At 45.0% G+C, this 72,089-nt stretch overlaps 2 protein-coding genes and 1 pseudogene across 4 annotated transcripts; 1 reads left to right on the forward strand and 2 right to left on the reverse strand.

Annotated features, from left to right (window-relative positions):
- Positions 1-1,642: 1,642 nt before the first annotated feature.
- Positions 1,643-6,556, reverse strand: LOC310788600 (sperm flagellar protein 2-like; the record flags this gene model as incomplete). Its single annotated transcript, XM_083650129.1, has 1 exon — positions 1,643-6,556. The coding sequence occupies one exon, from the start codon at positions 6,554-6,556 to the stop codon at positions 1,643-1,645; it is 4,914 nt and encodes a 1,637-aa protein (XP_083506255.1).
- Positions 6,557-10,009: 3,453 nt separating this feature from the next.
- LOC310787421 (uncharacterized protein) lies at positions 10,010-49,242 on the forward strand. Of its 2 annotated transcripts, none has more exons than XM_083648832.1 (12): positions 10,010-10,315; positions 13,652-13,747; positions 15,769-16,368; positions 16,533-16,612; positions 17,030-17,147; positions 19,495-19,651; positions 22,552-23,358; positions 24,854-24,973; positions 26,463-26,573; positions 42,317-42,859; positions 45,183-45,528; positions 47,048-49,242. In XM_083648832.1, the coding sequence occupies exons 2-12, from the start codon at positions 13,730-13,732 to the stop codon at positions 48,099-48,101; spliced, it is 3,954 nt and encodes a 1,317-aa protein (XP_083504958.1). In that variant the 5' UTR covers positions 10,010-10,315; positions 13,652-13,729; the 3' UTR covers positions 48,102-49,242. The 2 variants fall into 2 exon arrangements, with proteins under 2 accessions (XP_083504958.1, XP_083504959.1); XM_083648833.1 differs by having other exon boundaries at positions 22,555-23,358.
- A 20,855-nt stretch (positions 49,243-70,097) lies between these two features.
- Positions 70,098-71,207, reverse strand: LOC310788602 (spermatogenesis-associated protein 17 pseudogene; annotated as a pseudogene). The gene has a single exon. The product of its transcript is annotated as a spermatogenesis-associated protein 17 pseudogene (transcript).
- Between the last annotated feature and the right edge of the window lie 882 nt (positions 71,208-72,089).

Below are 72,089 nucleotides of genomic sequence, written 5' to 3' on the forward strand. Positions count from 1 at the left end.
TCTCTCGAGACAGACTTTCGACTTGCATCGAAAATCTGTCGGCAGGCTCCGTCAAAAGGGGTGCAACAGCGCTCGCACGTATGCTGCGCTTCACCCGATCAATATGAAGTGAACGTGACCGTTGTGTTGTCAACACTTACCATTTTCAGCATATAGCAAGTTGCTACTTGCTACTAGCAACGAGCTAGAGTTGTTATTGTTGTTTCATAGTGACGGACGGATTTGAGAGCGACACGCGGGGAGCGGAAAAGAAATCCTTTAAGAGCCGGTCGGTTGGAGCCAATGGCAGAGCTTGCAGGGAGCGGAAAGGGATTTTCTTCCGCTGCCGACCGCGCCTCTTGAGTTCCTGTTGCACCACATTTTTTTTGTTTGTTTAACCGATGGGTTCCCAGATTGCCAAGATTGTGATGTCATCACTGATGAGTGAGTTTGGTTGCATGGGGTCGAGTTTGAAGTACAGTGCCTGTCTCAGTCTCTATCTGCGTCGCTCAACTAGAGACTGAGAACTAGAGTTCTCATTTTCAGCCGGAGCCCAACAGGCCCCGAACCAGCCCGACAGGCCCCGAACCAGCCCGACGGGACCCGAACCAGCCCAACAGGCCCCGAACCAGCCCAACAGGCCCCGAACCAGCCCGACGGGACCCGAACCAGCCCAACAGGCCCCGAACCAGCCCGACGGGCCCCAAACCAGCCCGACGGGACCCGGTTGGGTCGGTCTCGGACTGTGGAGAAAAAGGATGTGTACCGTATGTACAGCAGGCTAGAGTAACTCGCATGATTCTCTCTCACTCTCTTCCATGCTTACACATGCACACACAAACACAGCACACACACACACACACACACACACACACACGCACACATACATACACACAGGGTAGAGTTCTTAGTTTCAGCCTGACCAATTTATGCGAATTGGTCGGGCTTCAACTTACCAGGGTCGGGTCGGGTCAGGTTTGAATTTTCAGGCCCATTGAGAACTCTACTGAGAACTCGTGTTTCATCACTAATTTTTATTTTTATTCTTTATAATTATTACTAGAAATTGTGCTCGCTTTGTGTGCTCATTTCTATAGTGGAGACGATGAACCAAGAAGGCATTCTGAGCATGCTCAACGCCGCGGCACAGGTGATGTCATAATGTGAAACTGTGGGGGGTGTATATTCTACATTCATGCTCAAGCAATGGATACAGTCGGTCATGTTACTTCTGGTAAAAAAAAAAAAAAATTTTTTTTTTACTTCGGGTAACGCGTGTGTGTGTGTGGCCGTGGGGGGAAACAGGAGGATTTCCCCCACGCTCACCCATTGACCACACATCTATGATGAGACACCGCCTGAATGTATCATCATCAGGGATGTCATCGGCCTCTAGTGACCATGCCATCAAAACTTGACAGCGTTGAAAGCCACTCCATTATTCGATTTTTTTTACACCTTGGCCACTAGGGGCCGAGCCGTCTATAAGAGGGTCTGTCCATATGTATTTCTGTCTGCCCATCTGTCTCCACAAAAGAAAGAAAGTGTCCAGGTTGCTGAAATAATTTATTTTCAACCATATAATTCTGTGCAGAAAGAGAATGCCAAGCCATGGATGTGGAGAAAACGTTCTGTATGTCCAATCGTTCAGCAAATGGTCAAGCTAGCTCTGCACCTCTCCTTCATCCTGATGGGCCTGCAGCACACTGTGGATGTCTATGAGCTGGTGGCGTGTTGAGCCCTCCATCAGGCCCTGGGTGAAAGGATGCTGAGAGAGGACTGAGAATGGAATATGGTCTTCAGGCCTGTAGCCCAACTCTCTGAATGTACGCACCAGGTTCTCAGTGTGCTCATCCCGGCTCTCGCAGCTTGGAAGGAAGCGGTTGTATCCTCTCATCTTGGTGCCTTTGTGGCAGATGACAGTGAGGAGAGCAGGGATGGACACTCCCTGCAACCCCAACAAACTGCTTGATCCACCGAGAGTCTCTTGCCCATGCTCTCCCTCTAGTTCTGAGGACTCGGACTCTGCAGTCTCTTCAATGTCAGGCATACAGTTGACCAGATTGCCGGTTGAGGGGTGCTTGAGATGTTGTCCCAGCACCACGCTGAGTACTCTGATGAAGCCCAGGGCAGGGCTGTCAGGGTGGGCCGCCAGGTACTGCAGCATGGACACGTAGTTCAGACGAGGAGGGGAGAAAGTGTGCTCAGCAAACAACTGGAAAAAGAACTTGCATAGGTTTGCCAGGCGGTCATAAGGCAGAGGCTCGGACGGGTCTTCGGGGACAGGCTGGATTCTCTCATTAGGAAACCACAGCTCACTCTTTAGGTACTGTTCCTCGCTGATATAGCCTGTGTTGTTGGCATCTGCTGTCTGGAAGTGCCGCAACACGACCAGCAGCTGCGTTACGGAGGGAACTGGCCAGGGGAGGGCAGCACTGAGCAAGAACTGACGCCAGTCTAACAGCTCAGAGTCTTGACAGAGTAGAGAGATCATCTCCATCAACTGTGTTTCAGCCATGTTGATCCAGGGCTCGGGCAAGGAGTCACTGCCAATGCCCACAGAGATGATGTCCTGGAGCACAACGGAGAACTCAGCACCGGACATCAGGCCTGTTGGAGCCATGTTGCTAAGCTGTTGGTACAGTGACTGCAGCTGAACCACAGTCAGGGTGGTGTGTGTGGATTTCTCCATAGGGGCAGGGCGGGGAGGGGTAGCAGGGTTAGCCACCACCTGCAGGTCTCCATTCACATAGAAGTCAGTGCTTTCCAACACCAGCTCATTCTGTAGCTTCACGCCAGACTCGATGTGGTGGCGTACCACTTCTGCTAGTTGGTCAATACTGTTTATTTCTTCAAGATAATGTGCTGATAGCCAGTTCTCCATGTCGCTAAAGGTCTGCTCTGCTCTGGTCTGCAGAGAGTGCACCACCACCAGAGCACAACCTCTGACCAGGTCAATACGTACTTTTACTGCATGCTCCTCAGGATCCAAGGCTGCAGCATACTCCTTGTGTATCTTGTATATCTTAGTTGTACTTGTAACTCGTTTCTCAATCTCCTCTGAGTTTTCAGGGCTTGGCTGTTGGGTCGGGGAGAGGGGAGCTTTCTTTTCCGCCGGTGACTTCTTTTTATCCTTTGTGGCCTGTGAGGGCTTCCCCGTCTTCTCCTTCTCTTGTTTCTGGTTCTCCTCACTTATCTTTTCCCCTGACTTCTTGTTTTTATCCTTTATGGCACTTGAAGAGGCCCGTGAGGCCCTTCCCGTCCTCTCCTCCCCCTCACTCACCACCTCCCTCTGCTTTGCGTTTTCCGACATCAAGTTGCTGATGGATGCGAGTGCTATCTCATAGATGTTGGAGATCATTTTCTCGTCAGATAGCTTCTCAGGCTTTGCCTGCTGCTGGCTACTGGGCTTGGACACAACTTCTGGAGGGGGAGGATGTCTAGGGAGGAGGGGAATAACTTTTGTTTTTCTCTTGTCCTCTCCATCATCTCCCTCATCATCTCGCTCAGGACTCTCCTTCTGAACCTCCATGTCTGTGATGTCCAGTAGGGGGATACAGATGAAGTCTGAGGGCGGCGCAGGCAGCGCCTGTCTGTACATGCCCAGATAATAGTCCGTGAGGATGCACAGGGTGTCCTGGAAACGGTCCATCTCCACCTGCATGAGTGTAGAGTAGTGATTGATGAGAACAGCAGTATGATCTTCCAGCCACCCGTCCTCCATGAGAGCAGCCCTCTCTTTCTCATCCTCCTCCTTGCGCTTGTCACTAATGTCCTGCAGATGTTCGCGCAGGTCATCCAGTCTCTGATGCAGCTCTGCCTTGGTATCATCGTCATCTCTCATGTCATCAGGGATGCTGTTGTAGTCCCTCTGCCACTGAGAAACAAACTCCTGCTTCATGTCTGGACGCGCCAAGTAATGATTATAGTCCTCTCTGATGTCGAATAGGTGGTGAATGATAAGGATATGTTCTGAGCGCAGGTTCTGCATCACAGTCTTGACGTTGCTCACATATGAATCACACACTGTGTCCCAATACGGGCACAGGTATGGTAGCCCCATAGGCAGGAGTTCATCCACATACACCCAGCTAGGTGAGCCTGGGTGAGGAGGAGCAGACTCAGGCAGGCTCTTGCAGACACTCTGAGAGTCTTCATGGGACTCAGAGCTGACTGATGTCTTCCTGGAATGTCCTCCTCCACCTCTAGGGGACTGTGTGTTGGACGGGGAATGCGACTTGATACTTTGGGTGGTTTCCTGGTTGAGGCTGGAATGGGACTCCGTGAGGACCGGGGTTTGGTCTGGATGTGGAGCTGTGGCTGAGGGAGAGGTGTGTGGAGCTTTCGCATTGTCCGACACTAGATCGTCAACAGGAGGAGCAGCTTTCTGTTCTTGTCTCATAACCCGCTGCAGGACAGACACCACCTTCTTGTAAAGTTCCTCCTCCTCCACATCTCCATCAAGATGGACCAAAATGCTTTGCTTCCCACCAAACCACTTTTCTAGTTTTGGCCAGGTGTCCTGGAAACCTGTGATCCTGTGTTGTATCTGTGCCTTCTCCAAGCTCTTGTTTCTGGGACAGAAGGCTGTGGCAGCAGCAGTAGCAATATCAGTGCACATACCAGTATCAGCAGCAAAAGTATCAGCAGCAATCACAGCAGAATTGTTAGTCACAGCGTCCTGGGTTGAGTTTACTGGAGATCTTTCCACTGCTGGAAGCACCACTGGCTCCTCCACACTCTCTGCTTTACACGTCTGTTTGGCTGCACGCCTAAGGACACACTCATCAGAAATATCCAGCAGCAGAGCCAGGTCCAGTGCAGCGGCTGGGGGCTTTTTGGTCACATTAGGTTTGATGGCCAGGTTAGTCCTGCTGCTCACAGCCCCATCCCATAGCTCTGCCGACCCACCCAGGGCTTTCTCCAGAAGGTAGGCCTGGTTGAGGTCCACTGGAAACCCATCCAGGATCCAACCTGAATAAGCTGGGAGCTGCCTGATAGCTTCTACTACAATGTCCACCAGTAGCTCATCAGAGATGGCTTTGCCTTTCCTTAGCTCCTTCTCTGCAGCTGCTCCCTGCAGGGCCCGTGCAGACAGATGATGGTCCAGACCAGATTTCAGTGATGTGGAGGATTTGACCTCCTTTTTCTCAGTGTCTTTTTCTTTCTGCTGCTCTGTGGTCTCACTGGCAGGTAACCCACTGCTCTCTGCATCCATTGTATTGGGCTTGGGTGGGTTTACAAAGCCTTTGCGGTTTTGTGTGCGTTTTGGACGTTTTTGAACAGTCTTTATGCTGGAAACCATTAAATGTATCTGGCAATGCTGGACCTCCTCCTCTCCATTCTGGTAAGCAACCAATGCCTCCTGGATGAGTGTGTCAGCTGATAAGACATGGATACCATAGGCTTTAAGGATCTTGGCCAGGCAGCTGGTCTTGCCAGAGGAGAGCTTGCCTAGGACACAGGCCTTCAGGGAGAAGTGAGGGAAGGAAGGAGATGAGGTGCCCAGGGTGGGTGGATGAGCAATGTTCCTCAACCGCAGGACAACGTGTCCAAGAATCGGGTTGTTGCCTGGAGCGGGCTTGGTCTCCCCTGCTTCCTCTGGCCACGCCCACTCACCTACCATGTTGGTGTATGCATCATAGTCTTGATTGTTGAGAGTCTCCTGCTTCTCAAGCTCTACAGGGTCTAGCGGGGTGGAGGACTCAAACCCCAGCTGCTGCCTTTCCTTAGTCACCGGCTCATACAGAGGAAGACCACTGATCAGCAAATGCTTCCACTCCCTTATCAGCTTCTCTGGAATCATATTTCCAGTGAGCAGGCGGTATTCTCCAATCTTGGTAGCCAGGTCCACTAACTGGTCCAAAATCTCCTGGCAGCTCTTGAAGTGCTTCCTGTGTCTGTTCTGAGCACGCTCAGCAGCAATCCTGTTATACAGTTCAAGCTCTTTCCTGATCTCTTCAGCGTGGTCCAGCAAAGCCTGTTGAGCCAAAGCCGCCTTGCTCTCCAGATCTTCCTGGATATCCCTCTCTCTCCGCTGCTGGTACTGACGCTCTCGGAGCAGGCGGTTGTCCCGGATCACATCCTTCTCCTTGCGCATCTGGAGGAGCTGCACAATCAGCCGTTGCTCCTCCTGGGTCTGACGTGTCAGCCGCTTCACCAGCTGCTCCTCACGGTGCGCCTCCTCCTGAGCTTCATGGGCCTTCAGCTGCTCCACCAGGAATTTGCGTCTGCGTTTCTCTCTCTCCACGCCATCCTCCTCCAGCCTCTGTCGGATCCTCTGGATGTACTCGCTGTTGGATTGCAGTATCATCTTAGGCCCCCCTCCAGCAACCTCATAGCCCTGGCTACTGCTGTCTATGGGGAAATCTGCAGGGAGGGACTGACCACTTGAGGAGAAAGCAAAACCAGAAGTAACCAAATTCCTCCTGTTCTCAAACTGAGCTATTTCAGCCTGGACCGTCTTTGCTTGTTCCCTGCGTCGCTGCTGCTGCCGCCTCTTCTGTAGGTTCTTTAGCGATCTGTTGGGAGGCGGCTTGGGCACCTGGACGATGGAGGAGCTTGGTCCATGTTCCATGTTGTTGCAGCAAGTTCATGGGCTGTGGGTCGTCCAATGTATAACCTTACATTATTGTGACATCAGTTGGTATGACATCATCAGTGATTTATGACATCACTCCTTATATGTCCCTGATGACGTCACAATGTCTACATACATACACACACATAAACTAGGCCTTTTTGCACAGTTATTTCTAGTTTAATTTGCGTGTTTTGCGCGCTCAATAAACTTAGTTTTTAACTTTGTTCGAGTTACATCACTCAAGCAACTTGGGCGATGTGTGTGTCATGGGGTGTCGAGTGGTGGCCACAGGTGACTGATCCTGTCATACCCACTGATGATGTCATAGACATTGTGAGATCTTTGCTCTCTCTATTTGTCACTCTGTTGGTTTGTCAGTCCACAAAAGGTTCACCATGCTTTAACGGGCACAGTTTTCACCTATGGAGGCAGAAATTTGGTATGGACGTTGTGTGTCCGTGTGTGTTTGTGTGTGAGAAGGTGTGTATTTGTGTTCATGCCGATTGGCTAAACGGGGGAGTGTGTGTGTGTGTGGGGGGGGGGGGGTTAAAAATGCAGGGTGCAGAGAGAGGCAGGGGTGGGCTGCTCCGCCTCCTACATCCTACATTTCGGAAATTTGCATATGTGGTTGCAGTTATTGGGAATTGGTGCTTGTTTCTGTGACTTGGTTGGTTGGTCCCTCCACAAAACCCTTTATCGGGCACAGTTTTTACCATCGAATGCTGAAATTTGGAATGGAGACCATGTGTGTGTGTGTGTGTATGAAGGTGTGTGTTTGTTTTCATGTCAGTTAGCTAAAGGGGGGCAATGGGGGGGGGGGCAGAGGCAATGTAGGGTGGCAGAGGCAGAGTGGGCTGCTGCTCATCCTGCATTTCAGAAATCCACATATGTGAAGAAGAAGAAGAAGAAGAAGAAGAAGAAGAAGAAGAACTGGACGGACAATCCCGTCTTTATTTGTCACACGAACACACCCAACACACGCATGCGGCCACACACACACCCATGCTGACGGTGGCCCGTGGCATATTGCTGCCTCTCACAGAATATTACACAAATTGTAGACTCTGGGGTCCACCCCCTCCTCAATGCTCCTCCCTCCGGCCACCTCACTCTCCTCTTCGACCGCCGTGTTCCCGGACCTCTCAGCCCTCGTGCCGTGCGCTGACCTCCCTCGCTGTTCGATGGCTGCCGCTTCGATGAGGCCTTCGGTGAAGAATCCCTTCACCACTATAGTGATGTCTTATTATCACCACCACTATAGTGATGTCATAGATCACTGATGATGCCACAGACAGTGATGAGGTCATAAATCACAGATGATGTCATACAGACCACAGCATTTCGGGGTACAGCACAGAAGATGCTGTGTGGTCTGTGTGTCACACTTAATCAGCAAGCACTTAGAAGACCCTAAGGCTTATGTTCGTATTTTATTTGCTGATTTTAGTTCAGCTTTTGACACACTGCAACCTCTCCTGCTCATCCAGAAACATAATGAAATGAATGCAAACCCTTTTATTATAAACTGGTTTTATTCTCTCTTAACTCAAAGGTCTCAACAGGTTAAGGTGAACTCTGCTCTTTCCTGCACCAAATCCTGCAGCACTGGTGTGCCGCAGTGTGAGCTCACCTTTCCTCTTTACAGCGTACACTAACGACTGTAGAAGCAGCCACCCAAGCAACTCTGTAATCAAATTCTCTGATGACACCGCCATCATCAGCCTGCTGCGTGGCGATGAATGCCCTCTGGTGTACCATAGGGAGATATCTAAATTCGAAACATGGTGCTCGAGCAACCACCTTATTTTAAACACAAAGAAAACTAAATAAATTATCTTTGATCCTAGGGCGGTGAGAGCCAGTGGTAATTGCTGACAGTGAAATTGAGCAGGTCAGCTCATATAAGTATCTGTGGATCCAGATGGACAACATGCTTAAATGGAACGTGCATGTCGACTACTTGTGCGCGAAGCTGGCTCAACGTCTCCACTTTCTGCGCAGATTTAGACTGTTCGGCGTGAGCTCCAGCATCATGTCCACTTTCTATAACGCCGTACTAGAAAGCTTGATTAGATATGGCATGGCCACATGGTTTGGGACTCTCACTGTACAGCTCAAATCGAGTCATGAGGATGGTAAAAACTGCCATGAAGGTGATCGGCAGAAAGGATTACCCGACACTTCAGTCCATCTTCGAAAACAAAGTCACCTGACAGTCAACCTGGCAAATAGAGTTCTGACGGATCCAAACCACATTCAAGATTCAAGATTTTTATTGTCACTCCATGGTACAAGTATCACATGTGAAATTCTTGTGCTGTGGACTCCGTTTACAACATAGTACAAATATAACAAATATAACAGGGCATATGAGTGCAAAAACAACAAGAGACACAACAAGCAATAAGGCAGTATAGTGATAAGACAAGTCAGAGACAGTGGCATATTCACTGCACATAGGTGCGCATGTCGTGCGCAATACTTTCACAGTCAACAGTCACTCGAGAAATTGTGATGTCATCATCGTGATGTCACCAGTGATGACATTGGTGCGACATCACACAAAAAAGTGTGATGTCACTCATGAACACTGTGAGATCACACGCTCACACGCTTATAGAAATGTGATCAGTGATGTCATAAATCACTGATGATGTCTGTGAACTGATGTCACTTATGCATACACATTGTGACATCTTCGGTGATGTCATAAATCCTCCCTGCTGAGGTCATAAAATGGATGACTGTTGCTCATAGCCCAGCCAATAAAGCCTGAACCTGCATCAACAACATAGAGCATTGATCAAGCCGAAGCCATCGAGTCTACTATGCCACTCAGTTAAGACTGTGTTTTGTGTAGGCTATTATGTAGGCTTAGGCTGTCTTTATTTTTGCGTGTTTTCCTTGTGTGTGTGTGTGTCTGTGTGTGTTTGTTTGAAAAGTAAAGCTTCTGTATTGGCTTAAAATGTGATATTGTGAATCCGCGATCTTTCTACAAGAACTTCTTCAAAAACTTTGTTTGGTACGTCCATCTTTTGTTTTGTTGTTTGCCGTTTTATTTTCTTATTCGTTGTGTCTGATTGTCAAGTTAACGAGCTATTTCCGCTGTTGTTTCCTGTCTAGGGCGGGCTCTGGGCCGGAAACAGGCAGGGTGACAAAATCACTTGTAAAGGGAGGCCAGGCTCTTTCTCGCCGAGAAGAGCCTGGTGACGCGAGGTTACTGTCTCGCAGCTGTTGCTTGCTTGTTTCTCTCGCGAGATCTGGCAATTCACTGCTGCTCGACGTCGCGCAAGATGGCGACTGGTGTGCAAGCGTTCTTGTGCGGAGCACCATGGTGTTCTGTTTCCCCTTTTAAAGTTTAGTTTACAGCTTTAACTGAGCAAAGAACATTATCTATGATGTATATGGTCGGATGATATGGATATAAGCTGGAGCCGAGGCTGCGCTTAGCTTTCAGAGAAGAAGAAGAAGAAGCTCTCTCTTGGGCTCAGATAAATGGTTGTATGGTTTAGCTGTGAAGCTATAATGGTTTATTAGCTGTGAAGCTAACGTTATATTGCAGCTTTTAAGGACAGTAGTCAGTAATAATCCAGGAGGAAAAGTTGCTGTCGCTGTGTGATAAAGTCCACTAAACTAACTGCGGCTGTTGAAGAGATATTTGGGCTGTTTGAAACTACGAGCAGCAAGGAAGCTTCTTGTTCAAAACAAGAGATCGACTACGAAAGCTGCTGGACGTGCTCTTACACAGAGCAGGTGGGTGATATTTAAATGTTATTTTCACATTACTCACACACATTGTATGTTATTTCTGTTGTGAGCAACTTCAAGCAGGGACGTAGATAGCCCCGTTTGGAACTGTGTCGCTTCCCTCCACAGTCCCGACAACTGGGACGTGTGTTTCCCAGTGGAAAAGTCCCACCCCCCACATCCACATTCAAAGCATTCCAGTGCAAAGAGGCAAGATGCAAGCAAGAAAATGGCGGACCGCGACAAACTTTTTTTGTTTGGGAAATAGCAAGACAGCTTAACAACGAGCGGAGCACCCTCCTTGTATATTTAAACGAAAACGAGGAGCAGCAACGGCGCATAAGGTAACAGATTCAATTATACATTTTATTTCGGCACATGGACTACATACTCCATGGTTGCGGCCATTGTTGTGTGACATCAGACAACTGATTCCCAGCCAAGTGGTGGGGTTCTAGATGGGTTCTCCCAGTTTTCAAGTCGGAGCTCCCACTTTGAGTTAGGGATGCAATTATAAATTTTGATGTACGATTATAGAGTCTAAAAAACACGATTATCACTGTTTCACGATTATTATTATGGACGTATAAAAATCGAATGAGCATTCTTTATATACTACCTAGTGGTTTTATTGTATTTCCCCCACAATTTTTAACAGTTGCTGCTTTTCGGAAGACAAATAATACAGTGACCAAAATATTACAGTCCAAAATAATAAATAAAAATAAACAAAGTCTCACTGTATCTCTCTTTGGAATGAAATCTCAGCTACCTCTTTTGTTTAAACATTCATGGTGGTATTTCCCTTTGGAACAAAACATAGTCTATAGGCTCTTTCACACACAGATCGCGCAAAAATTGCAGTTTATGAGTCCCGCAAAGCTCGCACCCTCGCCACAGAAATTGCTTTCACACAGAGCCAAGCAGCACGGCCACATTCCCATGCTGCAGTGTACTTTCAGGTGAAATCCCCTGCTCCCGGATTGAAAGGCGAGCGGAGGGATTTACAGCTCCTCCTAGCCCAAATGAATATTTTCATAGGTTAGTGTAGCCTAGGTTACTGTATGATGAACGAATTCATTCAACAACAAGACTTCCCTCCTCCTAGTCCGCTGAGCAGGGAGGATAGGTGCACTCGCATGGTGGGCGGGCAGATCGATATGGTGTCCTACTAAAATTGGAATGATACACGACTGCCCGCATATCAAACAGCTGCAGTCTGCATAACGTTCTCGGGGGAATAGTATAGGCTATAAATGCACATGACTAATTAACGTTAGTAGTTTTTGTAAGGGAATGCACAGAGCTGATTTCGAGAGGGAATATCCTCAGACCAACTCGCCACAGACAGCTATAGCCCTCTGAAGCTTATTATTATATCCGTTAATTTTACCTACTAATGTCAACATCGTTTGAGCATAAAGCCTAACCGCACGGAGCATTCCTCCTGGCGCCCCTGCAGTCATGATTGTATAGGCTACTTTTTTTACTTTCACTCGTGCACTTTCTTGATACATGAGGTGATTTCCCCTGTAATTTTTTTATGAATGAGCTGACCATTCACACCTTTTCCGGCTCGCTGTTACTACCTACCGTGGCGGGACAAAAGGCGTAAAACAATTATCCACCAAAGCGCGTTCACGACTTTAACATCAGAGGCGCGAATCCTATTTTTCGGCTTTCAAGGCCGGTGTGAAAGAGCCTAAAGGCTGTAGGATCTGTCTGCAATTCTCTTGATGAACTATATTGTTTTTTTTTGTCCAGTTTCTGTATTTATTTTCTTTAGAGGAAATATGAAGAATGTGGGTAAAACACTTTAGTGTTATCATCAACTGTCGTCCATGCCTTTTAGTTTTATTATTATTCATTTGTAATCATGTAATGTTATTTTGCTCAGTTTTAGTGCACGGCATGTAAAGCTGAATGGTGATGACGCAGATGTTGAAGTAGGTTGGAGCTGCTTGTCGGCAGGTTTTGCAGAGGAGCCGTCATCTTTAACAAAACCCCTGGTCGTCTTTTCTGTATCCGAAATGCCAATTGCCAATTCCTGCCTCAGGCTCCCCTCGTCTGCACCCCACTCCTCCCCTTCCCCCATGCGCTCCCCCACCCACTCTACTCGCCATCCTTAGAAAAAAAACCTGGCCATTTCCCAATGTTTCTAAACAAACATCCCTCATGTCTAGAAGAGTCAAACTGGCAAATAACCTGCCTGGACTAACCGACAATGGTCCAGACTTCATGTTTAGAAGTGGCTTATGACGAGTTGGGAGTGAGAATGTGTTGAGGCTTTAACTGCAGAATACTGGACAGCGAATTGGCTCCAAGATTCGTGATGTCACAAATCTTGCTTGTTGAAAACGGCCTTTTCAGTGAGCTCTGAGGAACATTTCACTTTCAGAAGATGATTGTGGAAACAGCTTCTAGTGTCAAACTCTGCACATACATCATTCTGCACAGTGAAACTCAAACATTAAACTGTAAGAACATGAAGAAAAACAGAGTTTTGACTTTAGGGGGTCTTTAACTTCTAAGGGGCACTTTACACGAGGACGGTTTCCTCGGCCATAACAGCAATGTTAATATCTGTTATCGTATCGGCCAAGGTTTTCATATCGGTGCATCCCTATCAGACATTGTACCATCTAAAAGTCTGGCAGTGATAGCTTCATTGTGCTTAAGCTGTGTTCACACCAAGATATTTATTTTTCGCTCTGTCGCTTGATTCAACCCTTTGGAATCGCTCTGTCGCTCTGTTTAAATCGCTCATCAACAGGCACACGATTTGACGGACATGTGGGGGCTATAACGTTACACAATGTCATGATGTTTGTCCACTACGAGCCACCGTCATTGTTTACAAGCTAAAGCCTATCAGCGTGCTCCTAATGCGAGCTCCATACCGGTAGGACAGACTTCACTTCATGTCAGCTGTCAGCCTGTCAATGTGGTTTGTTGCCACACAATAAACCAGCGGTTTGTTCCAAGCCAGTGTGATCCTTGACTCACTCTCACACGGCAGCCAATCAGCGTTGAACAGCGAGCGACTGATGCCAGCGTATTTTTATTTGGGATATTTCATCTGGGGCGACGAGCGTATTTTCTCCCTATCGCTCTGTCTCTGCCGCTCGGACGCCCAGCGATTTTTCTCCCAGGCGAATATACGCTCAATCGCTCGTTTGCATTGACTTTGTATGTAAACTCGACGCCAGCGAAAAACTTTAATAGGTCGGTGGGAACGCAGCTTTAGTTTAAAACGCTCTGTTGTTTCAAGATCCTCTCCGCTTTGTTTTTGATCAAATGAAGAATGTGATGTGAGCTGTCCTCCTCTCTGTGCTCTTACAGGACCAGTTGGTTTCAAGAAGAGGCAACCCCGGCCACCAAATCTCTCAGCGCCAAGGAGGACAGGGAGTGCTGCTCAAAATGCTGCTGCAGCCTCAGGTAGACCTCCAGAACCTCAGAGAGAGCTTTAAGCTGCCTCCACATGATAAGCAGCCTCAGGTAGACCTCCAGAACCTCAGAGAGCTTTAAGCTGCCTCCACATGATAAGCAATCTCTTCTCTCACCGCGAGGTAGAGCGGACAAAGCTCAGTGGTGACTAGGTCAAAGTTTATACAATTTGAACTTTGAGCGCAGTGCAAGGTGGCAAATTCAAACGGTGCGCGACGCCAAGTGGAGCGCTCGTTGAGTAGTGCCGCTCTCGCCCCATAGAGCTGTGCTCCCCTGCATCATGTGTGTGGGGGGGCTTTAGGGGGCCCAGAGCTGTGCTCCCCTGCATCATGTGTGGGGGGGGGGGGGCTTTAGGGGGTGCAGAGCTGTGCTCCCCTGCATCATGTGTGGGGGGGCTTTAGGGGGTGCAGAGCTGTGCTCCCCTGCATCATGTGTGGGGGGGCTTTAGGGGGTGCAGAGCTGTGCTTCCCTGCATCATGTGTGGGGGGGCTTTAGGGGGTGCAGAGCTGTGCTCCCCTGCATCATGGGGGGGGGGGGGTCTTTAGGGGGTGCAGAGCTGTGCTCCCCTGCATCATGTGTGGGGGGGCTTTAGGGGGTGCAGAGCTGTGCTCCCCTGCATCATGTGTGGGGGGGCTTTAGGGGGCGCAGAGCTGTGCTCCCCTGTATCATGTGTGTGGGGGGGGGCTTTAGGGGGTGCAGAGCTGTGCTCCCCTGCATCATGTGTGGGGGGGGCTTTAGGGGGCGCAGAGCTGTGCTCCCCTGCATCATGTGTTTGGGGGGGGGCTTTAGGGGGTGCAGAGCTGTGCTCCCCTGCATCATGTGTGGGGGGGGCTTTAGGGGGCCCAGAGCTGTGCTCCCCTGCATCATGTGTGGGGGGGCTTTAGGGGGTGCAGAGCTGTGCTTCCCTGCATCATGTGTGGGGGGGCTTTAGGGGGTGCAGAGCTGTGCTCCCCTGCATCATGGGGGGGGGGCTTTAGGGGGTGCAGAGCTGTGCTCCCCTGCATCATGTGTGGGGGGGCTTTAGGGGGCGCAGAGCTGTGCTTCCCTGCATCATGTGTGGGGGGGGGCTTTAGGGGGTGCTGTTCCCCGGCATCATCTGTGGGGTAGAGCTGCTCGATAAATCGATTTTGAATCGTAATCGAATTAATTAGTTAGGACGATGTTAAAAAAGTGAAAATCGTAAAATCGACATACATGACACTACTCGTCCTTTCTCCTCGCTGTAAAGTCTCTCTGGGAGGCTGTGACTACTGCTGGCTACTAAAGACAGCAGCAATGAACTTATTTCAACCCCTCCAAAAAGCAGTGTGTGAGCACTGAGCAGCATGTTGCACTGCAGGGCGGGCTGTGCAAGATAACGATTACCACAACAAACACAAGCGCACACACAAACAAAGACGTTATCACTGGACGCTGAAATGTTGCCTTTAGTTCACATCACAACATGTGAGGCCACCGAGTAACGAGGACTCGCCTCCAAAAGTCCACCAGTGTCAAGTGACTGCAGGTTAGCAAGCAACAGCCAGGAAGTTAGGCATAGCAAGTTAGGCTAAAACAGGAAGTTGGGTTGTTCTGCCTTCAGAGTAAAAGCGTAATTTGTCACTTATGAAAAAAAGAGCCCTGCAAGGCAACAAATGTTTAGAGGAGTATAATAGTATAAAAAAAATCGAAATCGAGTTTTGAGAGAAAAAATCGTCAATTTAATTTTTAGGCCAAATCGAACAGCCCTAGTGTGGGGGGGGGGCTTTAGGGGGTGCAGAGCTGTGCTCCCCTGCATCATGTGTGGGGGGGCTTTAGGGGGTGCAGAGCTGTGCTTCCCTGCATCATGTGTGGGGGGGCTTTAGGGGGTGCAGAGCTGTGCTCCCCTGCATCATGTGTGGGGGGGCTTTAGGGGGTGCAGAGCTGTGCTCCCCTGCATCATGTGTGGGGGGCTTTAGGGTGACTCTTGATCTTTCTTATAAAGTCTTAACAGAATCCATAATAACTTTTTTTAACACTCCACCATTTCCCAGACAAGCGTGGCGACCTCGGCCGGCGGCACGGTCTCTGTTGTGGTGATGGTCATCAACCCCTCGACCACCGGCTCCACCACCACCACCACCAGCACCGCCTCCCCCCGGGCCTTCAGCACCGCCTCCCCCCGGGCCTTCTACCCCAGCAGATCACACAAGGCGCGCCGCGAGCCCAGCCTGCGCCGTCTGCAGACGCCGCAGCAGAAGGCCAACCGCATCGTGGCCGAAGCCATAGCCCGGGCCAAGGCGCGCGGCGAGATGAACCTCCCCCGAGTGCTGAACCAGCACGAGATGGACCTCCCCCACGTGCTGAACCAGCACGAGATGAACCTCCCCCGCGTGCTGAACCAGCACGAGATGGACCTCCCCCACGTGCTGAACCAGCACGAGATGAACCTCCCCCGCGTGCTGAACCAGCACGAGATGGACCTCCCCCACGTGCTGAACCTCCCCCGAGTGCTGAACCAGCAGGAGATGAACCTCCCCCACGTGCTGAACCAGCAGGAGATGAACCTCCCTCGCGTGCTGAACCAGCACGAGATGAACCAGCACGAGCTTCTCACCAACCAGCCCTCCACAGGCCTCCACAGGCCCTTCTGTGTAAGTGCAAGAGATATTAATTTGTCCCTTTGTCAGTGAAACTTATTCATGGGCTCCCCCTGGTGGGCAGACAGAAAAAGGGATTCTCTGAGATAACTTCACAGGCTCCAACAATCGCCTGCTTGCTTGCATGTCAAGTCTAACAATCGCTTGTTTGCTTGTAGGAAAGTCCCATCGCCGGAGGTGCTGGTGGCACATGGATGCCTGGGACTGGGAACCAGAGTAAAAACCAGACCCAGACTAAGTAAGTTTCTGTGCTGGAAAAATGAGAGATCATTTTGATGGATTGGATTTATTTGACAATTCTAAAAAAGATATGCATACATCTGCAGAACAGGAGTACATACAATTAAAAATCATCTAGGTTAAAAACACAATAAAGCCAATATAGGCTTATTTCCATTGTGGACCTCTGGGGATAGGGAGTGGGGAGGGGAACAAGTGCAGTACAATGCACATCATGTCATCACATGTCAACACATCCACACTCAAATTCAATTAATCATCAAACTAACACTAAAAAAATATATATATATATTCATATTGATGTGAACCATACAATGATTTTCTGTATGTGTGGAAACCCACCCTGCCTGCCCTTGAGGAATGCAATATTAATTACTGTCCTTTTACTGTCCTTTTCTCGGGCCTCCACCACCAGCACCAGCAGCAGATGGATAGTTGGAAATGGAAGGAAAAGAAAGATATATGCGTCCTCAGACAACTCGGGCGGAGAGCTGAGCCCTGCCTCACCCGCTCTGGGAGAGGACCTGGCTACGGTACACAAACAAATGCGCACACACGTTCACACACACGTTGAGGGATGCAGCGGAGACAATTGCTCCATGTATAACATTTATCTTAAACAAGTCCATTGAAAAGGGGTAGTTTCCCACTGATCTTAAATCAGCCAGAGTTATTCCTATCTACAAAAAAGGAAACAAATTAGACCCGGGGAATTACCGTCCTGTCTCGATCCTTAGCACGGTGTCAAAGGTAATGGAAAGAATCATCTTTGAACAAATAAATGAATACCTGTCAACAAACAACATCCTGTATGAGTATCAGTCGGGGTTCAGAATATCTCACTCCACAGACACATGTCTGCTGTACCTGACAGACCAAATCAGAACAGAAGTAGACAAGGGCAGATATTGTGGAATGGTTTTATTAGATTTACAAAAAGCCTTTGACACCGTGAACCATGATATTCTGTTATTCAAAATGAAGGCTATGGGTTTTAACAGTGCTTCGCTAAGGTGGGTAGAGTCATACCTAAGGGGGAGGAAGCAAGTGGTAGAAGTGAATGGCATTATGTCATCGTCACAAGTGCCAACTTGCGGGGTGCCTCAAGGGAGCATTTTGGGTCCAGTCTTATTTCTTTTATATGTCAATGACATGAAATCTGCCTGTGATTGTGACTTGCTTCTCTTTGCGGACGATGCGGCTCTACTGGTCTCACACCAGGATAAAGGGGAGGTAGAAATCATACTCAGCCGAGAACTACTCAGGATCAGTTGCTGGCTGGTTGATAACAGGTTGTCCCTCCACTTAGGTAAGACAGAAGCCATTCTCTTTGGTTCTACCATCAAATTGAGGAGGTCTCCGGGGTTTAGGGTGGTGGTGGGAGACGTAGAGGTCTCAGCTAGGGAGGAGGTCACATATCTGGGCTGTGTGCTGGACAACACCTTATCAGGAGAGAGCATGGCGCAGAGGGTAGCCAAAAAGGTCAACCAGAGAGTGAAATTCCTCTCCAGGATTTCCACCTATGTCAACAGGTACGCTCTGGAAATCCTAGCGGGAGCACTGGTTCAGTGTCAATACGACTACGCATGTTCCTCCTGGTACACCGGCATCGCAGTGTCACTGAAAAACAGGCTCCAGACAGCACAAAATAGATTAGTCAGACTCATTTTACAATTGAATCCTAGGACTCACCTACTACAGTCTCACTTCGACAGCCTCAAGTGGCTAAGAGTAGAGGAGAGAGTAACACAAATCAAACTCGGCATGGTCCACAGGATAGTTAACAATGCTGTCCCAAAATATCTTAGACATTACTTCACCAAGGTCAGTGACGTACATGGGCACGGCACTAGAGGTAGCCCCACAGACTTGGTCCCAGTAAAATGTAAAAGATGCATCGGCCAAAATTCCTTTCTTTATTCAGCGGCAGTAGCCTGGAACAGTCTCCCAGCTGAGATTAAGACAATCAGCCCCTATCCCTCCTTCAAAGGTAAAGTCAAGAACTGGATCAGGAGAAATAGAACCTGGACTTAATGTGTTGTGTTATATTGTGGTATTATATTATTATATTATATATTATATTATATCTATATTATTATATAGTATATAATATTGTATGGTAATGATATGTAATGCTATAGTATATTATAAAATATTGTCCAGTATAGGTTCATGTAGGATGGATTTGATGGTAGCCAGGGTGACTGAGGTGGGGGGCGACCTGTTGTCGGCCAGCCAGTAGCTGAGCCGGTGTCTCACTCGACCCTACATGTTATTAGATCTTATAGTATTTTATTTATTTTATTTATTTTATTTGATTATTTTTTTTTAAAGTATGTTTTTTATTAGGATTTGATGGGTTTATTTATTAATAGCACAAATTGTCTTTTATCTTATTTTATGCTTATTTTTTTATTGGTTATTCACTGTGCCCCACTTTCCCATATCATTCTCCCCCCTGCGTGGCAGGCACACCCACGCATTACCCTCAGACTCTGACAAGTGCTTGTGGCACTCACACTATCACACACTTACACACATCCAGACATACACACAACAGTACACATTTTATAACAGTCATCACGAGGACCGCAATGGAAATAAGCTGTCAGCTTTATTGCGTTTTTATCCTCTTGATAATGGTGGGCCTGTGTATGTATATATGTATGTTGTATATACTGTGTATTCATTATCAATAAAGAACTCAATCAAAAAAAAAAAAACGTTCATACACACGTTCACACACACGTTCACACACACGTTCACACACACGTTCACACACACGTTCACACACACGTTCACACACAGTTTTTCTTTACTGTGAAAACGTCAGCCTACGTTTTCTTGTTGACTGTGCTAATTAGCAGCATGTGTTAACAGTCCAGCTACATGTGTGATGTCTGTGGCCATGGAGATCACATTGAGATCAGATGTCATGGAGATCACATTCCCGAGGACCCAGCCTGCCCAGCGGGAGGACAAGCATGTCGAAAATGCAATGGAAACGACCACTTTGCTAAGATGTGCAAGTCAAAAGGTAAGGGCTAATCACACAATATTGGATGTCGATAATGTATGTTTTTTTTCCCTTTTTTCTTTTCCCGTGTCTGAGCGTGTTCGTTTGTCTTGTCTGTGCATTGTTCTGAAAAGTTGAAAATAAAATATTGAAAAAAAGAAGGTAAGTGCTGACAGAGCCCCTTGTAAGGGCTGACAGAGCCCCTGTAAGGGCTGACAAAGCCCCTGTAAGGGCTGACAGAGCCCCTAGCCCAGGGATACTCAACTTGCTTTGCCCGGGGGCCACTTTTGTGAAATGATAGAAGGCCAGGGGCCAGTTAATAAACAATCAATATAACTTTTTCTGTAGCGGATTGTAGGTTTTTGGGGTGTCAGCCGGAGTTTAGTCTGACAATGTTGTGCACACCGGATAGTTAGTTAAATCATAGATTATTGAAAAATATTCCATATTCCAGACTGAAATGCTATAACAGGAGTGGAGTATTGGCCAGAATTTCTTCCCGCAGGCCACGAGACTCCTTAACATACACAAATAGTGTAGTAGCTGTACTGTACCGCACTGTAGCTGCTACCATAACGTATGTCTAATGTTTAATTGTATGTTTAATTAGGTATATGCTATTTGCACCTGTACGTCAAATACGTCGAATTTAAAATGTTTACGCACGTCTAAAGTATGCACATGACATGTGCACCTATGTGCAGTGAATATGCCACTGTCTCTGACTTGTCTTATCACTCTACTGCCTTATTGCTTGTTGTGTCTCTTGTTGTTTTTGCACTCATATGCCCTGTTATATTTGTACTATGTTGTAAACGGAGTCCACAGCACAAGAATTTCACACGTGATACTTGTACTACGGAGTGACAATAAAAATCTTGAATCTTGAATCTCTTGAATCTTGAGAATGACATGAACATTTGGACACTTAGGCCATGTTCACATTACAGGCAAATCCGATTTACTGATAAAGTCATTAATCATCATTATCTTGATTGGTTTCCCAAATCTGATTTGGGAGTGTGTCCGCACTGCCACAAATCTGATTCTCAAGTCACATCTGTGTGTCCAGACCTAAACAGCCTATCTGCATGGGTTGCTATGGTAACGACGTGGGCGTCAGTAAATACGTATGTTGGTGACGTGGTTTTCCTGCGCAGAAGCATTTGATGACGAGTTGCGAGTGACGTTCAAATCAGATTTGGTGGATCTGCGCGTCTGGACTCAAGTCACATCAGTCAAAAGCAGATTGGAAACTACCTCCATATGTGGTTTGGGACAAGTGACACAAATCAGATTTGGAGCGTCCAGACTCATAAAACCAATCTGGATAAAGTCATTAATAGATCACTAAAGTTCACAAATCAGATTTGGCCTCCTAGTCTGAACATGGCCTTATTCAGCGGGTATCTTGCATGTTGCGTTCAGGTGCACTGTAATTTTTTTTTTTTTATTCCATCGCGGGCCACACAGGGGGCGCCGGCCCGCGGGCCGCCAGTTGAGTATCACTGCGCTAGCCCTTAGAGCTTTTAATGAGACTAGAAACAGAGCGCCCTCCTTTCTAGCCTACCGTGCCTCGTCCTCTTCGTCATTGCTTGTTTCTACCATACCTCGTTGGTTTTCCTTCGAAGCCTCGCATTTGGTGTATTCAAAGAATTGGTGAATGAATTCAGTGGCTTCTCTATGCATTGGATTATTGTTATCATAGTGTTATCTGCTGTCTAATCTCGAATACATTTTAGGCGAGGATAAAAATGTACATTTCTCCTTTGGTTTATCACAATTGACTCAGGCATAGTAACAGTCACAATGTTCCACACACTTGGAATGCACTAGTTGAGGTCTTCGCTGTCCATACCTGTTCATGCGTATGAATCTGGTAGTTGTGGAGCTATTCTTAATTCATTTTGGGGTTGTCTGTCTAGGCGAGAAACACTTCCAAGCCCCCCTGGGTGGAAAGTCTGGATACGATTGAATCTCCATGGATGTACGCATGCAATTCATTTTTTAAATAAACAATCTGTAGTTCAAAGATGCGCCCTCGAGCAGAATATCTGTTCACTTCCGTCTCCAAATGACGCAAAACGCGCCATTTCAAGATGGAAGTGCCTGGAAGGAAATGCAGAGCTCTCGGCACAGTAAACACGAAGAGAAGGTAAACACTGTTCATCTGCATATACTACCGACCAGTGTTTCCTCTAGGAAAAACAACGTGTCCTGCAGATTTTAATTTGCCGGACTTTGGTGAATTTTACAGGACAATGTCCTGCAATTAATTACAGGACAACGGAAACCCTGCTACCGACATTGTAATGATACAAAGAGGGTTGAAAAGCGGCAAAGGCTCCCTTATGTCCACATTTGTTTGAAATGCAAAGCTCTTATTTCCCCGTTTTCCCCATTTCCTTTCATTTCTTCTTGTCCTGTGTCTCAGCAGTTGTCTCCTCTTGTCTTATTCTTGTCCTGTGTCTCTCAGCAGCTGTCTCCTCTTGTCTTATTCTTGTCCTGTGTCTCTCAGCAGCTGTCTCCTCTTGTCTTATTCTTGTCCTGTGTCTCTCAGCAGTTGTCTCCTCTTGTCTTATTCTTGTCCTGTGTCTCTCAGCAGTTGTCTCCTCTTGTCTTATTCTTGTCCTGTGTCTCTCAGCAGTTGTCTCCTCTTGTCTTATTCTTGTCCTGTGTCTCTCAGCAGCTGTCTCCTCTTGTCTTATTCTTGTCCTGTGTCTCTCAGCAGCTGTCTCCTCTTGTCTTATTCTTGTCCTGTGACTCTCAGCAGCTGTCTCCTCTTGTCTTATTCTTGTCCTGTGACTCTCAGCAGTTGTCTCCTCTTGTCTTATTCTTGTCCTGTGTCTCTCAGCAGCTGTCTCCTCTTGTCTTATTCTTGTCCTGTGTCTCTCAGCAGCTGTCTCCTCTTGTCTTGTCAGCAGCCACATGCAGTGGAATCGACGCCCCAGGAGAGAATGACTCACCTGCCGACCAACAACAACCACACCAGCAGGACCTGAACCAAGGCGTTCTGACCTCCACCGCCAAACGCTGGCAAGCAGCCATAATGAGAAGAGGAGACACCGCCAAGAACACACAGCTGCTGTCACCACCAACAGCTGCTGCTGCAGGCAGTCAGGGACAGTTTGTAGTAGTCCAGGCTCCTACGTGGCAGGGTCAGCAGGTGCTCACCACCTCAACGGGTGCGACGCCCAACATGCAGACAGGGGATGGCCAGCAGCTGCGTTTCATCCAGCTCTACCCAACTGTAGGCCCCAAGGGCCAGGTGAGCTGGCAGACCGTCCAGCTCCAGGGCCCGGCAGGAGCGCAGACAGTCCAGCTCCAGGGCCCGGCAGGAGCGCAGACTGTCCAGCTCCAGGGCCCGGCAGGAGCGCAGACTGTCCAGCTCCAGGGCCCGGCAGGAGCGCAGACTGTCCAGCTCCAGGGCCCGGCAGGAGCGCAGACCGTCCAGCTGCAGAGCCCGACAGGAGTGCAGACCTTCCGGCTTCAGGGCCCGGCAGGAGTGCAGACCTTCCTGCTCCAGGGCCCTGCAAGAGCGCAGACCGTCCAGCTCCAGGGCCCGACAGGAGGGCAGACCGCCCGGCTCCAGGGCCCGGCAGGAGCGCAGACCACGCTGGCACCAGTGCTTTCTCTTCCCCAGCTGGGCCAGCCTCAGGGAGCCACCGCAGCTGGAGGGGTGGCTGTCAACACAGTGCAGAGTCCAGCCAACACAGTCATCAAAGAAAGTATGAATTCATTTTCCTTGCATTGCTTTTTATTGAAACTAGTTCTGATACCCATTGGAGCATGGAATCACTGTCTTGGTGGAGCATACAAAACACATACAGCAAAAAAAGCAATCGATTCCAGTCTGTCCAAACTTAATACCGATCTAATCTCAGTATGATATGCAGGGAAATATATTATAGTAGCCGATGTGTTTAGAAGAGCATTGTCACGTTGTCACAGTCTTGCTATAGTATACCAGCACTCAAAATAAATCCTTTTGGTTTTTTAATACCTTCAGTAGCAGCAGTCAGTCAATGGACGTACGTTTCGGCACAAGCCTTCCTCAGGCTGCTCAGAGGAGGCTGTTCAGAGGACTCTGAGCGGCTGTTCAGAGGACTCTGAGCAGCCGAAGATGGCGAGTTCTGCCTCCTCTGTAGGGTTATTTTGTAGGACTTGGAGTACCAGTCAAATATTTTGGCCCAGAATCCCGTTAATGAAGGCATGAGATAGTGTGCTCTCTGACACCTGGCACAGTGGTGAGACAGAAGGGTAGATCTTGTGTAATTTATGCTTGGAGTAGTGAAGACGGTGAGTGACTTTAAATTGGATCAGCTGGTGTCTGCTATTAACTGAGCAGAGTTGTACCACAGAATGTCAGATAAATCACTACCAAGTTCCCCCTACCATGCTTCTCTAATCCTCTCATTAGAGGCCCTGTTGCAGTTGTCAAACAGACATACAAATCTAGAGATAAGATGCTTGGAGTGAGGAGGGCCCAGCAATACATCAAAAAAAGCATGTTCATTTGGGAGCGCGTCAAAGGTGCAAATCTGGGATCAAACATAATTTCTGGTTTGCATAAATCGGAGCCAGTTCGTGTCGGGCAATTCAAACTTCCTCTTCAGTAGATCAAAGGATGCATAAATTACCATCTATGTATAGGTCTTTGATGGAAACTAGCCCCTTCTCACTCCAGGCATGATAGTTTCTATCTGACCACGGAGCCAAAAAAGAGTGATTGAAACAAAGTGGCGGGTGGACAGAAACATCTGTTAGACTCAAAACACTCCTAACTTGGTTTAAACATTTTCATGACAAAACTTATATTTACATTTCCTATAGTCCCAGGTTTCTCTAACTTAGCAAATAGCATGGCTGGCAAGAAAGAGTTGACAATTGAGCTGGCCTCCATTTTCAGCCTCAGAGGGGCCACGGGAAAGTTAAGTTACTGGGAGTCCCATGCTGCCAGTACATCAGAGCCGTAACATTGGCAGCCCAGTAGTAGTCCCTAAATACTGGTAAGGCCAGTCCTCCCTCAGATTTTGGTTTTTGCAAGTGCATTTTCAAAATGATGTGGTCCTTATAGTTCCAAATGTAGGACAGAAGTACAGTCCTGTTCTTTGAAAAAAGCTGATGTGAGAAAGATGGGGAAGTGTGCAGCCTGTGTACTGACTGTGTGTGTGTGTGTGTGTGTGTGTATGTGTGTGTGTGTGTGTGTGTGTGTGCGTGCAGAGGACAGTCCCGGGATGCAGTCCATGCTGTGTGGCATGAGGCTTGCCAGCATGAAGTTCATGATGAAACACCAGCAGAAGGCTCGTGAGCGGAGGCACCACAAGGAGAGAGCAATTCCCGGTGAGCTTTAGGACTGTGTGTGTGTGTGTGTGTGTGTGTGTGCACACGCGTGTGCATGCGTGCAAAGCGCAAGAGTAGCCTACATATGAATTACATCTGTGTGTAGGCTATCCCATTCAATTGCTTAGATGTAGGCTATTCTGGCGTATATGACAATATCAGCCTCAGCTCCGTTGCGGACATGGCACCCTGGTGCGCTTTGGAGACGTTTAGTAACCTTTTTACGCAGGTCATTTAGTGATATTTCTCCACGCAGCGTTCAGCTGCAATCGGCAGGGTCAAATGTAGTTACTTGGGAGCAAATAAAAATGAATAAATATAAAAAACATTCCAAAGTGGTAAGTAGGCTTAATTTAATTATTTACAAGTGCAAGGCTTCAGTCCTCGATTAATTGAACAGAGCCATTTAATGTAGTTTTTTTTTGTGATTTTCATTTGAATGCAATCTATTTTTCCTATATGAATGGTGAATCGCTGTTTCCAGAGAGCTGATTGGTCAGAATATGGGTCTTTCATGTTTTTTTTTTTAATCTTATCCTCTGAACTTAACCTGCCCAGGGGCAGGTAGCCATGCAGCATAAGTTGCCAATGTGATCTCACGGCAAACCCAGGGTTAATAAACCTGAAGTTACCTCGTTAAGCCAAAATGGTGCATTGTGGTGCAAAACACAGACATGCAGTCAATCAATCACAGTCAAAGTAAAACACGTAGCAACATAAGCTGGACACAGACAGGGGCAGTAATAAAAGCAGAGTCAATTACGGTTCAACAAAGCAGAGACAAACAATTTCAGAACAGCTTAAATTTACAGAACAGCTTCATAAGACAGACGTGTGACAGTGACGTGAGCAAGAGGACAACACTCCAGACACAAGCTCCACGTCATGCGTTCAAATCATTTCACGCACACCTACCCGTTGATTATCCCTTAAGCCCAATTTATGCTTTGTCTGTCGACACTTTTGAAACCGTCGCCGACAGAAATGAGGACTTGAGTCGACACTTTCAAGTGTCGGCGAGCAGTGTCTGCTACCTGGTGAAATGTCTAGTGTCGCTGACTACGTCACATAGTGTCACGCAAGTGTGATTGGCTATATAGACGGCACGCGATTGACTTCCTTGTTTTGGTTTTCACTGAAATGAAATGAATGAACGTGTCCCCGCTGTTTTGATCAGCATGTCCTTGATGTATGACTTCGTGAAAATCACAAAGAACACCGTGACAAACTTCCCAGAGAGAGAGGAGGTGAGTTGTGTGCTTGTGGGACATCTTGCCTCCGACGTGGGTTCCCTGACAGCATTCCCTCTCTTGGCTGTCTGCACTAGTTCTCTGCCTCCCTCTGTCTATAGCGCCACGTGACCGTTGAGCCGAGGAGAGAAGCATAAATGCAGCAATATGAGCGGCACTTTCTTTTTCGTCTGCGACCATGTGCTGAGCGACACTTTCTAATAAGTATAAATTAAGCTTGACTTATTTCCTTCCTCTAGTCATCACAGATGAAGACATCCGACAACTCCGTTTGATCGCCCCTGACGCCGTCCTTTTCACCAGCATGGAAAGCAGTGACACTGAGACAGCATCTGAGTCTGAGCGACATGGTTTGTACAAAGTCTTGACATTTTTTGAAAAAACTTAATTTTAACTGGTATGTTTTCAAGGTTAGGAATAGGCTTGAATTCAAATATACTTCTTGAAAAACGCTTGATTTTCAACATAATCTGGTGTTTTCTCTACACAACACAAGCACTCATGAAAATCTTTTTAAATTTTAATTATTAATATTTGTTTGTTTGCCTCGTGGCGTCTCATACAAGACGTAGAGCAGACCAGCCTGGAGCTAGATCGACTGGCACTGGAATGAAAAGGGGGATTATTTTTCCCTCATGAGGGTGACCATGTGCTCTCAGTTGTGTCTTGTGCTGGAAAGCGGCTGTTGCCATTGTTGGTCGTTTAGCCGTCACGTCTGTCACATGTTGTGTAGTCGGTTGTAATAACGCCAAAAACCTGACCGTTACCCCCTAAAGAGCGACGTGACTGTTGGCTAGCTTAGCTGTTAGGAAAGATGAGTATGGAAGTATATTTTCCTTCAAAAGGAGCAGTCAGTGGCTAACAAGTAGCTCACATTTGCGGCAAATATTTCATCTTAGTGGACATTCACACCGGGGCCAAATCCGCAAATAGAGCTCAACGGGCACGTGACTTTTCGTGACATTTTAAGTCCACTATGAACTTCTCCTCTGAAAAAGCATTATACATTTGTTTATTAATAATCTTCTACCCACTTTTGGGCACCTTTGCTTTCCAAGTCAGTGCAATTAACAATTAAGTTGTGTTCACTAAGACCCACAGCAACACAAATGACATTTGAGCATTTTTCAGCAGCATTAGTGAAGAAGTGATCAGTACATGTAGATGACCTAGATAGCAAACATCCTGTTCATGTCTCTGGATTCATGTTTAGCTAGCAAACATCCTGTTCATGTCTCTCTGGATTCATGTTTAACTAGCAAACATCCTGTTCATGTCTCTCTGGATTCATGTTTAACTAGCAAACATCCTGTTCATGTCTCTCTGGATTCATGTTTAACTAGCAAACATCCTGTTCATGTCTCTGGATTCATGTTTAACTAGCAAACATCCTGTTCATGTCTCTGGATTCATGTTTAACTAGCAAACATCCTGTTCATGTCGCTCTGGATTCATGTTTAACTAGCAAACATCCTGTTCATGTCACTCTGGATTCATGTTTAGCTAGCAAACATCCTGTTCATGTCACTCTGGATTCAGGTTTAGCTAGCAAACATCCTGTTCATGTCACTCTGGATTCAGGTTTAGCTAGCAAACATCCTGTTCATGTCTCTCTGGATTCAGGTTTAGCTAGCAAACATCCTGTTCATGTCACTCTGGATTCATGTTTAGCTAGCAAACATCCTGTTCATGTCTCTCTGGATTCAGGTTTAGCTAGCAAACATCCTGTTCATGTCACTCTGGATTCATGTTTAGCTAGCAAACATCCTGTTCATGTCACTCTGGATTCAGGTTTAGCTAGCAAACATCCTGTTCATGTCACTCTGGATTCATGTTTAACTAGCAAACATCCTGTTCATGTCTCTCTGGATTCATGTTTAGATAGCAAACATCCTGTTCATGTCTCTCTGGATTCATGTTTAGCTAGCAAACATCCTGTTCATGTCTCTCTGGATTCATGTTTAGCTAGCAAACATCCTGTTCATGTCTCTCTGGATTCATGTTTAACTAGCAAACATCCTGTTCATGTCTCTCTGGATTCATGTTTAACTAGCAAACATCCTGTTCATGTCACTCTGGATTCAGGTTTAGATAGCAAACATCCTGTTCATGTCACTCTGGATTCATGTTTAACTAGCAAACATCCTGTTCATGTCACTCTGGATTCAGGTTTAGCTAGCAAACATCCTGTTCATGTCACTCTGGATTCAGGTTTAGCTAGCAAACATCCTGTTCATGTCTCTCTGGATTCATGTTTAGCTAGCAAACATCCTGTTCATGTCTCTCTGGATTCATGTTTAGCTAGCAAACATCCTGTTCATGTCTCTCTGGATTCAGGTTTAGCTAGCAAACATCCTGTTCATGTCACTCTGGATTCATGTTTAACTAGCAAACATCCTGTTCATGTCTCTCTGGATTCATGTTTAGCTAGCAAACATCCTGTTCATGTCTCTCTGGATTCATGTTTAGCTAGCAAACATCCTGTTCATGTCACTCTGGATTCAGGTTTAGCTAGCAAACATCCTGTTCATGTCACTCTGGATTCATGTTTAGCTAGCAAACATCCTGTTCATGTCACTCTGGATTCATGTTTAGCTAGCAAACATCCTGTTCATGTCACTCTGGATTCATGTTTAACTAGCAAACATCCTGTTCATGTCACTGGATTCATGTTTAGCTACCAAACATCCTGTTCATGTCTCTGGATTCATGTTTAGCTAGCAAACATCCTGTTCATGTCACTCTGGATTCAGGTTTAGCTAGCAAACATCCTGTTCATGTCTCTCTGGATTCATGTTTAACTAGCAAACATCCTGTTCATGTCACTCTGGATTCATGTTTAACTAGCAAACATCCTGTTCATGTCACTCTGGATTCAGGTTTAGCTAGCAAACATCCTGTTCATGTCACTCTGGATTCATGTTTAACTAGCAAACATCCTGTTCATGTCACTCTGGATTCAGGTTTAGCTAGCAAACATCCTGTTCATGTCTCTCTGGATTCATGTTTAACTAGCAAACATCCTGTTCATGTCTCTGGATTCATGTTTAACTAGCAAACATCCTGTTCATGTCACTCTGGATTCATGTTTAACTAGCAAACATCCTGTTCATGTCTCTCTGGATTCATGTTTAGCTAGCAAACATCCTGTTCATGTCACTCTGGATTCAGGTTTAGCTAGCAAACATCCTGTTCATGTCACTCTGGATTCATGTTTAGCTAGCAAACATCCTGTTCATGTCTCTCTGGATTCATGTTTAGCTAGCAAACATCCTGTTCATGTCTCTCTGGATTCAGGTTTAGCTAGCAAACATCCTGTTCATGTCACTCTGGATTCATGTTTAACTAGCAAACATCCTGTTCATGTCTCTCTGGATTCAGGTTTAGCTAGCAAACATCCTGTTCATGTCACTCTGGATTCATGTTTAACTAGCAAACATCCTGTTCATGTCACTCTGGATTCATGTTTAACTAGCAAACATCCTGTTCATGTCACTCTGGATTCAGGTTTAGCTAGCAAACATCCTGTTCATGTCTCTCTGGATTCAGGTTTAGCTAGCAAACATCCTGTTCATGTCACTCTGGATTCAGGTTTAGCTAGCAAACATCCTGTTCATGTCACTCTGGATTCAGGTTTAGCTAGCAAACATCCTGTTCATGTCTCTCTGGATTCAGGTTTAGCTAGCAAACATCCTGTTCATGTCTCTCTGGATTCAGGTTTAGCTACCAAACATCCTGTTCATGTCACTCTGGATTCAGGTTTAGCTAGCAAACATCCTGTTCATGTCTCTCTGGATTCAGGTTTAGCTAGCAAACATCCTGTTCATGTCACTCTGGATTCAGGTTTAGCTAGCAAACATCCTGTTCATGTCACTCTGGATTCATGTTTAACTAGCAAACATCCTGTTCATGTCACTCTGGATTCAGGTTTAGCTAGCAAACATCCTGTTCATGTCTCTCTGGATTCAGGTTTAGCTAGCAAACATCCTGTTCATGTCTCTCTGGATTCAGGTTTAGCTAGCAAACATCCTGTTCATGTCACTCTGGATTCAGGTTTAGCTAGCAAACATCCTGTTCATGTGTCTCTGGATTCAGGTTTAGCTAGCAAACATCCTGTTCATGTCACTCTGGATTCAGGTTTAGCTAGCAAACATCCTGTTCATGTCACTCTGGATTCAGGTTTAGCTAGCAAACATCCTGTTCATGTCTCTCTGGATTCAGGTTTAGCTAGCAAACATCCTGTTCATGTTTCTCTGGATTCAGGTTTAGCTAGCAAACATCCTGTTCATGTCTATCTGGATTCAGGTTTAGCTAGCAAACATCCTGTTCATGTCTCTCTGGATTCAGGTTTAGCTACCAAACATCCTGTTCATGTCACTCTGGATTCAGGTTTAGCTAGCAAACATCCTGTTCATGTCTCTCTGGATTCATGTTTAACTAGCAAACATCCTGTTCATGTCCCTCTGGATTCATGTTTAACTAGCAAACATCCTGTTCATGTCACTCTGGATTCAGGTTTAGCTAGCAAACATCCTGTTCGTGTCACTCTGGATTCATGTTTAGCTAGCAAACATCCTGTTCATGTCTCTCTGGATTCAGGTTTAGCTAGCAAACATCCTGTTCATGTCACTCTGGATTCAGGTTTAGCTAGCAAACATCCTGTTCATGTCACTCTGGATTCATGTTTAGCTAGCAAACATCCTGTTCATGTCTCTCTGGATTCAGGTTTAGCTAGCAAACATCCTGTTCATGTCACTCTGGATTCATGTTTAGCTAGCAAACATCCTGTTCATGTCACTCTGGATTCAGGTTTAGCTAGCAAACATCCTGTTCATGTCACTCTGGATTCATGTTTAGCTAGCAAACATCCTGTACATGTCACTCTGGATTCATGTTTAGCTAGCAAACATCCTGTTCATGTCTCTCTGGATTCATGTTTAGCTAGCAAACATCCTGTTCATGTCTCTCTGGATTCAGGTTTAACTAGCAAACATCCTGTTCATGTCACTCTGGATTCATGTTTAGCTAGCAAACATCCTGTTCATGTCTCTCTGGATTCAGGTTTAACTAGCAAACATCCTGTTCATGTCACTCTGGATTCAGGTTTAGCTAGCAAACATCCTGTTCATGTCACTCTGGATTCAGGTTTAACTAGCAAACATCCTGTTCATGTCACTCTGGATTCAGGTTTAACTAGCAAACATCCTGTTCATGTCACTCTGGATTCAGGTTTAGCTAGCAAACATCCTGTTCATGTCACTCTGGATTCAGGTTTAGCTAGCAAACATCCTGTTTATGTCTCTCTGGATTCAGGTTTAACTAGCAAACATCCTGTTCATGTCACTCTGGATTCAGGTTTAGCTAGCAAACATCCTGTTTATGTCTCTCTGGATTCATGTTTAGCTAGCAAACATCCTGTTCATGTCACTCTGGATTCAGGTTTAGCTAGCAAACATCCTGTTCATGTCTCTGGATTCATGTTTAGCTAGCAAACATCCTGTTCATGTCTCTCTGGATTCATGTTTAGCTAGCAAACATCCTGTTCATGTCTCTCTGGATTCATGTTTAGCTAGCAAACATCCTGTTCATGTCACTCTGGATTCAGGTTTAGCTAGCAAACATCCTGTTCATGTCTCTCTGGATTCAGGTTTAGCTAGCAAACATCGTGTTCATGTCACTCTGGATTCAGGTTTAGCTAGCAAACATCCTGTTCATGTCTCTCTGGATTCAGGTTTAGCTAGCAAACATCCTGTTCATGTCTCTCTGGATTCAGGTTTAGCTAGCAAACATCCTGTTCATGTCACTCTGGATTCAGGTTTAGCTAGCAAACATCCTGTTCATGTCACTCTGGATTCAGGTTTAGCTAGCAAACATCCTGTTCATGTCTCTCTGGATTCAGGTTTAGCTAGCAAACATCCTGTTCATGTCTCTCTGGATTCAGGTTTAGCTAGCAAACATCCTGTTCATGTCACTCTGGATTCATGTTTAGCTAGCAAACATCCTGTTCATGTCTCTCTGGATTCAGGTTTAACTAGCAAACATCCTGTTCATGTCTCTCTGGATTCAGGTTTAGCTAGCAAACATCCTGTTCATGTCTCTCTGGATTCATGTTTAACTAGCAAACATCCTGTTCATGTCTCTCTGGATTCAGGTTTAACTAGCAAACATCCTGTTCATGTCACTCTGGATTCAGGTTTAGCTAGCAAACATCCTGTTCATGTCACTCTGGATTCATGTTTAGCTAGCAAACATCCTGTTCATATCACTCTGGATTCAGGTTTAGCTAGCAAACATCCTGTTCATGTCTCTCTGGATTCAGGTTTAACTAGCAAACATCCTGTTCATGTCTCTCTGGATTCAGGTTTAGCTAGCAAACATCCTGTTCATGTCTCTCTGGATTCAGGTTTAGCTAGCAAACATCCTGTTCATGTCTCTCTGGATTCATGTTTAGCTACCAAACATCCTGTTCATGTCACTCTGGATTCAGGTTTAGCTAGCAAACATCCTGTTCATGTCTCTCTGGATTCAGGTTTAGCTAGCAAACATCCTGTTCATGTCACTCTGGATTCAGGTTTAGCTAGCAAACATCCTGTTCATGTCTCTCTGGATTCAGGTTTAACTAGCAAACATCCTGTTCATGTCTCTCTGGATTCAGGTTTAGCTAGCAAACATCCTGTTCATATCACTCTGGATTCAGGTTTAGCTAGCAAACATCCTGTTCATGTCACTCTGGATTCATGTTTAGCTAGCAAACATCCTGTTCATGTCACTCTGGATTCAGGTTTAGCTAGCAAACATCCTGTTCATGTCACTCTGGATTCAGGTTTAGCTAGCAAACATCCTGTTCATGTCACTCTGGATTCAGGTTTAGCTAGCAAACATCCTGTTCATGTCACTCTGGATTCATGTTTAACTAGCAAACATCCTGTTCATGTCTCTCTGGATTCATGTTTAACTAGCAAACATCCTGTTCATGTCTCTCTGGATTCATGTTTAACTAGCAAACATCCTGTTCATATCACTCTGGATTCAGGTTTAGCTAGCAAACATCCTGTTCATGTCACTCTGGATTCATGTTTAGCTAGCAAACATCCTGTTCATGTCACTCTGGATTCAGGTTTAGCTACCAAACATCCTGTTCATATCACTCTGGATTCAGGTTTAGCTAGCAAACATCCTGTTCATGTCACTCTGGATTCAGGTTTAGCTACCAAACATCCTGTTCATGTCTCTCTGGATTCATGTTTAGCTAGCAAACATCCTGTTCATGTCACTCTGGATTCAGGTTTAGCTACCAAACATCCTGTTCATATCACTCTGGATTCAGGTTTAGCTAGCAAACATCCTGTTCATGTCACTCTGGATTCAGGTTTAGCTAGCAAACATCCTGTTCATGTCTCTCTGGATTCATGTTTAGCTAGCAAACATCCTGTTCATGTCACTCTGGATTCAGGTTTAGCTAGCAAACATCCTGTTCATGTCTCTCTGGATTCATGTTTAGCTAGCAAACATCCTGTTCATGTCACTCTGGATTCAGGTTTAGCTAGCAAACATCCTGTTCATGTCTCTCTGGATTCAGGTTTAGCTAGCAAACATCCTGTTCATGTCTCTCTGGATTCATGTTTAGCTAGCAAACATCCTGTTCATGTCTCTCTGGATTCATGTTTAGCTAGCAAACATCCTGTTCATGTCTCTCTGGATTCATGTTTAGCTAGCAAACATCCTGTTCATGTCTCTCTGGATTCAGGTTTAGCTAGCAAACATCCTGTTCATGTCACTCTGGATTCAGGTTTAGCTAGCAAACATCCTGTTCATGTCTCTCTGGATTCATGTTTAGCTAGCAAACATCCTGTTCATGTCACTCTGGATTCAGGTTTAGCTAGCAAACATCCTGTTCATGTCTCTCTGGATTCAGGTTTAGCTAGCAAACATCCTGTTCATGTCTCTCTGGATTCATGTTTAGCTAGCAAACATCCTGTTCATGTCTCTCTGGATTCATGTTTAGCTAGCAAACATCCTGTTCATGTCTCTCTGGATTCATGTTTAGCTAGCAAACATCCTGTTCATGTCTCTCTGGATTCAGGTTTAGCTAGCAAACATCCTGTTCATGTCACTCTGGATTCAGGTTTAGCTAGCAAACATCCTGTTCATGTCTCTCTGGATTCATGTTTAGCTAGCAAACATCCTGTTCATGTCACTCTGGATTCAGGTTTAGCTAGCAAACATCCTGTTCATGTCACTCTGGATTCAGGTTTAGCTAGCAAACATCCTGTTCATGTCTCTCTGGATTCATGTTTAGCTAGCAAACATCCTGTTCATGTCACTCTGGATTCAGGTTTAGCTAGCAAACATCCTGTTCATGTCTCTCTGGATTCAGGTTTAGCTAGCAAACATCCTGTTCATGTCTCTGGATTCAGGTTTAGCTAGCAAACATCCTGTTCATGTCTCTGGATTCAGGTTTAGCTAGCAAACATCCTGTTCATGTCACTCTGGATTCAGGTTTAACTAGCAAACATCCTGTTCATGTCTCTCTGGATTCATGTTTAGCTAGCAAACATCATGTTCATGTCTCTCTGGATTCATGTTTAGCTAGCAAACATCCTGTTCATGTCTCTCTGGATTCAGGTTTAGCTAGCAAACATCCTGTTCATGTCTCTCTGGATTCAGGTTTAGCTAGCAAACATCCTGTTCATGTCACTCTGGATTCATGTTTAACTAGCAAACATCCTGTTCATGTCACTCTGGATTCATGTTTAGCTAGCAAACATCCTGTTCATGTCACTCTGGATTCATGTTTAACTCGCAAACATCCTGTTCATGTCTCTCTGGATTCATGTTTAGCTAGCAAACATCCTGTTCATGTCTCTCTGGATTCAGGTTTAGCTAGCAAACATCCTGTTCATGTCACTCTGGATTCATGTTTAACTAGCAAACATCCTGTTCATGTCACTCTGGATTCATGTTTAGCTAGCAAACATCCTGTTCATGTCTCTGGATTCAGGTTTAGCTAGCAAACATCCTGTTCATGTCTCTGGATTCATGTTTAACTAGCAAACATCCTGTTCATGTCTCTCTGGATTCAGGTTTAGCTAGCAAACATCCTGTTCATGTCTCTCTGGATTCAGGTTTAGCTAGCAAACATCCTGTTCATGTCTCTCTGGATTCATGTTTAGCTACCAAACATCCTGTTCATGTCACTCTGGATTCAGGTTTAGCTAGCAAACATCCTGTTCATGTCTCTCTGGATTCAGGTTTAGCTAGCAAACATCCTGTTCATGTCACTCTGGATTCAGGTTTAGCTAGCAAACATCCTGTTCATGTCTCTCTGGATTCAGGTTTAACTAGCAAACATCCTGTTCATGTCTCTCTGGATTCAGGTTTAGCTAGCAAACATCCTGTTCATATCACTCTGGATTCAGGTTTAGCTAGCAAACATCCTGTTCATGTCACTCTGGATTCATGTTTAGCTAGCAAACATCCTGTTCATGTCACTCTGGATTCAGGTTTAGCTAGCAAACATCCTGTTCATGTCACTCTGGATTCAGGTTTAGCTAGCAAACATCCTGTTCATGTCACTCTGGATTCAGGTTTAGCTAGCAAACATCCTGTTCATGTCACTCTGGATTCATGTTTAACTAGCAAACATCCTGTTCATGTCTCTCTGGATTCATGTTTAACTAGCAAACATCCTGTTCATGTCTCTCTGGATTCATGTTTAACTAGCAAACATCCTGTTCATATCACTCTGGATTCAGGTTTAGCTAGCAAACATCCTGTTCATGTCACTCTGGATTCATGTTTAGCTAGCAAACATCCTGTTCATGTCACTCTGGATTCAGGTTTAGCTACCAAACATCCTGTTCATATCACTCTGGATTCAGGTTTAGCTAGCAAACATCCTGTTCATGTCACTCTGGATTCAGGTTTAGCTACCAAACATCCTGTTCATGTCTCTCTGGATTCATGTTTAGCTAGCAAACATCCTGTTCATGTCACTCTGGATTCAGGTTTAGCTACCAAACATCCTGTTCATATCACTCTGGATTCAGGTTTAGCTAGCAAACATCCTGTTCATGTCACTCTGGATTCAGGTTTAGCTAGCAAACATCCTGTTCATGTCTCTCTGGATTCATGTTTAGCTAGCAAACATCCTGTTCATGTCACTCTGGATTCAGGTTTAGCTAGCAAACATCCTGTTCATGTCTCTCTGGATTCATGTTTAGCTAGCAAACATCCTGTTCATGTCACTCTGGATTCAGGTTTAGCTAGCAAACATCCTGTTCATGTCTCTCTGGATTCAGGTTTAGCTAGCAAACATCCTGTTCATGTCTCTCTGGATTCATGTTTAGCTAGCAAACATCCTGTTCATGTCTCTCTGGATTCATGTTTAGCTAGCAAACATCCTGTTCATGTCTCTCTGGATTCATGTTTAGCTAGCAAACATCCTGTTCATGTCTCTCTGGATTCAGGTTTAGCTAGCAAACATCCTGTTCATGTCACTCTGGATTCAGGTTTAGCTAGCAAACATCCTGTTCATGTCTCTCTGGATTCATGTTTAGCTAGCAAACATCCTGTTCATGTCACTCTGGATTCAGGTTTAGCTAGCAAACATCCTGTTCATGTCTCTCTGGATTCAGGTTTAGCTAGCAAACATCCTGTTCATGTCTCTCTGGATTCATGTTTAGCTAGCAAACATCCTGTTCATGTCTCTCTGGATTCATGTTTAGCTAGCAAACATCCTGTTCATGTCTCTCTGGATTCATGTTTAGCTAGCAAACATCCTGTTCATGTCTCTCTGGATTCAGGTTTAGCTAGCAAACATCCTGTTCATGTCACTCTGGATTCAGGTTTAGCTAGCAAACATCCTGTTCATGTCTCTCTGGATTCATGTTTAGCTAGCAAACATCCTGTTCATGTCACTCTGGATTCAGGTTTAGCTAGCAAACATCCTGTTCATGTCACTCTGGATTCAGGTTTAGCTAGCAAACATCCTGTTCATGTCTCTCTGGATTCATGTTTAGCTAGCAAACATCCTGTTCATGTCACTCTGGATTCAGGTTTAGCTAGCAAACATCCTGTTCATGTCTCTCTGGATTCAGGTTTAGCTAGCAAACATCCTGTTCATGTCTCTGGATTCAGGTTTAGCTAGCAAACATCCTGTTCATGTCTCTGGATTCAGGTTTAGCTAGCAAACATCCTGTTCATGTCACTCTGGATTCAGGTTTAACTAGCAAACATCCTGTTCATGTCTCTCTGGATTCATGTTTAGCTAGCAAACATCATGTTCATGTCTCTCTGGATTCATGTTTAGCTAGCAAACATCCTGTTCATGTCTCTCTGGATTCAGGTTTAGCTAGCAAACATCCTGTTCATGTCTCTCTGGATTCAGGTTTAGCTAGCAAACATCCTGTTCATGTCACTCTGGATTCATGTTTAACTAGCAAACATCCTGTTCATGTCACTCTGGATTCATGTTTAGCTAGCAAACATCCTGTTCATGTCACTCTGGATTCATGTTTAACTCGCAAACATCCTGTTCATGTCTCTCTGGATTCATGTTTAGCTAGCAAACATCCTGTTCATGTCTCTCTGGATTCAGGTTTAGCTAGCAAACATCCTGTTCATGTCACTCTGGATTCATGTTTAACTAGCAAACATCCTGTTCATGTCACTCTGGATTCATGTTTAGCTAGCAAACATCCTGTTCATGTCTCTGGATTCAGGTTTAGCTAGCAAACATCCTGTTCATGTCTCTGGATTCATGTTTAACTAGCAAACATCCTGTTCATGTCACTCTGGATTCATGTTTAACTAGCAAACATCCTGTTCATGTCTCTCTGGATTCATGTTTAACTAGCAAACATCCTGTTCATGTCACTCTGGATTCATGTTTAACTAGCAAACATCCTGTTCATGTCACTCTGGATTCATGTTTAACTAGCAAACATCCTGTTCATGTCACTCTGGATTCATGTTTAACTAGCAAACATCCTGTTCATGTCTCTCTGGATTCATGTTTAACTAGCAAACATCCTGTTCATGTCACTCTGGATTCATGTTTAACTAGCAAACATCCTGTTCATGTCACTCTGGATTCATGTTTAACTAGCAAACATCCTGTTCATGTCACTCTGGATTCATGTTTAACTAGCAAACATCCTGTTCATGTCTCTCTGGATTCAGGTTTAGCTAGCAAACATCCTGTTCATGTCACTCTGGATTCATGTTTAGCTAGCAAACATCCTGTTCATGTCTCTCTGGATTCATGTTTAGCTAGCAAACATCCTGTTCATGTCACTCTGGATTCAGGTTTAGCTAGCAAACATCCTGTTCATGTCTCTCTGGATTCAGGTTTAGCTAGCAAACATCCTGTTCATGTCTCTCTGGATTCATGTTTAGCTAGCAAACATCCTGTTCATGTCTCTCTGGATTCATGTTTAGCTAGCAAACATCCTGTTCATGTCTCTCTGGATTCATGTTTAGCTAGCAAACATCCTGTTCATGTCTCTCTGGATTCAGGTTTAGCTAGCAAACATCCTGTTCATGTCACTCTGGATTCAGGTTTAGCTAGCAAACATCCTGTTCATGTCTCTCTGGATTCATGTTTAGCTAGCAAACATCCTGTTCATGTCACTCTGGATTCAGGTTTAGCTAGCAAACATCCTGTTCATGTCTCTCTGGATTCAGGTTTAGCTAGCAAACATCCTGTTCATGTCTCTCTGGATTCATGTTTAGCTAGCAAACATCCTGTTCATGTCTCTCTGGATTCATGTTTAGCTAGCAAACATCCTGTTCATGTCTCTCTGGATTCATGTTTAGCTAGCAAACATCCTGTTCATGTCTCTCTGGATTCAGGTTTAGCTAGCAAACATCCTGTTCATGTCACTCTGGATTCAGGTTTAGCTAGCAAACATCCTGTTCATGTCTCTCTGGATTCATGTTTAGCTAGCAAACATCCTGTTCATGTCACTCTGGATTCAGGTTTAGCTAGCAAACATCCTGTTCATGTCACTCTGGATTCAGGTTTAGCTAGCAAACATCCTGTTCATGTCTCTCTGGATTCATGTTTAGCTAGCAAACATCCTGTTCATGTCACTCTGGATTCAGGTTTAGCTAGCAAACATCCTGTTCATGTCTCTCTGGATTCAGGTTTAGCTAGCAAACATCCTGTTCATGTCTCTGGATTCAGGTTTAGCTAGCAAACATCCTGTTCATGTCTCTGGATTCAGGTTTAGCTAGCAAACATCCTGTTCATGTCACTCTGGATTCAGGTTTAACTAGCAAACATCCTGTTCATGTCTCTCTGGATTCATGTTTAGCTAGCAAACATCATGTTCATGTCTCTCTGGATTCATGTTTAGCTAGCAAACATCCTGTTCATGTCTCTCTGGATTCAGGTTTAGCTAGCAAACATCCTGTTCATGTCTCTCTGGATTCAGGTTTAGCTAGCAAACATCCTGTTCATGTCACTCTGGATTCATGTTTAACTAGCAAACATCCTGTTCATGTCACTCTGGATTCATGTTTAGCTAGCAAACATCCTGTTCATGTCACTCTGGATTCATGTTTAACTAGCAAACATCCTGTTCATGTCTCTCTGGATTCATGTTTAGCTAGCAAACATCCTGTTCATGTCTCTCTGGATTCAGGTTTAGCTAGCAAACATCCTGTTCATGTCACTCTGGATTCATGTTTAACTAGCAAACATCCTGTTCATGTCACTCTGGATTCATGTTTAGCTAGCAAACATCCTGTTCATGTCTCTGGATTCAGGTTTAGCTAGCAAACATCCTGTTCATGTCTCTGGATTCATGTTTAACTAGCAAACATCCTGTTCATGTCACTCTGGATTCATGTTTAACTAGCAAACATCCTGTTCATGTCTCTCTGGATTCATGTTTAACTAGCAAACATCCTGTTCATGTCACTCTGGATTCATGTTTAACTAGCAAACATCCTGTTCATGTCACTCTGGATTCATGTTTAACTAGCAAACATCCTGTTCATGTCACTCTGGATTCATGTTTAACTAGCAAACATCCTGTTCATGTCTCTCTGGATTCATGTTTAACTAGCAAACATCCTGTTCATGTCACTCTGGATTCATGTTTAACTAGCAAACATCCTGTTCATGTCACTCTGGATTCATGTTTAACTAGCAAACATCCTGTTCATGTCACTCTGGATTCATGTTTAACTAGCAAACATCCTGTTCATGTCTCTCTGGATTCAGGTTTAGCTAGCAAACATCCTGTTCATGTCACTCTGGATTCATGTTTAGCTAGCAAACATCCTGTTCATGTCTCTCTGGATTCATGTTTAACTAGCAAACATCCTGTTCATGTCACTCTGGATTCATGTTTAACTAGCAAACATCATGTTCATGTCACTCTGGATTCATGTTTAACTAGCAAACATCCTGTTCATGTCTCTCTGGATTCATGTTTAACTAGCAAACATCCTGTTCATGTCTCTCTGGATTCAGGTTTAGCTAGCAAACATCCTGTTCATGTCTCTCTGGATTCAGGTTTAGCTAGCAAACATCCTGTTCATGTCTCTCTGGATTCAGGTTTAACTAGCAAACATCCTGTTCATGTCTCTCTGGATTCATGTTTAACTAGCAAACATCCTGTTCATGTCTCTCTGGATTCAGGTTTAGCTAGCAAACATCCTGTTCATGTCTCTCTGGATTCAGGTTTAGCTAGCAAACATCCTGTTCATGTCTCTCTGGATTCAGGTTTAACTAGCAAACATCCTGTTCATGTCTCTCTGGATTCAGGTTTAACTAGCAAACATCCTGTTCGTGTCACTCTGGATTCATGTTTAGATAGCAAACATCCTGTTCATGTCACTCTGGATTCAGGTTTAGCTAGCAAACATCCTGTTCATGTCACTCTGGATTCATGTTTAACTAGCAAACATCCTGTTCATGTCTCTCTGGATTCAGGTTTAGCTAGCAAACATCCTGTTCATGTCTCTCTGGATTCATGTTTAACTAGCAAACATCCTGTTCATGTCTCTCTGGATTCATGTTTAGCTAGCAAACATCCTGTTCATGTCACTCTGGATTCAGGTTTAGCTAGCAAACATCCTGTTCATGTCACTCTGGATTCAGGTTTAGCTAGCAAACATCCTGTTCATGTCTCTCTGGATTCAGGTTTAGCTAGCAAACATCCTGTTCATGTCACTCTGGATTCAGGTTTAGCTAGCAAACATCCTGTTCATGTCTCTCTGGATTCATGTTTAGCTAGCAAACATCCTGTTCATGTCACTCTGGATTCAGGTTTAGCTAGCAAACATCCTGTTCATGTCTCTCTGGATTCATGTTTAACTAGCAAACATCCTGTTCATGTCTCTCTGGATTCATGTTTAACTAGCAAACATCCTGTTCATGTCACTCTGGATTCATGTTTAGCTAGCAAACATCCTGTTCATGTCTCTCTGGATTCAGGTTTAACTAGCAAACATCCTGTTCATGTCTCTCTGGATTCAGGTTTAACTAGCAAACATCCTGTTCATGTCTCTCTGGATTCATGTTTAACTAGCAAACATCCTGTTCATGTCTCTCTGGATTCAGGTTTAGCTAGCAAACATCCTGTTCATGTCTCTCTGGATTCAGGTTTAACTAGCAAACATCCTGTTCTTGTCTCTCTGGATTCAGGTTTAGCTAGCAAACATCCTGTTCATGTCTCTCTGGATTCAGGTTTAGCTAGCAAACATCCTGTTCATGTCACTCTGGATTCAGGTTTAGGGGAGCCCGGTGATAAAAGAGGCCACGCCCACACACCAGCAGTTCAGTGACAAATATCTTTTGTATGGATTTACTTCCTGTATATGACTTCAATCCACTTTCGGCCCTGGCGGAAGCTAAATATGAGAGACCTGATTTGAATGGCTAAAATGTCATCGGTTCCTCGCATACAATTGCATAGGGTTGGAAGACTTGGATTATGCTAAAGAAGCTGTATGGAGTAATTTTGTGGATATTTTCTTTGTTATTTTTGGAACTCTGAAGATTGCTCAAAGACTTTTGTTTTATGGGCTAACAAACTTCACTAGTTTCAACTTTAATGCATGTGTATCTGTATTTCAGCTCTACCTCCAGACCTTCAGCAGCTGTTGGTCAATCAAGAAGAGCCTCCCCCTGAGCAGCAGGAGTGGAGCTCCAGTCTGCACCAGGAGGACCCAGACCCCCCACACATTAAAGAGGAACACTGCACCAGTCAGGAGGACCCAGAGCCCCCACACATTAAAGTGGAAGAGGAGGAACTCTGGATCAGTCAGGGGGGAGAGCAGCTTCAAGAGCACCCAGAGCCCCCACAAATTAAAGTGGAAGAGGAGGGACTATTGACCACTCAGGAGAGAGAGCAGCTTCAGGATGACCCAGAGCCCCCACAAATTAAAGTGGAAGAGGAGGAACTATTGACCACTCAGGAGAGAGAGCAGCGACAGGATGACCCAGAGCCCCCAGACATTAAAGAGGAACAGGGGGAAGTCGGGACCAGTCAGGAGGGAGAGCAGCTTCAAGGGCCGCAGGAGGCTCAGATCACCGAGTTCCCACTCACTCCTGTCCCTGTGAAGAGTGAAGATGATGAAGAGAAACCACTCTTCCCTATAGCTCCTCTGATCCTGACCGGTATGTCATGTTGCTTTTCAACATTCTTATAGAGGCCGTGGCCTTTTCGCCGGCTTCCTGGCCTTCTGTCATCTGCAAGCTGAATTAACCCGCTCTTCATTTTTACAACTACGTTGATTGATTGAAAATGTTTTGTTGTCTCTGCATCCAAAATCTTCTCTGGGTTTGAACCAAAATATAGCTATAGTGATGTTTATATATAGTTATAGTGAGACCACAGACATTCTATTTACCAATGACATTTTAATTGTAATTATTGTTCTAGATTTGAATGAGCCAGGTACCTTTTATTATTAAGAACTAGGGATGCACGATATATCGGCAATCATATCGGTATCGGCCGATGTTAGTCATTTTTTAACATATCGGTATCGGTCCGATGTTGCAATGTTAATATCGGTTATCGGTATCAGCCAAATTCTTCACATTGAGATGAAATAATGCAGTAAATCTATGATTTATGGGCTTTTACAAATGTTTTTGAAATAAAGAAATGTGTAACTTTTTCAAATTCAGTGTTTACATGTGTTTTTCAGTATGTACAAAATTTTATTATCATAGAAATGTGTTTTTATACAGATCATATCGACATCGGTAAATATCGGTTATCGGCCATAACAGCAATCTTAATATCAGTTATCGGCATCGGCCAAAATTTTCATATCGGTGCATCCCTATTAAGAACTCAAAAGCTTAATTTGTAATTGAGATTCAAGGGCGAGAGATCTTGTCATTCATATTTCAGGGCACCAATCAGCAGCAGGCTACAGCTGATCAGGGCACCAATCAGCAGCAAGCTACAGCTGACAGGCTTTGGTAGGGTTGACCGCAAAAAAAACAACTCTTCGAAGCTTCAATCGTTGCCATGGTAATCGACGTTCTACTCGGCAATCTTCCAAAAGTCCTGCGGGCCAACACTGTTTCTAACACGGAGGACTTTACTCCACCCCACCACCGGCAGGGGCCATGCACACAAACAAACGCACCTTGCTTCCAAACACCCAGCAGCAGGCAGCAGCCAGAGACGGTGAGCTGCGGACCTGAAAGAGAGAAACTAACGTACACATTCTTTCCTAATTTCAACCCAGTGTGAGTCACGTTTCAAGTGTTTAAGTGAATTCAATTCAACTAGTTTGGTTATAACATTAATATGAAGTAGCAGCAGTGACAGTCGCACGTAGCTCTGCTTGGTGAGCTCAGAGAGTAGGGAGAGTAATGTTAATATGAAGTAGCAGCAGTGACAGTCATACGTAGCTCTGCTTGGTGAGCTCAGAGAGTAGGGAGAGGTGACAGTCACACGTAGCTCTGCTTAGTGAGCTCAGAGAGTAGGGAGAGGTGACAGTCACACGTAGCTCTGCTTGGTGAGCTCAGAGAGTAGGGAGAGGTCAGTCACACGTAGCTCTGCTTGGTGAGCTCAGAGAGTAGGGAGGTTATAATGTTAATATGAAGTAGCAGCAGTGACAGTCACACGTAGCTCTGCTTGGTAAGCTCAGAGAGTAGGGAGAGGTGACAGTCACACGTAGCTCTGCTTGGTGAGCTCAGAGAGTAGGGAGAGGTCAGTCACACGTAGCTCTGCTTGGTGAGCTCAGAGAGTAGGGAGGTTATAATGTTAATATGAAGTAGCAGCAGTGACAGTCACACGTAGCTCTGCTTGGTGAGCTCAGAGAGTAGGGAGAGGTGACAGTCACACGTAGCTCTGCTTGGTGAGCTCAGAGAGTAGGGAGAGGTGACAGTCACACGTAGCTCTGCTTAGTGAGCTCAGAGAGTAGGGAGAAGTCCGTGTTGAGCCCACCTGAATACATTTAGATTTTGTGGCAAATAATAATATAGCTGCACTCTGTGTCTCATGCTACTTTGATGGCTACATCGGACGAAAATCAGGACAGATGAGTAGCTCTTTGTCATGAGTTTGTTAGCCTAGAAGAAAGTTGCCGCGGACGGTACTGAGCTCATATTTTCAACCCAATGTGAGTCGCCTCCATCAATACATGTTTGATGGTTCCACTGTTTGGCTGTAGTGTGTTGTCTGCTGTGTGTCACAGCACTGCTGTTGTCTGCTGTGTGATATTCGAGCCACCACACAGCATCATCGCCACAGCCGAGAACGCACAACGTTACGCTTTTCTTTCTTTCCCCCCCGCGGACACCGTAGTAGAAGCTTAGATTACGATCGATTTTATCTCCCCGAACTATCGACGCTCCAAATATGGTATTCGGGGAGAGCCCTACTCTTTGGTACCCCTCGATAATATTCCCTTTAACATGATGAAATAATGGTACCACGTTTAGGTAGTTTTCCTTAATGTGAATATGTCTATTTCAGCTCTACCTCCAGACCACCAGCAGCTGTTGGTCAGTAAAGAAGAGGTTCCCCCTGAGCAGCAGCAGTGGAGCTCCAGTCTGGACCAGGAGGACCCAGAGCCCCCACACATTAAAGAGGAACCCAAGGAACTCTGCACCAGTCAGGAGGGAGAGCAGCTTCAGGAGCCGGCGGAGGCCCATATCACTGAGTTCCCATCCAACTCTGTCCCTGTGAGGAGTGAAGATGATGAAGAGAAACCTCAGTCCTCACAGCTTCATCAAAACCAAGCTGAGAACAGAGAGGCAGAGCCTCTATTGTTATTATTAAGTCATCCTCAGCCGAGCCCAACCGCAGCAGAACCAGCCAGGTACAGTGTAATCCACTTATAGTGATCAACCACTTATAGTGATCAAACAGCTTGGTACAGAATCATTCCGCTACACGTGCTGTTTGAATAATTCACTTATAGCAATCAGGAGTCCGCTGTGTTTGAAACAGCTTGAGGCCTAGGCTAACTTACTGTATGCATTTTGGAAATTCAGTAAATAGCGAAGCTGTCCATTTCATTACTTTATATGTACTGTATTCATGTCACCAACAAATGTCAATTAGATGGTCATCTGCATGAGAAATAAAGAAAAAAATCGGTTACAATGATCATTAACTTATAGTGATCAATTTGACCCGTCTCAAGGTGATCACTATAAGACGAGTCCACTGTACTTAGATCCAGCTAGTGATGACAAGACTTCAGACTCCTCTAAACCTGAGACTGAAGACAGTGATGGTAATTGAATGGAAACTAGTAAGCCTCAGTCAGGTTCAGTCTCGCAGACAAACAGTGAAGTTCTTGAGAAGAAGCACTTTAGTTGCTTGGTTTGTAGTAAAAGATTTTGTCATAAAAAAAGACTTGACGAGAGAGACATGAGAGTCCACACAGACGAGGAACCATTTAATTGCTCAGTCTGTAGTAAAGGTTTTGGTCAAAACGGAGACTTGATGACACGTTGAGAGGCCACACATGAGAAAAAACTATTACTTGTAGCCTGATATCAGACTGAATTGTCAACTCATTCTAGTCTGAGATTGCGCTCTGCTTACATTAATATTTCTATGACGGGATCCCCCCAGGGCAATTTCAACCAATCACTAGAGACCAAGGCCAACGTATATCGGCCTGACTCTTACGTTAGTTGCTCCAGTCAGGCGAACGTAAAAAAAAACCCAACTTTGAATAAATGTCCTCCAAACAGTGGGCTGTTCAGATTTCAAAGTAATTGGTACTTGTAATAAATGTAAAGCAGCCTCGACAGCAGGCAACGGCCGGAGCCATTGTTGGTTACTCCTCTGCACAGTCTCGACAACTACAAAAATTCCGATATCGATATATCGGCCGATATTCTTATTACATTATATTTTAAAAAAATTGCGATGATCCTTCAAATATCAAACACTTGACAAACATGACTTGATGTGACTTGAGATATATAATTTATAGGCAGGGTATTTTACAGTTTAACAATGAACTTTATTGTCCAATGAAACGATGAACTACACTGAGAATGTAATAATTATACATAACTAGCAACACATTGACTATTGGGGCTATATTTATAATGGATCGACCCAAGTCTAAGGGCAAGGGCATGGCGAGGGCAGGAGGCACAATTACATTTTCAGTTGAAAATGTTGCATTTTCTAGTTTGACATCATATCTAACATTACCATTCGGTTGATATGATGAACATTAATTTGATTATTTAACATGATTTTGCAAAGGGCCTACATGACATGTATTGATGGAGAAAAATCCTTATGATTATCGTGATATTGATTTCAACCGTCTCGCCCAAGCCCTAATTTTCTGACATATTCTTGGTTCGCAGTCAAACGGAGTTGTCGATTGGACAGAGAATGGAGACACGACAGAGGCAGCTGAGAGTGTACCGGCCAAGAACAACGTACCTGTCCCTCAGCGAAGACGAGTGTCGCACCAAACTCCACTTATCCCGCCAGGCCGTAACGGACATCTGTCATCTCCTGGCGGATGATCTGGAAGCCAATCTCAAGTGTTCCCACGCTCTGCCCATCGCTGTGAAAGTCACCGCTGTGCTGCAGTTCTTGGCGAGCGGGTCGAGGAACTCCATTGGAACCGTCTCACAAACTGCCCTCACTTCAGCCTTACATGCAGTCACATCGAGCCTCGTCCGACATGCGAGCGATTACATCCAATTCCCAATGACCCCTGCTAGCCAAGAGAGGGTTAAGCTGGAGTTCCTGACAAAATTTGGGTTCCCTGGTGTCCTGGGTGCCATAGATTGCACTCACGTGGAACTACGCATCCCGTCGCAGAATATCCTGCTGTTTCAGAACCGTAAAGGCACCTACTCCATCAATATCCAGGTGATCTGTGATGCAACGTCCAAGATAACACATGTAGCCGCAAATTGTCCAGGATCAGTGCATGACTCTGTTATACTAGCCAACTCTACCATTCCTGCAGTCTTCCAGGGGGATCCTCCCCTGGACGGGTGGCTGTTGGGGGACAGTGGCTATCCATTACAGACATGGCTGATGACGCCGTATGTCACGCCGACGACAGCGCGCGATGTTTCGTTCAATCGGAAACACACGAGCGCACGCGCCGTCATAGAGAGAACGATCGGAGTGCTGAAAATGCGATTCAGGTGTTTGGACAAGTCGGGAGTTGATGCGTTGAAATACAGCCCTCAGCAGGTAGGATCGTTCTTCGTGGCGTGCTGCGTGTTGCACAACATCGCCATGCGTCATGGAGGGCTCTTTGTCATGAAGCGGGAGACACTACAGGACTCGAGGCAGCGTGATGCTGCGCTACACGCGCCCATGCCAACCAACCAAAATATCCCAGCGGCAGCACGAGAGCGGAGGGATCAGCTGGCGGAAGAGCTGCATCATCTGTAGCCTGGTGACGGCCCTGCGTAAGTGTAGGGAAAGACGGAGCGAAAGGATTTCAAGTGGAAAAAAAGAACAATTAACCAAATCAAATAACATTTAAAGCCCCATTCAGTAAGTTTTCCAAGTTTTGCTATTGGGGAAACTGCGCCCTCTGGGTCCAATAGTATCGATAACGATATCGCCGTTCAAAGTCAGCAAAACACAGCGCCAGAAAGCTCTATGTACATGTTGTGACATCGGGTACTCACCACGTGATGAAATAATAATCCATAGTTCCGTAAAACATCATTTTCGTAGCAAATCCGAATCGAGTTACTTCCTTGTTTTCCTGAAGACAGCGCTTCCGCTGTACAGCGCATGCGCGCATCCTTTTCTTTTTTCTTTTTTCTTGCCACGGGACGGGGCAGACAACTTGCTTAGTCCCAGGGCTGGCCAATGGAGGGCGGTGTGGGATAAATAAAGTCGAGGGTCTCCCTATTACAAGTCAATCTATCATGTCCTGTGACTAAAAAGCTCTTTATATTACAGTAAAAAATGTCAAAAATCTTACTGATTGGGGCTTTAAGCAAAAGGCTCAAAAAGGCTGGCCATGAGAGGGTCTAAGCCAGGGGACGTCCGCGCATTGTCGGTTGGGTGGACAGAGGAGATCGTGTGGCCGGAGGAAGATGAGGAGTCGTCCCAGGAGCTGCTGCTGCTGTGGTGGTGGTGGTGCTGCTGAGGTGGTGGTGGTGGTGGTGCAGTAGCTGATGGAACGAGGCGCTCTCCTGCGTTGATGAGGTCGCCCCAGGTTGTCAGCGATGCCTCTGAGCGACTGCAGCATGCTCTCCACAACAGTCAGTTGGGTGTTCAGGGCTGAGACACTCCGCCTGAGTCCACCCAACTCCCCCCGCAGCATGCTCTCTGGCCGGACTAGGCTGCTGCGTGACCTGGGGCGACTGGCCTCGCTCGATGTGGATGGGCTCTCTTCTGCTGCGTGACCCGGGGCGACTCGCCGGGTCTGTTCTCCCTCCACCACCTGCTCAGATTCCTGCCAGCAGGGTCCAGGGCCTCTGCCTCGTATTCTGCGGGAGAAATAAGACGTTTTCCGCATTGATCACTCAAACATTTGTCCCCACCACCACCCTTTTCCTCACCATGTGCCTGCACATTGTTAATGACAATATATTTTTATTGAATTTGTTTCACTGAATAAAAGTTGTTCATGTTTATGAATAAAAGGTCTGCTGTTGTGATATTTTTTTACTCTGGTTGCAAACCGAACAAATCACAAACAGTCTTCTATCTTATTAATTCCAAACTTGATTCCACCACGTGCTGGCAGGTTACATAAGATGCCTTTTATGTTCTTACTGTAAACATAATCCCTCGGGCTCTAATGACCAACCGGTTCCAATGTGTAGCCACTTCATCACTTCATCACGACATCCCCCCGTTCTCTGAGGCAAATACTGTCACTTTGTACCATTCAGTGTCCATTCACAAGTGCTATTCTTTAATCAAAGCTTAATTAACGGTAGAGACAAAAACGACACGCATACAAGAAACAAAGTGAATTGTTGGGACATACTTTTGCACCAACCATACCATCATTAAATAAAGTGAGCTGTCCTGAGAGTTTCCAGTCTACAGTGTGGACTCTCCAGTCTACAGTGTGGACTCTCCAGTCTACAGTGTGGACTCTCCAGTGTGGACTCTCCAGTCTACAGTGTGGACTCTCCAGTGTGGACTCTCCAGTCTACAGTGTGGACTCTCCAGTCTACAGTGTGGACTCTCCAGTCTACAGTGTGGACTCTCCAGTCCAGAGCTTCACAGCTTCTCTGGCAGCTGACAGATACTCGGCCTGAAGAAGAATCGGTGATGAGAAATGCAAGCGTTACATTTCCTCCCAGGCACTTGGGTGTCGTGACGCTGGTCTAGTTTTGCTCGCATGTGGAATATTATTCACCTGAGAATGTTTTGCTGCATGTGTAATATTATTCACCTGAGAATGCCGTCATATCAAATTGGGACGGCCATTCAAGTCATTCTGTTGAGTTCCCTTTTTATGTGTACCTCATACATTTAGCTAGCGAGCTAAATATTTCAACAAATATTTACTTAAACTGCTCATGTTGAGCTAGCTTGAAATGGCCTAAATGAAGATTGGGAGGCATTAATTTGCACTGGCTGTATTGATGTGTAGACTGACCGACCATACAAAAAGCCCAAACTAAATGTAGCCGGTGTGAAATTAATTATGTGATGTTCGGGAACATTCCCTTGTTCAATTTATATGAAATCAATTAAACCCAATACAAAATGCAAGTCCAGCTCTGTCCTTTAAACCTCATCAACTCTTGGAGGATGCCGGTATCCTTGGCCGACATTACTGTCGTTCACAAGTTGTAGTGGTTTGAAACTGGAAGACCGAAGGCATCCATTGGTAACAATGTCAGACATAGCTTGTCGGGAAGGGGTTAAATAAAAGTTAGGCAAAATGTTGGCGAGTGAAAACGAAAAATATTTTCAAATGGGTCCCATGACCTCTCACCTCGAGATAGGCTACCTGAATGAGAATGGATTCTATGGGTACTCAAGAGACTTCCGTTTACCTTCATGCCCATTTTATGCTAATCCCACGCAGTTTTATTTGATTTATTTTCCAAAAACCATGCTATTTTTTGGATGCAGTGTTAATGTTATTTTCACTTATTCTATTTGAGTATCTTTCACACTGGACTCCTTAAACAGTCTTGGAATTGCATAACTTGCTTATGTCTGGAAAGCTGAGACTTGTGGATTCACTGAGCGTAATTGTATTTCATGTGATGATGTGTGGTTAGTCCCCACACAGAGCCTACATGTATACTGTATAAAAATGAACTATTGTGACCTCTAGGGCAGTGCTGGGCAGTAATGTGTTATTGTAATCTGATTATATGTATGTGATTATATATAGATATGTGTATATATATGTATATATATATATGTGTATGTATATGTATATATATAGACTTAAGACTTAAGACTGATAGCTTTTTATACTGAGAAACTGTGTTTGAGATCATTTTAATGCTCCGTCTCAAAATACAATCACTGACGGGGGAACTGAAACGACAACCTCTGCTCTTCTGACCAGCTGCTGAATGCATTTACTGCCACAGATTAATTGAGTCTGTACTATGAGCTGATTTGGGTTCCAATTTGCACTTGGCTGGGAGTCTAATGGGAAAATACTAAATATTTACAATTTTTCCAAATCACAGATTGTGCAGATTCCTGCCAGAGTTTGTGTAGTAGGGAAAAGTGGGAGGAAGACCGTTTTTCACACTTTTATTAGAACACCACATACGGTATGTACAGTAAATACAGTGTGCAGTCAATGAAAATGTTCTTAACAGAAAATGAGCCAATGCCAATGAGTCTCAGGCAGAAATGATACAAATAATCAAACTAAAATAAAAATTAATACATTTGTATATATATATTTTCATTTTGTAAACATTGAACGCATCGACACAGGGCTAAGAAAATGCACATAACATGAAATCAAGCGACTGCAGTATCTGGTGATCACCTGTGCTTGGCTACATGTCAATGACTACTAGGCAAATTCATTGTGGAAAGACTGCTGCAAGCCATCTGGGGCATGTTCAATTCCTCCACAATGTAGAAAGATTTAGCAAAAGGGAAGAAATGTTTTTTGGTGTGACAATTTTGCTCATAAAACCAAAACCGTAGTGTGTTAAACGCATGTGTTGAACGTCTTGCGTTCAACACACTACCGTTTCCTTCCGTTGCGTCTTGGTTGCTTGTGTTTTGGAGGAAATGAACACGCTAGGTACTGTCCTTTTGGTGAGTACCTAGCTCAGCTTTGCAAATCTTTACTTTAGGTTCATGATCTTTGACTACTTTTCATATGAAACCGCAAAACCAAAAAGCTGCAAGACTGGTGACTTGAACTGAACCGGTGTCCTCCATCTCAAGCAGGATATCAGCTCAAAGTAGCCTACATATTTGTCCAGTATGGTGATAAAATGATAAATTAATGTAGCGATACACAATTATACATAAGCATATTTAGTATTTCCCCTTATTTTATGTTGTATATAAATACAATTGAACAATATTTAGTCTCTTGCCTAAAGAATATGGAGCGAGGGGGAACTGGACTAGAGGTGGAAAGCTTTACACGAGTCTGGTTTCCATCTTTGCTAATTTTATGAAGACAACTCAAGTGACAAAAAGGCCCAATAAATAAAAGGCAGATGATATAAACTAAATCAATGCCAAGATTATTTCAATATCAATATTTTAAAAATAAATTCACACTTGAGAGGCAGTCATAGCTGCATAGAAGATAGACAGATTACAATGATACAGAAAAATCACCCACTACCGCACTTACACGTCAAAAGAATAACAAAGTTATTAATGTACATTTTGTTTAAGGAGCTTAATCGGGCAATGTGTTTTCTTCTTTTTCCTCAAAATATGGCAACAGTGATCTAATTGAACTGCACGGTAATATGATCTAAGATCTGTAATTTTGAATATTTGAGACACTATTTACAGTTTATCATTTAGAACACAACAGTGTATCACAATAATTGAATTGTGATACGATTCTACTGAGACACACTGAATGAGAGTCCTGTGTGAATTATCAGGCTTCTCTTAACATGTCCTTCACTAAAGCCTTTCTGAATGTCCATGTGTAAACATGTTTCACTGACTGAACATTTTACCAGACTTACCCTATTGTGTGTAATGTCATGTGTGACTTCAAGTGTCCATTTTGACTAAAGCTTTTATCACAGACTGCGCAATGAAAGGATTTCTCTCCTGTGTGGACTCTCATGTGTCTCTTCAATTGTTCATTTACACCGAAACTTTTACCACAGACGGAGCAATCAAATTGTTTTTCGCCTGTGTGGACTGTCGTATGTCTTTTCAAGGCTGCATTTCGACCAAAACTTTTCCCACAGACTGAGCAATTAAATGGTTTCTCACCCGTGTGAACTTTCATGTGACTCTTCAAGTTTGCATTAAGCCTAAAACTTTTCCCACAGACTGAGCACATAAATGGTTTCTCTCCTGTGTGAACTCTCACGTGTTTCTTCAAGTCTCCTTTAGAAACAAAACTTTTCCCACAGACTGAGCATTTAAATGGTTTTTCTCCTGTGTGGACTCTCATGTGCCTCTTCAAGGTTTCATTTCCACTATAGCTTTTCCCACAGACTGAGCATTTAAATGGTTTCTCACCTGTGTGGACTCGCATGTGTCTCTTCAAGTCTCCTTCATTCACAGAAGCTTTACCACAGACTGTGCAAATAAATGGTTTATCTCCCGTGTGGTATCTCATATGTATCTTCAAGCTTCCTTTACGACCAAATTCTTTAGCACAGACTGAGCAATTAAATGGTTTCTCTCCTGTGTGGATTATCATGTGACTCTTCAAGACACTTTCATTCACAAAAACTTTACCACAGAGTGAGCAAATACATGAGTTCTCTCCTGTGTGGTAGCTCATGTGTATCTTCAAGCTTCCTTTAAGACCAAAACCTTTACCACAGACTGAGCAATTAAATGGTTTTTCTCCTGTATGGACGACCATGTGTCTCTTCAAGTTTGCATTTTGACCAAAACCTTTACCACAGACTGAGCATTTAAATGGTTTTTCACCTGTGTGGACTCTCGTGTGTCTCTTCAGGTCTTTTTCATTCACAAAAACTTTACCACAGACTGTGCAAATAAATGGGTTTTCTCCTGTGTGGACTCTCATGTGTCCATTCAACTCTGCCTTTTGACCAAAACCTTTACCACAGAATGAGCAATTAAATGGCTTCTCTCCTGTGTGGACTCTCACATGTCCCTTCAAGTCTCTTTCATTCACAAAACCTTTATCACAGACTGAGCAATTAAATGGTTTCTCACCTGTGTGGACTATCCTGTGTCTCTTCAATTGTTCATTTCGACTAAAACTTTTACCACAGACTGAGCAATTAAATGGTTTCTTGCCTGTGTGAATGATCATGTGTCTCTTCAAGTTTGCATCTTGACTAAAACTTTTACCACAGACTGAGCAATTAAACGTTTTTTCTCCTGTGTGGATGATCATGTGTGTCTTCAAGATGGAATTTAGACTAAAACGTTTACCACAGACTGAGCAATCAAATGGTTTCTCTCCTGTATGGACTCTCATGTGGGTCTTCAAGCTTCCTTTTTGACCATAATGTTTACCACAGACTGAGCAATTAAAAGGTTTTTCTCCTGTGTGGACTCTCATGTGTATCTTCAAGTGTACGTTATGACCAAATCTTTTCCTACAAAATGGGCAACTAAAGTGTTTTTTCCCAAGAACTTCACAGTTTTTCTGTGAGTCTGAACCTGACTGAGCTTCACTAGTTTCCATCCAATCATCATCACTGTCTTCAGGCTCAGGTTCAGAAGAGTCTGAAGTCTTGCCAGCACTATTTGGTTGTAAATCACTTGCTGGATCTAAGTTCCTGGCTGGTTCTGATATGCCACAGTCCTCTCCACCAGCTTCTGTTTTCATCTGTTCAGTTGAGCTGCTGGCTAGAGGCTCTGCCTCTGTTCTCCTCAGTTTGACTTTGATGAAGCTGTGAGGAATGAAGTTTCTCTTCATCATCTTCACTCTTCACAGGGACATAAGTGGATGGGAACTCCGTGATATCAGCCTCCGCCGGCCCTTTAAGCTGCTCTCCCTCCTGACTGGTGAAGAGTTCCTCCTGTTCCTCTTTAATGTGTGGGGGCTCTGGGTCCTCCTGGTCCAGACTGGAGCTCCACTGCTGCTGCTCCGGGGGAACCTCTTCTTAACTCAACAACATCTGCTGGAGGTCTGGAGGTACAGCTGAAATACAGATATACACACATTAAAGGAATAGTTCACCCAAAAATGAAAATCCAGTCATTAGCTACTGTCTCTCCCATGCAATTGAAACTAGTCAAGTTTGTTAGTTCATAAAACTGTCCCAGATCTTTCCAGCATGACTGTAGCAGCCTTAACGGAAACAAGTGAAGTATTTGCAGAGGCGTGTCTGAAAAATGATTGACATCACCCATTGGTTTGTGGAGTCAGGTTCTGAAGCCTCTAGTTTGGTGTTTTTGGCCAGTGCCATCTTGGTTTTCGTGCAGCTCGCGCGAGACCGGGGGTTCCCCACAGAGCCGCCTGCTATTGGTCTGTGTTTTAAAGCTAGAGTGGAGATCCTGGTCTTATATGAAACTAGAACACCAACGGCATCCATATCATGTTCACTTGTCAGGAAGGTGGCTAAAACATTTTCCAAAGTTCTGCTAAATTTTGGTGAGGGAAAAACTGGCATGGCTATTATAAAAGGGGTCCCTTGATCTCTCACTGCAAGATACGAGAATGAGAATACGTTCTATGGGTACCCATGAGTCTCCACCTGACAGAGTACAGACGTGCCTGCTTTATGCTAACCCCATGCAATTTTAGGGGAAATATCGTGCAGTTGTTTGCAGTATAAATGTGTTATTTTCGTCGATTCTATTTGAATATTTCTGCATACTGGGGTCCCTAAACAGTCTTGGGATGCATGAATTGCGTCTGACTGAAAAGCTGAGACTCTTGTGAATTCATTCATTCAGCGAGTCCAATTGTATTAACGTGTCATGATGTTAGTCATAGTAGCCATTTCATTGAAGTAAGCCCATTTTTTTAAACTTGACCTCACTGTATAAAATGACAAATACTGCTTTTAGATAATAATAAAAAAAAGCCTGCTTGTATGCAGGTTTTTCAAATGCAGGTAAATTTGCTAGGCCATTGACACTTGTGTTTGACACTGCCTCCCAGCCTGGGAAAGCTGTTCCCCTGGAGTGTGCATGTCAGAGGATGGACTGACTGTCACCAGGTGCTCTTATTCTGAAATAAACCAGTAGATTGTTGTGACATTGTTTCCAATACATAAACTGTAGCAGTGCAGTGCCACGATGCCATCACGGACGGTCAGTTAATCATAAAAATTATTAGTCATTAAACAGTTAGTTCCGGCCGAGCAATTTGATTGGACAAGAGGTATTCCAGCTGTGATATATATATATATATATATATATATATATATATATATATATATATATATTTTTTTTTCCCCACAGATTTTTTATCCCATTTTTATCCCCCATTAGTGCTAATTAAATTTATTTATCCTGGTTGCTACTCCACCCTCTGCCGATCTGGGGAGAGCCGAAACTGTCTCCATGCTTCCTCCGAGACATGGGCAGTTAGCCAGCCGCTTCTTTTCACCTGACAGAGGAAGCTTCACCGGTAGGACATAGCACGTGGGAGGTTCACGCTATTCCAACCAGTTCCCCTCCCTCTGAACAGGCGCCCTTAACGACCAGAGGAGGAACCACATTAGCAACCAGGATATTGCATGTTTTGGTGAAGGGGTTCTTATATGAAGGAAACCCCCGGGAGGCATGAGGAGAACATGCAAACTCCCCACAGAAAGGCCCTTTTGACGACCCCACCCGGGCGGGGGGCACTCGAGGACATGCGGACGGGCACGCATTCCTTCAGCGCTCAGAGGGTCCCAGGTGGAAATCGAACCCAGGACCTTCGAGCTGTGAGGCGACAGCGCTTACCACTGCACCACCGTACCCCCCCCAGCTGTGATATTTAGTATAACATCACTGTACTGTATGTATATCACTCTGCTTCACAGCTGTTTAATGTAACCTTGATTAGGTTGCCTTCACAGCGTTTTTCTGTGCGCAGTAGCAGCATACATACATTTGACCTTAATCATGAACGTAAGATGAAATAGTCTGTGCTGACCTAAAAGTAGCAACCTAACTAGCTTGGAGTCGGGAAATAGTTTAAACTGTTGCTCGGCAACCCTTGGTAGTAGTGCAATCCTGAGGAAACCGTTTTTGTTGGTGGAGACAAATAGACCAAAATCAACGGATATCTCAAATTACAAAATAATAATAATAATAATAATATTTTTACTTGATGAATAGCTTTTACAACTGTTGTATGAAAGCAATATCACACTCGTGTGTGAAGAGTGTGAAAGTGTGAGATTTTAAATACATTTCTGAAACAGGAAATACTAAAGCCTCTTCTAAACATGAACCGTCCGACTGTCCGACTATCCCCCGCAGTTACCCTGCTAGACTCAATAAACCACTTCATCACGGGTGGGTGGACTCAGCTTAATATCAAAACAGGCTACGCCGCGGATTGCTTCTGTCGACTTTCTGAGCAGCCAAGTGTTGCATTCAAGGAAAGCCAACTTTATTTACGCAACTTTATTTACACAACTTTATTTACACAACTTTATTTACACAACACATTTCAAACAGAAATAGTAAATTCACTGACGAAGCAGATGGATGGCTTCACTGTGTGTAATGTTTGGCAATACGAGTAATTTAGTAAGTCTTGCTAAAGTTCACAGATGCTAAATTAAACTATATTGGTGGGATGTCTAAGATCGAATCTGATCCAAATCTTACCATATTATTATCCTAGTGATTATTTTGCAGATAAACAGCCCCCTAAAAAAAAAACACACAAACACCAATGAACGATGAGCCGCTATTTTTTGAACGGCTCAGAAAGAAACAGAGCCTCCCTTCAAAGAGACGTAATTCCCTTCATGACTTGAGAGACACTGAGGCAGGAGGACAGAGCAGAGCTCATGACTGGAAGGTGGAGTCACACTGAGGCAGGAGGGCAGAGCTCATTACTGGAAGGTGGAGTCACACTGAGGCAGGAGGACAGAGCTCATTACTGGAAGGTGGAGTCACACTGAGGCAGGAGGACAGAGCTCATGACTGGAAGGTGGAGTCACACTGAGGCAGGAGGACAGAGCAGAGCTCATTACTGGAAGGTGGAGTCACACTGAGGCAGGAGGACAGAGCAGAGCTCTTTACTGGAAGGTGGAGTCACACTGAGGCAGGAGAGCAGAGCAGAGCTCTTTACTGGAAGGTGGAGTCACACTGAGGCAGGAGGGTGGAGCTCTTTACTGGAAGGTGGAGTCACACTGAGGCAGGAGAGCAGAGCAGAGCTCATTACTGGAGGGTGGAGTCACACTGAGGCAGGAGGACAGAGCAGAGCTCATTACTGGAAGGTGGAGTCACACTGAGGCAGGAGAGCAGAGCAGAGCTCTTTACTGGAGGGTGGAGTCACACTGAGGCAGGAGGACAGAGCAGAGCTCATTACTGGAGGGTGGAGTCACACTGAGGCAGGAGGACAGAGCAGAGCTCATTACTGGAAGGTGGAGTCACACTGAGGCAGGAGGACAGAGCAGAGCTCATTACTGGAAGGTGGAGTCACACTGAGGCAGGAGAGCAGAGCAGAGCTCTTTACTGGAAGGTGGAGTCACACTGAGGCAGGAGGACAGAGCAGAGCTCATTACTGGAAGGTGGAGTCACACTGAGGCAGGAGGGTGGAGCTCATTACTGGAAGGTGGAGTCACACTGAGGCAGGAGAGCAGAGCAGAGCTCATGACTGGAAGGTGGAGTCACACTGAGGCAGGAGGACAGAGCTCTTTACTGGAAGGTGGAGTCACACTGAGGCAGGAGGGCAGAGCAGAGCTCATTACTGGAAGGTGGAGTCACACTGAGGCAGGAGGACAGAGCTCTTTACTGGAAGGTGGAGTCACACTGAGGCAGGAGGGCAGAGCAGAGCTCATTACTGGAAGGTGGAGTCACACTGAGGCAGGAGAGCAGAGCTCTTTACTGGAAGGTGGAGTCACACTGAGGCAGGAGGACAGAGCTCATTACTGGAAGGTGGAGTCACACTGAGGCAGGAGAGCAGAGCTCATGACTGGAAGGTGGAGTCACACTGAGGCAGGAGAGCAGAGCTCATGACTGGAAGGTGGAGTCACACTGAGGCAGGAGAGCAGAGCTCATGACTGGAAGGTGGAGTCACACTGAGGCAGGAGAGCAGAGCAGAGCTCATTACTGGAAGGTGGAGTCACACTGAGGCAGGAGGACAGAGCAGAGCTCATTACTGGAAGGTGGAGTCACACTGAGGCAGGAGGACAGAGCAGAGCTCATTACTGGAAGGTGGAGTCAAGTCATCAAAAGGAGTTTGAAGTGCTTGAGAGGGTTTGATGTGGTCGACTGTGACCTCTGCTGGTCGACTGTGACCTCTGCTGGCAGACTGTGACCTCTGCTGGCAGACTGTGACCTCTGCTGGTAGACTGTGACCTCTGCTGGTAGACTGTGACCTCTGCTGGCAGACTGTGACCTCTGCTGGCAGACTGTGACCTCTGCTGGCAGACTGTGACCTCTGCTGGCAGACTGTGACCTCTGCTGGCAGACTGTGACCTCTGCTGGCAGACTGTGACCTCTGCTGGCAGACTGTGACCTCTGCTGGCAGACTGTGACCTCTGCTGGCAGACTGTGACCTCTGCTGGCAGACTGTGACCTCTGCTGGCAGACTGTGACCTCTGCTGGCAGACTGTGACCTCTGCTGGCAGACTGTGACCTCTGCTGGCAGACTGTGACCTCTGCTGGCAGACTGTGACCTCTGCTGGCAGACTGTGACCTCTGTGACCAGTCACTTTTGGAAATTGTGTTTCTTCCAACAGGGTGGCAGAGTAAATTGTCGTCATGATTTTCTTTTCTTTTAGTTTGTAAAACCTCTAGTTGTATCTGTGATTGCCAATATGTTATATGGACATAAAAATGTCACTCCCTGTTTTATGGAACACTGGGGGGGGGGGGGGGGGAGAGAGTATTCTTACCTTTTCTTCAAATTTAAAGTTAAGCAAATATTACCAGCTGCGCTTGTTAAGTTTAAAAGCATGTTGTCCAGTTGGCCCTGCGTGTGACACACGGCGTCGCGGTGAGTCAATCAGCTGTAGTCTGCGTTTAATAACATTATCGTCGTTGACCGGCCTGGTTTCAGAAAATACTTTTTAAGGTTTGATTGATGATTCATCTCTCTCTCTGCATGTCGATATGCAGCCACACTCTGCACCTGTTGAGAGCTGCTCACCCAGGCACACGCATTGCACGTGCATAATTGTGAATTAGGCATTTTGTCGTTTCTTTAATCTCATAACACACAGTAGCCTACACTAGGCAGGACAAACCCACCGCTCTAACCACGCTGTAATGTAATCACTATGGGAGATTTCTGCATTCTGGGCTCATTTCAATCTAGTATTAAACATACTTTCGGGTCATGTTTAAATAAAAACACGGGTTGTATCGATAAATATGCACCATCACTACTACAAAATGAAAAAATAATTTTGAAAAAGGCCGAAACAATAAATTAAATCAAGCTCTGTTTAGAGGAGCAAATGCAGCGTTTCAGCCCGCTGGAATAAAAACGGCACAACAAAAAATCGTCACTCCTCGCCTTTAAGAGTGGATTCCCAACTGGATTTTTTGATTTGACCATTGGTCTGCCACTTAAATTATAGCCAACCCCTGTGTACACGTCATGGTGAATGATTCCTTTTGATTGGTTTGGGTTATACTGACGAAAATCGCGTAATTTCCCTTCATTCGCTTCGCCACTGCCTTTAACTGTGAGGAATCATCGATGTGAACACATGAAATTGTCCGCCAACTTGTTCTCTTGAACGCTGTGGAGTCAGTTTTCGTTTTTCGTTTAGGGGTTTTTTGTTATTCGTGTCAAAAGGTGCAGTGCGCCATGTAAAAATCCCCCCTGCTTTTTCTTCATTAAATGAGGAAGCGCGAGACCGGAGCAGAGCAGAGTAGCTGCAGCTGGGCTGCTCCCCCTCCCCCTCCCTCCTCTCTCTCTGCACAAACAAGTCAGTGGTGGAGTGCTTCTCAATGTGGGGTCAGGGGAGAGGATTCAAGATTCTCTGTTGTCTCTCTCAACCTAATATATATGGAATTCTGAACAAAATCATATCTAGGCTACATTAAAAAAAATCTGATTTGCATCTGAGAAACCAAATTTCATCATATTGGGGGTCCATGGCCCCAATGTGAACTAAATTAGGAGTCCTTAATATGAAAAAGGTTAAGAATGATTTACAGAAACACAATGCCATGGGTATTCCCTTTCCCTTCCTTTTTTTTATGATGAGGCAGGATTTGGTTTATCAATAATAGCCTACATATAATTTCACCTTTTTTTTCTCGACGCCCCTCCCACACACACACCCCCTCCCCAGTGGCGTGCCTGACCAAGTTGGTGCCCTAGGCAAGATTTGTGCTGGTGCCCCCCCTCCCCCAAAGAAAATATAATAAAAATTATATTGCAGCGAATTCCACCACTGCAGTGCAGGCTCAGAATCGCCCTTCCCCACTGGCGCTGGAAGTACTTTTAGGAAGGGGTGCTGTAAGGAAGGGACTCTCCGAAGAAAATTTGATGTTTTTTGGACTTTAATCCATATTTAGAAGAATATTTAATTTTAAATTAACATTAGGATTATACTGTTGTGATGTCATTATTCAGTATCTGCTCCTTTTCTCACTCACTTTCATATAAGCACCTGCTCTCCCTTTAGTCGTTTTACACTACAACAGACAGCAACACAGGCATAAACACTGAACTTATTATTATTATTATGGAAAACCAGATTATGATGAAAATCAAACACTTTTGAAGAGAGAGCATATTAAATAAGATCACAGCTGGGAAGCACAAACTGTTTTTTAATGCATTTTGTTGGTGGTATAAACACAAGACAGCCAAATCCAACAATTTCGAAAATCCCATTTCTTGTGTACTATGGTGAAGGCATGGCCCGCCCGACTCTGCCTCTGATTGGCTTACCCTGATATTTTACCCTAACCTTAAAGCCCCATTATGTAGTTTTTCTATTTTTAGGGAAACTGTGCCCCCACAGTTACAGATGCCAATAAATGCTACACTTCCCTGTTTGTACATTCAGATATCAGCATTATTTTACTGTTTCGGTTTATACTCTACTTTGCTAACTCTCTGCTATCTCTGCAGTGCTTCATAACTGATTCGCTGGTCGGGGGAATAACTCCAAATATCCCTAAATGTTATTGTTGCGACGTTCTTTTAGTGAAAGAATTCAGATTCTTGAAACTTAATGAACATCACCAGTTTAACTTGTTTAAAAAAACATATAGGCCTATAATTAGTGGGTGGGCCAGCGCCAGGGCCACTGTTTGTATTTGCCAATATTGTTGTTCTTCTGGGAGGTTGGACTTCCCATGCATGAAAATAAACCAAACTTTGGACAAAGGTCCAGTCCCATGCCAAAACTTTGTCAACGCGAATTTGGCGCTAATAGTCCTGATGGTGGCGCTACAGTCTAAATTTTCAAAAATTGAAAATTCATAACAAATCAGGCATACGCGCTACCGCTTTACAACTTTCACCGAAATGTGGGCCCAAGTCAGGAGAAACGTTTGTATACTGCAACCGATGGCCAAGTATGAAGTCCAAAGACTGCAAAACTGCAGAAACTGTTAACTCATTGAGTGCCAGCCACTTTTGGAGAACGGACGCTCCCAGTGCCAGAGTTTCAGAGCGTTTTCAGTGATTTCTCGAGGCCCACAGAATATTGTGTGATATTACTATGTAAACACCGAACACGCACAAAGAACGATTAGACTCTCTTGTATCATCTGCAAAAAAAAGTTTATTGATACCATTTTCCGTTCTTTAGTTATGAGCCGGAGAAGATAGGTTGTTTTGAGCAAAAAGACACATTTCAATTTAGAATCTGAGATATTCAGCCTTTTGTGAAAGGAAGCATTTCAAGCACATCATTGACTCTGAAGCTAATATTTTCTGATATAATGACACCTCAAAAATAATTTCCTTCAATAAAAGAGTGAAAACAAAGGAATTTTGTTTGGCCAAATAATATTTTTTAGCTGCAACCAGCAGCGCTGGCCCCTGCGTGCGCAGACCCTACACCTTCTTGCTGGTCTTGATTTACTGCTGGTGTGCATCAGATAGCCTATTCTAGCTTGTTTGCTCTCTGTGCATCGAGCCTGCTGCTGCCTGGGTGTGTGTGTACTGTCAATGGTTGTATGCTGTAGTGCCCTGCGTGCCCCACCCCCCTCCTCCTCCTCCTCCTCCGTGGAGGAGTGTCTCTGCTGCGGTTTGCTCTGAGTTTGATCTGCACTGAAAAGCGCGCTGCATCCCCCCGCTTTTTTACAGCGTGTCGCCAGCTCCCAGCTGAGAATAATGTAACTTTTCAGAAAGACGCTGGTGTCGCCGTGTCGGCAACTAAATCATATGGATGGGCTATCGCAGCGGACACGGATGGGGCTCAATTGTGGCAGCAGATGACTGCTGTTCACAGGCACAGCTAACGGTATGCTTCATGCATATCGATGCGATTTCCGTTTCCTCATGACTTCTTCTCTCTTTTCTCCTGGCCTTTCTGTAATCTGGAGAGCACTGTCGCCACCTAAGGGTTCTGTAAAATAGGTTAGACACATTCAATAGCTCCCATATTGTAAGAGGCGATGTAAGAGGCTTAGATCGACATCCCCCCGTCAAAAAACGCAATTGACGAACATGTTCGTCCTTGGCACTCTACGTTACTAAACAAAATGACGAACATGTTCGTCCATGGCACTCAATGAGTTAAACTAATTAAACCCTACTCCTAGCAGCAGCTATAATTCAAGTTAAGTCTGCCTTTTTATTTCACTTGATATCAGGCCGCTATGCGGCCTTCAAATCTAGTTTGGTGGGGCTCTGGCGTCGTATTGTGTTGTGTGTGTAAGGTCTGTGTATTGATATGCATGTGTCCTGCACTCCGTTGGGATCCCAGCAGTGCACTCCACCAGTTTGAAGTTGATTGGATAAACAGTTCTCGAGATAAACCACTTTTTGTGTTCCCAGTAGGTGGCGCTATGCCAAATTGCATGGAATTTGGCACTGCACTGTGTTGGGTTCCCAGCAGCCTCCTCCCCAAGTTTGAAGTCGATTGGACGAATGATCCATGAGATAAACCACTTTTTGCATTGCTAGTAGGTGGCGCTATACCGAATTGCACCAAATACGCCACTGAATTCCATCACGTCTCCTAAGCGTACTCCCCCAGTTTGATGTCGATGAGATGAATTGTTCAAGATAAACCACTTTTTGTTTGCCAGTAGGTGGTGCTATGCTGAATTGTACGGAATTCGGCACTGCACTCCATCAGGTCCCCCTAAGCGCATTCCCCAAGTTTGAAGTCAATCGGACAAACGGTTCTCAAGATAAACCGCTTTTTGTGCTTGCCAGTAGGTGGCGCTGTGCCGAATAGCACATAATTCGGGCACTGAACTCCATCAGGTCACCCTAAGCGCACTCCCCAAGTTTGAACTCAATCCAACAAATGGTTCTCGAGATGAACCACTTTTTGTGTTTGCCAGTAGGTGGCGCTGTGTCGAATTGCACAAAATGTGTCACTGCACTCCATCCGGTCCCCCTAAACACACTCCCCAAGTTTGAAGTCGATCGGACAAGTGGTTCTCAAGATAAACTGCTTTTTGTGTTTGCCAATAGGTGGCGCTATGCTGAGTCTGTGTGTGTTTGGGGGTGGGCTGGCGTGGTATCAGACTTACTTTCGTGATGCAAATTGTGACTGACACTGCCCGCGGCCCGCCAACCAATCCGACCTGGTGTGTGGACATGATGTGGTTTGCAGGACTTTCCAGGTGGTTTCCAGGACTTTCCATGTAGTTCCAGGATATTCCAGCACTTTCCAGGTGGTTCAAGGACTGTGCAACCTGCCCATGACCCTCCCCAGACAATAACCCACTGCCATGCACATTTTCAGCCCAATCCGACCTGGGGTGTGGGCATGAGGTCGTTTCAAGGTGGTTTCCAGGACTTTCCAGGTGGTTCAAGTACTGTGCAACCTGCCCATGAACTTGCCCAGATAATAACCCACAGCCATGCAAATTTTCAGCCCAATCCGACCTGGGGTGTGGGCATGAGGTGGTTTCCAGGACTTTCCAGGTGGTTTCCAGGACTTTCCAGGATTTTCCAGGTGGTTCAAGTACTGTGCAACCTGCCCATGACCTTGCCCAGATAATAACCCACAGCCATGCAAATTTTCAGCCCAATCTGACCTGGGGTGTGGGCATGAGGTGGTTTCCAGGACTTTCCAGGTGGTTTCCAGGACTTTCCAGGATTCTCCAGGTGGTTCAAGTACTGTGCAACCTGCCCATGACCTTGCCCAGATAATAACCCACAGCCATGCAAATTTTCAGCCCAATCCGACCTGGGGTGTGGGCATGAGGTGGTTTCCAGGACTTTCCAGGTGGTTTCCAGGACTTTCCAGGATTTTCCAGGTGGTTCAAGTACTGAACAACCTGACCATAACCTTGCCCAGATAATAACCAACAGCCATGCAAATTTTCAGCCCAATCGGAGCTGGGGTGTGGGCGTGAGGGGTTTTCCAAGACCTTCCAGGCATGAATTACATTTGACGTGAGGCCCACTTTTTCAGGCGTTTGGCAATGTAATGAGTGATGAATCCTAATTTCCCCTTAAAATTTGATTTAAAACAAAAAAATGCACGATTTTGGCCAGGACACTTTTGATTTGTTGTTTATTGGCCATATACTAGTAAATATAACAAGATAGGTGCATCATAAACTGTTACAAATATGTTTTTCAGAAAAACACACAAACGGGTTTGTCCTCCCTACCTACACTATAACCTACACATAAAAATAATCATTTATGCTATTTAATAGTAGGAAATGCAATTTGAGACCATTTTAATACAACTGAAATTGTGCTGAGGGGATTATTTTCACCGGACTTGGTGACCGGCAGATTTTAATTTGTCAGACTTTGATTAATTATAATGGTCAAAGTCCAGCAACTCTGATTACCCTATATATTGCCAATACAAAAAAAACAACAACAACAAACAAACAGCGTGACCAAATCATGTGTTGTGCAACCAACAATTTTTTGTATGATTTTATCTTTCTATATTTTTGTATTCTGACTATTGATGTGACGCTACGCTGCATACTTACACTCACTGTCAAATTCCTCATTCTGATTACCTACTGTGGCTATTAATTAAAGTGATTCTGACTCTGATACTGTTAGACAGTATATCCGTAAAATATATGTAGATTCTTATCGATATTGCAAATTTGTATCCTGTTCCAAAAATCTGTATCGATACTTTTGACAACCTTTATCTTTAGTGTCTATCGCTAAGAACAACAGTCTACTGCTGACACAAAGAAAGTCATGTTATATGCTTCCTTTGTGGCAGTAGTCTCAACATTCACACACATCACTGAATGAGACTATGATATGAGTGAACGTGAAAGGAGATTGAATAGTCGACTTCTGAGGCTACCGACTGAAAGGTTTGTTCCGTCAACGTCCCTGCTTGCAGTTAAAGTTCTGCTCAGAAACACGATCAAATGTGTGAGTGTGAGTAATGTGAAAGTAATATTTAAATGTCACCAACCTGCTTCTGTGTAAGCGCACTTCAGGATTTACAACAGCGTCCAGCAGCTTTCGTAGTCTGTGAAAAGCCCGTTTTCAAACAATCCAAATATCTCTTCAACAGCCTCAGTTAGTTTAGTGGACTTTATCACACAGCGACAGCAACTTTTCCTCCTGGATTATTACTGACTACTGTCCTTAAAAACTGCAATATAACGTTAGCTTCACAGCTAATAAACCATTATAGCTTCACAGCTAATAAACCAGTATAGCTTCACAGCTAAACCATACAACCATTCATCTGAGCCCAAGAGAGAGCTTCTTCTTCTTCTCTGAAAGCTAAGCACAGCTTATAAATCCATGTCATCCACACATATTCTTCTTTTGCTCAGTTAAAGCTGTAAACTAGATTTTTGAAAGGAAAAATTATTATTATGAACCAACATCCAACGGTAGCCATCTTGCGCAACCAACGCCACGCCCCGCCCCCCCCCCGACTGCGAAATGATCCACTCTACTCTGCTTCTGATTGGCTTGGCCTGACGACGACGTTTCTCAACTGTGTATTTTTTTCCCTTTTACTCTTTATTGTACAAGTACAAGTGAACAGGACACACACACACACACACACACACACACACACACACACACACACACACACACACACACACACACACACACACACACACACACACACACACACGTACACACCCCCTTGTATGTAACACATGTATGTGTGATGAATGGTTTTACACTTTAGATTAGGGGATGCAGAAAGCCTTGTAAATTAATTGTAATTGATTTACACAGCATTTATAACAGGTGAGGAGCACTTCATTTACTAAAAGTTTATAGATGACTTACAACACATTTGTGATATGTTAACATAACATTTATTAATCATCTACACATGTATATTCATGTTTTGTAAGTGATTAGTTCATCATTAACTAAAGGCTTATCAATGACTTACGACTGAACATTATTATAAAGTGTTACCACATGGGGAAATGAAAGTAAAGTAGTATTGATATTTTTTCACAAATGGCTGGAGGTTCAAAAGTCACACTTTGCCCCTCTTCTTTTTTTGTTGCTGTTTTGAGGCTTTATCATGTTTAAATCATCTGACACAAAAAGTAAAAATGGATCAAAATCAATGTCAATGTCAAATAATTCACTTTATGTTTGTTTGTTTTACACTATGAAAAAAGCAGTGCCATTATGTAAACAAAATGGCATTTAAAGGGTTAACTTCTGAGTAGGAATGAAATGTTGGTAGGCTACCTATGATGAGGAAAATGAATAAATGGAAGGATACTTACTATCATGTAGGGTAGTAGGCTACTATCGAATGCAGCCTTCGCCCTCATGCGAGGATGGATGCTGCCCTCTAGTGGACAATAGGAAGTATGAGCGTAGTGTAGAAGAGTTAAATGCAGAGCCACAGCCTCTAGAATCTTTGGAGGAAAGCCGTCTAGCTAGTTCTTAAACACCGATACTGTGTGTGTGTGTGTGTGTGTGTGTGTGTGTGTGTGTGTGTGTGTGTGTGTGTGTGTGTGTGTGTGTGTGTGTGTGTGAAGAGAGAGAGGGAGAAAGAGAGATGGGAGGGAGATAGGATAGATGTCAGTTTTATGATGACACGTTTTTGCCAGGCAGGCGCTGGCTGCCTAAATCTGGCTATGTATGAAGCTGACTGTCTGTCTGTCTGTCTGTCTGTCTGTCTGTCTGTCTGTCTGTCTGTCTGTCTGTCTGTCTGACTGACTGACTGACTGAATGACTGACTGAATGACTGACTGAATGACTGACTGACTGACTGACTGACTGACTGACTGACTGACAATCCAGTAACAACCTCAGTAACACACATGCTCATGCTGCCTGGCATATTCGCACTTGTTAAGAATTAAAACTAGAAATTCCACACTCCTTGGGTGGGGAAAATGAGCACGCTTCATCTGTCTTCTCTTCTGCAGTCTTCTGCATGTGCAGCAGGACCAATGACCACCTGGTCCAGGTCTTCTGTCACCTGGTCCAGGTCTTCCGTCCTGTTGTGGTCTGGAAGTTGCCCATGTTGTTGTCGCAGAGCTTAATTGGCTGGACTGTTTGAGTAAGAGTCAACCAATTTCTAACCTCAGCAGGTAAGGTTTTATGACATCATCACTGATGACTATGCCTTCAATTGTGATGTCATCAATGATGTCATCAGTAATGTCACTCGTGCCATCAGTGATGTCACAATGTATTAATCACAATGACATTAGTACCTGAGCTGTCATCTGAGTTTACGACATGATGTCATAGCAGTGTGAGCTGTGATTGCTCTATGTAAGATGATGCCATAGCAGCTTGAGCCATGATTGGTCAAGGTAACAACATCTGTAGCACCCATGGTGGGTGCATTTCCCTCCGCACCAGATTCATACCAGAACTCTCAAAAGTATTTTTTGCAATTGGAGCAACGGTGTGTCTTGCAACTCTGGACGGATAGACGGACAGACAGACACACACACGCACACATGCGCATGCACGCGCGCGGTGCAAAACGAGGGAATTAATCCCAATAAATGTGAGGTAGTCTAAAGAGAAAAGATCCAGGAGGAAAACATGATGTTAAAAGCTGTAAGCTATGCCTCTGCTGATACACCAGCTACACCACCCATGCGTGCGTGGCGTTGTCTCGCTATGAAAAACATCTACACTATTTAACGTTTCTTGATTATACAGAAGTACATGAAATAGATTACCAGGCGGCAGGCGCCACTCTTCAATTCGGCATATAGGCTATATAATCCACGGAGAGGTTACTCTAAGGCCATGTTCACATTACACGCAAATCTGATTTGCTGATAAAGTCATTAATCATCATTATCTTGATTGGTTTCCCAAATCTGATTTGGGAGTGTGTCCGCACTGCCACAAATCTGATTCTCAAGTCGGATCTGTGTGTCCAGACCTAAACAGCCTATCTGCATGGGTTGCTATGGTAACGACGTGGGCGTCAGTAAATACGTACGTTGGTGACGTGGTTTTCCTGCGCAGAAGCATTTGATGACGAGTTGTGAGTGATGTTCAAATCAGATTTGGTGGATCTGCGCGTCTGGACTCAAGTCACATCAGTCGAAAGCAGATTGGAAACTACCTCCATATGTGGTTTGGGACAAGTGACACAAATGAGACTTGGAGCGTCCAGACTCATAAAACCAATCCAGACTCATAAAACCAATCTGGATAAAGTCATTAATACGTCACTAAAGTTCACAAATCAGATGAACATGGCCTAAGTGAATGTCAATTCTGGATGTGAGTCACCTGTCATCCCCACCCACTGTCTTCCTCCGTTAAAACGTTTGATTAAAGATTCGCTAAAGCCGTTTCCATGCACGTAGGCTATCGCATTTCTTTTTATCGATAGCTTTAAATGTTGTACATCGCCCTCCCTGGCATAGTGAAGTACTTTCTGATGGCTTCTACACGATATCAGGCCTCAAAAGGTTGTGAAGAGCGTCTTGGGATATAACTTTGACAGTGACGGCTGCCATTTACTCTAGTCAGCCTGCCCTGTGTTTGTCCGAGTGAGCACGGGGGGTGGGGCTTAGCACGGGGGGTGGGGCTTAGCGATCGGTCAATTGTGAGTGTCACACGATGTTGCCCGCCTTGGAGTAAAGACGACCAAACTTATCAAAGATGTTACAGGTGGTGAACACTGTCTGGAATGGCTCCTTCTCCTTGAGTCGGAGGGTGTCCTCCTCTCTGAAGGTCTTGCTGCCATAGGCTAAAGGAGTGAAGGCGCTGCTGCTGTGGAGCAGACGCTCATACCTCTCGTTCCTCTTGTGGGCTTTGGTGGCTGGCAGGAACGGGGTGTCAACCAGGACTCCCGCTGCCTCCTGTTGGTGTTGCTCCTCCTGGGCCTCCTGAAGGTGTGTGTAAGATGTCTCCAGACGCAAAGATGGCTCAAGACAGCGCATGCGCTGCTGCCACACCTCCTCTGGCTCCCTGAACGGACCCTGTGGTTTCTTGCTGGTTATGGGGGGCAGAAGGGGCCCGGGGAAGCAGCAGGTTTTGGTGAATTTGACCTGTGGGGATCCTGCAATTCCAGGGGGAGAGGGGGAGAGGGTGCCGGTCGCGTCCCTGGGGGAGAGTCTGATGGGGGGCTGCGGCTTGGCCTGCTGCAGCAGCAGCTCCATCTCGTGGGGGGCCGCCATCAATGGAGAGTTGAAGACCCCTGGACGATGCTTCGTACTGAGGAGGTAGTGTAACCGCTGAGCTTGGTAGATCTTGGCTGTCTGCTCTCTCTCCTTCTCCAGACAATCTCTCTCCAACTTCTGGAGCTCCTCGAGTTCATCCAACCCCCTCCTCACTAGTTCATTTTTCATGGTAAGTCCTTCAAGATACCTCTTGCGTGCATAGTAGTTATGGATGTATTTCCTGACATAGAACCCTCTCCATCTGCGCTGGATCCTGACCACCATCTTCTCGTAGGATTTCATCTTCATGATGTCATACGCCACCTTCACCATTTGTCTGAGACGTGCCCTTGCTGCAAAGCCGCGCCATATCTTCTGTATAATGGTGGTCTTCTTGTGAAGATGGTTGATGCAAGCCCGCACCTTGCAGCCTCTGAACCAGCTCTGAATCTGGATGGCTGCCTGGTTCTCTCTCTGTCTGTTCTCCTCGGCTAGACGGTTTCTGTGAATGTGTTGTTTTTTAACTTGTTCAATTTGACTCAAGAGCATTGACATGTTCATGGTTGTTGCTGCAGATTCAAGCTTGATTGGCTGGTCTGTGAGCAAGAGTCATGCAATTTATAACCTCAGCAGGGGAGCATTTATGACTATATCACTGATGCAATGTCCACATTTGACATCAATGGTGATTTTATGACATGTGATGATGTCACAATGGCTCTGTGCATAAGCAGAGACGGATTTATGACATCACTGATGAGGGACTGAATGTAGGGAAACAGTGGACGGATAAATCCAAAAGGAAGCGGTAATGCAACATAAAGGATGCCTACTGCCATAAAACACCACAGAAGAAGAATATGACATCTGATTGTCACAATGCCTCTAGTGATTTGTGATGATGTCCGCCCGCCATGCAGCTCGATCGCTGTGCCGTCTCCCTTGCTCGTATGGCATCACTGCCACTGTGCGGCTCACTTGCTCTTCTGACTTCACTGATGATGTCACAACTTTGTATTACTGATGACATAGTCTGGGCACCTTTCACCCCGCTTTTTGTCATGGGGCGTAAACCACGGAACCAGAATGAACACCGGAAGGCAGTGTGCCAAAAAACGTTTTTGTTGCCGTTAGCTTGACGTCTCTTCCCTCGATTAATTGTCTGGTGCAAAGCTTCTGTATTGGCTTAAAATAAGTGAGATTGTGAATCCGCAATGTTTCTAAAAGAACTTCTTCAAAAACTTTGTTCGGTACGTCCATCTTTTGTTTTGTTGTTTGCCGTTCTGATACTTGGGTCAAATTGTCAAGTTAACGTAAAAGTTGACGAGCTAGAAACGCTGCCCATCCGGTCTAGGGCGGGCTCTAGGCCGGAACCAGGTAGGGTGACAAAATCAATTGTGAGCGGAAGCCAGGCTCTTTCTCGCCGAGAAGAGCCTGGTGATG

The sequence above is a fragment of the Poromitra crassiceps genome (assembly GCF_964638095.1).
Source record: "Poromitra crassiceps genome assembly, chromosome: 13".
Taxonomy (NCBI): Eukaryota; Metazoa; Chordata; class Actinopteri; order Beryciformes; family Melamphaidae; genus Poromitra; species Poromitra crassiceps.

Bases quoted from the DNA above. Each gene is read 5' to 3' on its own strand.
- LOC310787421 (XM_083648832.1), top strand. The intron at 42,860-45,182 runs GTATGTCATGTT...TGTCTATTTCAG, and splicing joins AGCTCCTCTGATCCTGACCG to CTCTACCTCCAGACCACCAG. The intron at 45,529-47,047 runs GTACAGTGTAAT...CTTGGTTCGCAG, and splicing joins ACCGCAGCAGAACCAGCCAG to TCAAACGGAGTTGTCGATTG.